The following is a 60,948-nucleotide window of genomic DNA, read 5'->3' as shown; positions in this document are numbered from 1 at the left end:
ACATAGTAACTGGGTGCCAGTATAGGTTTTGTTCTTTTAAAAAGGAAGAAGCTCCGTTTATGTTACATCTTTACGAGACGGAACTCCCCTTCCATACCCTCCCTGTCGTTCAGCACAATTAGCCACCTCCCACATATTTTAGGGCGCGTGACAGAGGACTGTGCATACAACGCAATACAAGATCAGTATGGATCGTTCGGTCGACAGCTTCTACTCAAAGGAAAACACTCGTTCAAGCATCAGACTGCTGTGGGTTTTTTTCAAGTGGTGATTCTCGAACTCGCGTTCTGTTAACACACCATTTTTCACATGCATGTTCCGTGGCAAAGCGCAAACGTATTACGACCCCATAACGGATAATTCAAAAGCAAATTATGTCAATGAGGACATTCGCTACCATCATAGTCGAGCTCGCTGTGACTTCTGGTAGCTCTTGTGTATGTACAGGCCAATCGGAATTTCTGTAGCATCATTATTACGGGGGCGATTGTTCTCTTTCAGGGACTACTACTGTAAAAGCACATTTTTTCGCTGGGTCAAAATTTCGCGAATTTGAAGTTTTGAGTATGTTCGCGAGGTTTGATATTCGCGAAATTTACTAGGAATTATCGAGTTCAGACTTTGTAATTTCCTTTGATCCGTTTGCTTTTATTGCATTTTAGTTTACAATGCTTGGGTAGATTGAAGTTCCTCTTCTAACGATCTAGACTGACATTACCACAACTTTCCGACATTCTTTTCTTTCCGATAAATTTCAATTTATCATGAAACTGTTGCTTTATATAATAATGGTATTTACATGTGACTGGATCAGTTGACAGCAGAAGATTGTAGGATTGTAGAGGCGGGGTTGGAGGGTGGGGAGTTGGGTTCGGACCTTGCAACGCGCCGAGCACGTGTGACATTACCCTCTAATTAGGGTTATCAGCTTTATATTAGTTGTTCGAGGAAATTTTACCTTGTAAATATATTAAACGCATGTGTTATCTGGAAACGGGACCGTCCGCACGCCAGCTGGATGGCTTCCTCATAATGAAGATTCCAAGGCCCCAAATGCGGCTCGAACCCACGTCGGTGAAGGGCAAGTGATTTGAAGTCAGCGACTTTAACCACAAGGCTACGGAGGTCTCCTCCGGAATAGGTTGAGGCATGAAGGAATAAAAATCAGAAGCCACAAGATATGAAAATATAAATTATATTTTGATTATAACTTACAAAATATCATATTAATATCTAATATCATTAACACACAGGACTGTAAATGTACCTTTCACTCTCTGTTTGTTTTGCACCAGTGGACAGAAACTCTGGTACCTTATAAACTTTCATTCCTCAATGATCACATATTTTCAACGAAAATGACAAGCAAATATTTACAAAACAACCACTCTGTCACTATAAACAATACACAAAACAAAATGCAACACAGCTGTTGGAATATATGCATATTCATTTGCATATATTTTATATACTATACATGTATTTGTATCAAGACAAAGCAACATTCACGCAGCATTTCAAGGGCTTAGTGTGAATCGGTTGTAACTCGTATGAAATTAAGGAGTTAAAATAGTTTCGCACCAAGCCCTCGGTGTTTGTAATTCTTTTTTTAGTAATGAATGGATTTGTTAGCGGTTTAACAAAGTGGGGCGAAATATATTAGGAAAGAAGCATTAAATTCACACATAAAAAGCAGTCTGCAAAATAAGAACACATTTTTTCCCTAAGAGAACTATAATAAATCTGTGATATATGCATTAGAAAGAATAGAAGTTTTTTGGATATGTTTCTATATCATAACCGTTTATGTACGGTGCCAAAAACTGTCGAGCCTTCCCGGCATCGTTAACTTATAATACTTAATCTGATGTAAGATTTGCCATTAGTCTAACAATAAACATGGAGAATACGAACGCATCAATGTACTGTATGGAAAGTAAAAATGGATATTCCTTGAACACAAGAAAAAAACAACTTCTTTCTGTAAAAAAATAACGAAATGAACAATATTCTACCCTCCTGATTTTTATATGAGCCTATGTACGAATGTCCAAGTTCAGCTTTTTGAGATTTACTTTTTCTTTTCCTTATCTTTGTCTTTCTTTTTAGACCCAAAGATGGATTTCCTCAGAAGACCATGCGATTTCTTCTCTTCGAACACAACTTGGGGCTGTTCAGAGCCATTACTCTGCTGGGAGGCGAATAATGGGTTCTTTTTCTTGTGCGCAATCACATAGTTGAAAACATTAGCCATTGAACTATCGTTACTCTTTGAACGCCGCGCATAGATACAGAACAAATAGTTCCCGTGCTTTCCGAGATTCACATTATATTTCACGTGGGTTCCGTTTCTCACCATTTTAACAAATTCTTTACAATCTTCATCTGGTTCCCGGAGGAGATGATGTGAAATTTCGATATCTTCCGGGACTTCGATTTCGATCTGAGTTTCGGAATCCTTCTCTTCCATCGTGATTTGAGGATCTAAGTGGGACTTCAGTCGGATTCCCATTTCATCAAATGATGACGAAGGCCCTACGGTTCCTTTACGCGCAAATGAGCGATTAATTTTCGGCAGTTCTACGGGGTTCGAGACCTTTACAGCGTTAAGGAGGTATTTGCAGGCGTGAGAGAGCGTTTTGGCCTCTGAAGTTTTCGGCTTGGCGTAAATGTCAAGGCCATATTGTCCAAGTTGCGGCATGGTCGCTGTTACCGTGAGAATGTTATTATCTACTGTATGGTAAACGAATGCATCCAAGGGCTTTTGTTCCACATTGTTGATTTTGAGTTTTACAACGAACAGTAGCGGCAACGGCATTCGGAACTTTAACGTAACGGAATCTTCCACATTCAAAATTCCTGCCTTGGGATTTTCCGGTGAATCATTACTTGACGTACTTCCGGTATCAGATGACGTGTCAGAATGGTCAATATAGATCGGTTGTAATCCAAAATGGCGGGCAGCTTTCTTTGGACCCCATTCACCTGCAGCACAATCTGGTAATGGATGCATTTTGCCTTTCAAAGATTTGCACCTGATTTTGAATTTACATGCGCATTTAAGCCTGAACGGCGAAATAGTGTCATCCAAACTACCACCAATTTTATTGCTTTCGTCGATTTTGTTGGCAAATATTTCGAAGTAGTATTCTCCTGTCGTTGGCACATGAATACTAAACATTGCCGTATTATCCAAGGTAGTCTGAAATACGAATCTCTCTAAGGCTGCTCCGCGGTACGTTGCCTCTAGCCTTCGCTCCGCGTCACCGAAACGTAATTGATAATAAAATACTAAGTCATTTTCGAACTTTTCTGGAATCTTAATTCGGATATCTGCTCCTCCGCGTTCGTTTGTCTCGATTACAGAAGGCATGGTTCGATCAAATCTCATCCCAAAGTGGAAGAACACGGATCGGACAAACGGAAGTGCTTCAAACTCCTCGAGGGCAATTGGCGCCTCAAGTAACTGCCACTCGCTCTCTTTTGGCCAGAATTCTTGAATAAACTGGTCAGGGTCGGTCAAAAAGTAATGCTCATCGTACTGGTAACGGATTTTGTCCTTGGCTTTTGAAGATTTGTCATCTTTCTTATCAGAGTCGTTTTCTTTAACCCCATTCTCTTTGTTCTTAGACGAACCACCTCTCTTTCGATCTTTGTTAAGTACTAAATGCCTGAAATAAGAGAAAACAATTATTATTCCTTCATCCAGACATCAAGTCATAAGTATTAAGTCGTATCCTTTTGCGTTAGAGAGGTCACGTAAATCGAAATTTATCAAAGTTGTGACAGGCAAGCATAACAATGTTTGACGGTAAGTTTCAATTTAAATGTTAGGCATCCAGCTAACTTGCAAAATACTATCTGTTCTACCCTGGTGCCGATAGGTAACTAAAACAATGTTCCGTTTTTGGGGTGCTTTCGTTGGCAATGCTGCCTTGGAAGTTGGTGTGACTTAAAACGCCTACAAATGTTATGATTCTTTTATTTTGTTATTCGTTGTGTTTAACGTAGCACCGACACAATATTATGTCATATGGCGATTTTCCAGCTTTTATGGTAGAGGTAGAGCCAAGCTAAGTCTCTGGGTAGAGTCACCACTTTCCGTAAGCCAGCTGGATGGCTTCCTCGCATGAAGAATGCAACACTTCGAGTGAGGTTCGAGTCCACATCGGTGAGGGGCAAGTGATTTGAAGTCATCAACTTTAACCACTCGGCCACGGAGGCACCGTTACGATTTTACTAAGAATACCTATACGTACAGAAATTGCAAGACTTCATCGTATATATCTAAGCATATTTTCATTGCTGGAGTATTCAGAAAACTTACCTAGCACCCCAATTACACTGCACCAACCTCCAGTCTCCGTCAATCAGCACAGCGTTCCACGTATTTTGGAACATCTCGGGCTGAATCTTCATTCCTGGTTCATATCCAACACTTTTTGAATGGCCCTTGATTTCCACACAGTGCAGACCGGCGTAACTGGAAAAGTCAGCAATGTAAATATTAGAAATGGAAATGCGACATCAAAGATTCTTCTTGTAGCAGATGTTGTATTGTATTTCATAAAATGTCAAAACTTGTTTGCTTCTAGTATCACGAATACTTTCCGCTTCCCTGCATGAAGATATATATGAGAGAAATCTAAATTATACCATATGAACCTTTTGCATTCTGCAGTCGTAAATATTTATCACATGACTGTACTTTTCAGCAGTATTTTAGTCATATAACATTTGACGTTATAACCTTTTAAAGCTGAATTTTAAAAATAGCTTTGACTTTATTTATGGTTTAACATATATCTCTTGCCTTAAAAGACGGTTGGAGAAGATGTCGTATTGTATTTAGCCCCAGTAATTGCCGAGCCATTCGCATGAAAAGATCTCTAATAATTATATTTCTGTCGAGTTATCAAAGGCAAAATACATAGAGTAATCTCATGGCGCAAGCAATTTAAAACCGGATAAAATGGCAAAAAAATGTTTTGCGCAATACAAATTGTTGCATTTAATAACGATCGACGATTTTCATTTAATACCGTACACCTGTATATAACAAAGAAATCATATGATCCTTCTATATTCCAGCGTTCAGTTTCTTATTACTGCAATTATAGCCATTCAAATAAAATACGCTAATGACATCTAAAGTAACTGATACTCAGAACTTTGAATACCGACGTAAGTTTTCATTTTCTGGCATTCGAATATTTATGGCAATACAATCCAAATACGCATTATATCAAGTAATTTTCACGGTGGCATTATCGCTTCTCATTATTTAAGTTCCCTATACAAGTTTCATTCATCCGGGTATCTTATTACCTGCAAATAATATTGCAATTTATTTGATATATCACGGCAAACCGAAAAGAATTATAAATCTAATGACCGTTTACAAATTACCTGCAAAGCCTCATAAACAGGACATGGTACGTCTCTGTGCCGTACTTTATACCTCTCAGCAAACCGAGAGGAGTGTCGGCGTCAGTGGATTCCATAAAGTCCATCACGTTCAAATCTTTTACCGTGATCCAACGAAATATCGCCCTGAAACAAGATAAGTACATAAACTGAACAAAGGAAACCCCAGCGAATTCCTCTAACGCATACAGAGTACAGCGGGGCCCATTTCCATGTCCTCATATCACATACCGAACAGGAAATTTAAAATTGTTCCATTTAGCCAAACAAAAACCAGTAAACAGAGAATCAAAGAAAGCTGTTATTTTCGATGAATGTAAAAATACGGTATACGTAGCATGACTCTGTTTTAGAAATGCTGACAATTCAAGCTTGGTTCCGAAGACATCCGGACGTCGAGATAGAGAGCACTGACGTAATTAATGCCATACGAGGTGGTATGGTCACGTGTGTATTCGAACCCGTGACGTCAGGGTTAAACGTAAGATAGTTTATTGCTTTTACTTAGCCTTTCCCCGAACTGATATTTTTCAAATATATAACAACATAGTTGTTATATTAATGACAAAACGGCTTCAAATTTTTACCCTAGGAATGTGGTATAAAGATATGCATGATATATCAATTTGCCTCGTATTTAATGCATCGTTTTGTACGTAAATAATTGCTAGTTTAAGTGATAAATGGCACTGCACGACAATCTAATCGATTTTACGAATATTTATAGGCTGCAAATCTAATGGAAAACTCACACTGTATTATATAACTTATTAAATGTCACTGTAGGAAGTAAATCATCTTTGATATTGAGATGTTAATTACGGTAATTATTTCTACGAGTCTTATATTATTACTATAATACATATGAAATTATATAATTTAATTACCTACATGTCTATTTGAAGAAAAAAAGCTATTTGTTTGAAGGTTTTTCTAGAAACCCAAATACATGCAAAGATACCATTGATACAGAACAATCATATTTCATTAAGTTAAAAATCTAAATTTTGGAATTCAATGATATGGTCCCTTTTAACGAATTAGGTCCTACCCACATTTCTGGGTATTGTCGAATTTTGTAATAAGTACATCTAGTGACATTATCTTTATTGTAGATAGTAAAACAATTCAACGTGCATATATACTATATAAGACAGAAATCGGATGGACGGACGACCACGACTGTCCTACTGAAGAAGACCTGTTGGAAACACGGTCAGGTTGGTTCGAAAAATTTATTACTTTACTTTCTCGAATTTAAATTGAAAAAAAAAACACTTAGGATTCTGTCACAACTTTATTTATCAAACCTCATCACCTACTGATAGCATACATATGTGCATCACAAAGAAAACACATCTCTGGTTCACTTAATTTCAGTGTTTTTGTTGATCAAATACCAGTTGTAACATTTACAATCGATTATGTGGTTTATTTTATTACGTAGGTAACAAAAAGGCTCACTTCAGTGTGTTTGACAAATTAATGTTGCATGAAAGTAGGAAAAAGACGTGTATAGCTATGCATTTTAGTCATTCAAATTGATGTTTTATCAAACCGGATCAAATGGCTTTTTGTTATATATATATACACTCAATGGTATATGCTTTTTGCATTCATGTAGAGGTTTTTTTGCGGGAGAAAATGTTGTTATCTATTATACTGTATTGTTATGTTAAGTGTTTCCTTTGTATCTTTTGTAATTAAATGAACTACCGAATAAACATCTGTATAAAAAGCTACAGCTTGTCTTGGTTTTCGTGTAATCTAAATGTGTATATATATTGTCCTTGTTATTTGTTTTGTTGCTTTCAACCACAAATGCAAACAGGTTAGAAACATTCAAAATATTTCCCTCCCAAGTGCGTAAATATTTTTTATTTCTTTCTCTCCGAGCAAGTGGTCAAGACGATAAATGGTCACAAGGTTTGTATGTGGATTAACTGATTCTTAAGGTGCAAAATTATGGGACTGGTTCAGTAACTGTTTCCATCATAGATTTGAAGAACAATGTCATGTATTTAACCTTTAACCTGCTGGCGGCAAATGATTCTGCCTTTGCGACTAGTGCAGACCAATATCAGGCTTATCATGGTCTGCACTGTTCGTATTTCAGTCAGTATATTTTCATTGAACACCCCTTCCAAATGATAAACGGTACTGGCCAAAAATGATTGACCAGTCCATTTTAGAAATTTAGCAAGGTAAAGGTTAAACGCAATCCTGTAGCAAACATTGTGTTCAAAGAATAAATGTTGATATATTTTTTAGAACTTCTAAGTTGATAAATATCCAAATCAGCTTTTGTTGCAACGGCTTTAATTGACTTACCTGACCTTTTCCAAGTCTGTCAGCAGACCGTCCGTCAGTTCGTGTACGAGGTCAGTATAGGTCATTTGCTCATTCTGGGCTACCTGCAAATAGATGTAAAAAAAGACCAAACTGAAACAAGTTAAACATAATTTTTATGGCAACATCCGGAATATTGTTGACGGATGACGGACGAACAACGGACGAACGAAGAGCGTTCGCAATAGGTCACCATGGAGCGCAAAACTAAAACTGCCCTGTGACCTTAATCCGCAGGTTTATATTTTCCAAAAAGCCTATATTTTGATAATTTTGGTAATGTATTAAAATCTAACAAAATGTAAATAAATATCTTAGTACCTTCTTCTACGTTAAACACGAATTAAATGTGATGTAAAATTAATGGAAATTATGTATTTTCTATCCATATTCATAGATAAAAGATCAAGTTGAATTAAGATGTATGTGTTTTGATATTTCGTGGTCCGATCAATAGTGTACCCTTGTCACAAGTGGGCCGAAACAGCTCGTACTAGGAACGGATATTCCAGGAAGTACGGTAACATAAACCGAACAAAATTTGTTATAAATAATATAATAAATTATAAAATTTTGTGATATCTTATAAAACATGATGACCCCATAAAATGTGTTCCATCATTAGTTTGCAATTAAAGCGCCCAGTATTTCACATTAATGATGTTAGCAAAAAGAAGTATTTCTGAATGTGCCTGGAGCTGGAAGTTGCCAATATAGGTTGGACGACTTGACATGACAGCAAAGGGTGTTCATGTAATAACGAGAAACCGCTATTTTTATACAAAAGGCTAGAATAACACCTGTATACATAAAGAAACATTAATTTTATGTATGGTTGAAGGAGCGTTTATTTTTTTTCAACAGAAGGAAGACGTCTACTATATAATAATCAAACCAATAGTACGAAGAATCAATGCATTCCTTGTGCAGATGTTTAGATGGCTGGTTTCTACAATATCAAACAGAGACCTGGATAAGTCGTCAGGACGCAGTGAATATTCGCGTGCACCAGATATAGTCGACATAGCTACAAACTAATTAACAGAAATATTAGAAATAAATGTACCAATATAATATGATCGTCTGATGCGTATGCGAACTATGTATAACAGGCATAGAAGTTTGCTCAAGCTGTATTTCAAACGATTTTCAATTTTTGTTAAATGGATAAAATATTAAAAGTGCAGTATCCTGTGTCATTACAACCGGACACGTCAGGTTGTTCCAGCTGTATAATTGATACATTAGTGTTCCGTCTTTAAATGGGTCAAATATTTTTACCTGAATAACTTTATCATCTAGGGCATCGAACACATTAGGATCTGTATAAATTTCGTTTTTCCTGCAGGCAGGAGGGTGTGGAGCAGGCAGCTCGGTCTTCTTTGTTTGTTCTAACACCTCCATTGTCTCGATAATCTCTTTCACAACTTCTTCATTCTGTGGATCAACCATTGTGGGCGGCTAGAAGAGAATGGCAAATCACAGTCAGACTTGTAAACGTGTAATTATAGTTATATGTTGAAGCGTAAATGCTGGTTTCTAACTTACAACACGTTTCTTTTCTTATGTTCCAAATCACTTAGAGGTAAAGGTAAAGGTAAAGCTAAACTTTAATAGAATTTGATAGTCAATAACTATTTTAAGTTTCAAGTCAAAAGCTTTGATAGCAACAGAGGTATTTGACTTTATCAAAAACTTTAACCAACAGCGACGCCGACGCCGGGGCGAGTGCAATATATAATCAATAGAAAACATAAGCTACAAAGCTCTTGTTCGACAGACTAGAAATCCAGTAACAGATACTTATCTGGGTTTATTTTACCTCCTGGTACAACCATTTAAATACTGAGTGAAAAGCAAGGGAGCTATCATTACTGATTTTGCGTCTTTTGTATGACGCGGCCAAGGTCTGAACACTCGACCTCTGGCACTCGAAGCAGACAACCTGCTATTGAGCTTTTGAGGCAGCCCTTGTAACTAACTAGCATTGATATATAAACAAAGCACACTGGCAGTACGACCACAATGACAGACGACATTGGCAGTAGCGCAGACAATGGCGGGGCCGAGGGGGCTTCGATACGTTGCTTCTGATTCTAAAGATTTTCTATTTTATTTTGAAATTCAATTTATTTTTTTGCTGGAAGCTATCAGTATATCATTCAGCTGAGTATCAGTTTGACACCAATTTTAATATAAATTATAATTCTATCGGATCATCACCATGGATATTAAATAACATCTAAAGCATCAAATGCAACAAAATCTGTCGATATAACTTAACAAAGCACCGTTTAACATACCTCGTAAAGTTTTTGTCCAATTTCTTGTCAACCAATGAATTGCAAAAAAAACGTGTTTTTATTTGATACACTGTTTTGTTAAACAAAAGGAAAAGTTCATTTGATTAATTAGTATTATAAAGTAAGTCTAAATTGCATTAACTTCTTTTACAGTTGAGGTATAAATTGGTCATATAAGTCATTGGAAGTCAACGTCATATACGACGTCATGCAACACACTCAATATCTTTTATTGTTTTTAACATCATACTTGAGCTTCCAATTCCTTTTCCAGATCTTTTCTCAGTTCCTCTTTTTTCTGTGCCAGAAGATCCAACATCTGTTCGCTCTGTTTCGTCACGAGTGATGACGTCATATTTTGTTCTTTCTGCTTCAATCTCAACGTCATGGATTCCTTCTTTTTCTCTTTCTTCACTGTCAATGATTTCTCTAACTCTTTCTTCTGGGTTTCAAACTGTATCGTCATCATCTGCAATAGAGGTTCACAAATTTTAACCAATCATTCGAAGGACTGAAGTCCTGAAAGTACTAATCCACTGGGGAAAAAACGAGACTGGGGTGATAGCTATTGTCTGACGCGTATGTCCTAGATCAAAAGCAGATCCAGCAAACCAGACGCCCACTCTATAATCCAACGAGGATAGGGCCTACATTCTGGTAACCTAAAATTGAAACCTCAGTCATTTAAGAAACATGTAATAATTTCGGCTCGCTTCCCTTATATCAACAAGAGCTGTCACAAGAGACAGAGTGCTCGAATAGTTTGATGCTGAATAGTGAAATAGCGCACATTAATGACTCCAATGCGGATGATGATAGTGGACAATAGTTTGTCTAAGTCAATTTTTGATCAGTTATGACAAACCTCTAGCAGATGGGTATTCAAAGTGATTTTTTTTTCTGAATTCCTTGTAGGCCTAAAGTGAAAGATGATTTATTCGCATGGTCTGAAACGCTACTGATTTCAAGGGTAAACACAGAGAACTACTTAACATTGATATAACAGCCATAAATTCCTGAAAATTGTGCTTACAGTGGGAATTTTGCAAATAAAGCGAAACACAGTGCCCCTTGTTTATACCTAACTGTACCATTAACCTGTTATTTGTGCTACTGAAAACAAAAACGATGCAGTTAAAAAAGATAAAAAAAAAATATGGACACTTCTTTTAAGGACATACTTTAGACATAAAACTGACAAAATCGAAACATCAAAACAGTTTGTACAAATACATCAAATTCAAATTTGTCGTAAAAACTATATATACTTTGGAGAACAACGCCCTTGAGCCGTATTTAACGATGTTTGAATATTAAAAACCAGTATATATCAAATGTAAATATTGACACTGTTAACCTGACAAAGACATTGTTAAGGTGCCAGACAGGAGATTTTCTCTATAGTTAATGTCACATTGTGAGCCATCATGTCGAAAAGAACCATTTGGTAGTGTTTTTATGCAGTTATGCAAGTATCATAAAACATCTCCCGGTATTTATAAACCATGCAAAACTATTACCGGGTTCAAATTACGCAGTTGCGTATATGTTCCTTATCGACCAAACGATTGTCCGGCTGAAATTTGACCTGTTGTAGATCGATAATAAATTGTTTACTTATAAACCATCTAAACGTGTATTTAGTTGTAAAACTGAAGAAGGAACCCCACCCTACAGACTCATCTAAAAACCTATGAAAACAAACCGAAGTTGTTCAACGACCGGTCCCTTTTAACGTCACAACACAAATCCTATTTTTTTCAAATCAATTATTAAATAAACACTGCAATTTTGTTTCTGTGCGTGCTATCATGTCAAGCATTGGCGACAGTCTCGGCTCGAGCAATTACTGAAGTATCTTTTGACTACTTTATTTACAAGCTTCTTTAATACTCTCGTTAAATGGAATGTCTCCGTCTATGTCCCAGATATTTTTTTCTGTGTCCTGTCTCAATGAAAGCCAATACTGTTGACATATTATATATACATATATGCCTTAAAAATTCAAAGCTGCACCTAGATATACAAATTTTAATTCAACATCACGTAACTCAATGATCATATTTATTTGCTAGAGTTAACATTGTTTTTCAATGTCAAATGTCATAAGGGTGTGATAGCAGGGCTGAGCATGCCGGGATATCTTTATCATATTAATATTCTATTTACCATGCAGTGACCTCAAAGGATTAGAATTCTAGAAGTGTATCAATATTTATGGAAACTTATTTCTTAGATCTTACATTTTTCAAAAAATGATATTGTATTGTATTGCATCTAAAGCACAATGTTAACGACGTCTAGTCTACACAGAAATAATGTGTATATTTCCCCCAGGGTCTGGTTGACATAGCAATAATATTTACTTGTAATTTTAATTGTCTATATTCTAAGAGGATGTAAAAGCTGTTATCGGTTACCTGTTCTACATTATTGAAAGGATAAAGATTTTATTCATTGTCAACAGATGTTTATATTCTGTTTTCTATATAGAAAATCTACATATATTATAGAAGGCAGTTACATAACTTGTTGTGCGAGAACATATTTACCAGCCTCGATCAGATCGAGATGTATTTAAATGTTTCAAGTATGAATGACACACATAATGAACACCCCTCCCGACAGCTGTCAATCTAACACAGGCAGTGTTACAGTATTCTATAATCTGTGACCCCAAAAAGCTATAATTGATTCCAAGGATTTGTAAACCTTGCTATCCGCTTACAGATTTTCAGTTTTCATTCTTATTCAATAGACGGGTATTAATATATACACCACTCTTAACAGTTGATGTTTCATAGAATTCATAATTGAGCCGCACCATGAGAAAACCAACATAGTGCATTTGCGACCAGCATGGATCCAGACCAGCCTGCGCATCCGCGCAGTCTGGTCAGGATCCATGCTGTTTGCTAACGGTTTCTCTAATTGCAATAGGCTTTGAAAGCAAAAAGCATGGATCCTGACCAGACTGCGCGGATGTGCAGGCTGGTCTGGATCCATGCTGGTCGCAAATGCACTATGTTGTTTTTCTCATGGTGCGGCTCATTATCATAGCTTTTCTCTTTACCTTTTTCTCTCTGTCATCCATCTTCTTCTTTTTCTTGGACATATCTTTTTCAAACATATCTGTGAGTTCTTTCAGTTTCACCTCCCATTCTTTGTTCAACTCATCTGTCAGTTTTCTCTTCTCTTTCTCTCTCTCCATCTGGAAATTCTTGAGCAGTTTGTCTTCCTCTTCCCGATGGACATGTTCAAGCTGAACCTGAGCTTCGACAAGTTTCTTCTTGTACTGAAAATATTAAAACATACATGTACTCTGTTAATCATGACATGATACGACTTATACTGCGGAACCTTTTTGAACGTAATGTATCCTGTAACATTGTGTTTTTTTTTTGTTGTTGTTGTTGGGGGGGGGGGGGGGGGGGGGGGGGGGGGGGGGGGAGAGAGAGGGAGGGAGGTGAAGAGTATAAGGTTACTTCTTTTATTAGGGTATGAATCAGACTAGGCGTATGTATAGTGCGTGAAGACTGTCTATGCCTTTCATACCCTGTAGAAATTATGCAAACCGTTCAAGTTTCTCTTTATTGTCATCAATATTTATAGGTAATTTCATTTTTACCACTTTCTTATATTGGGAAGTCTTTCATTTTCGGCGGCTGTTTAAATGTATCCACATTGCTCACAACGCACACTTTCAATGGTAAATTACAGTTTTAGATCATTTTCTGCGGATTCGACTCTGATAAAATTTTGTAGTATACATTTCTGACTGAATTACAGGCTCAGACATTTTGTAAAAAACCTCTCTTGGACACAATAGTACACTTCAATCAAATATAGAAGTTGTATGCGCTACAGTATTATTAGATGACCTAACGGTATTATGATGTGCTTTTAAAAGGTCGTGTGTGTATTCTATATTTTCTATAAGGTTTCATGATCAAAATAATCACTTTAATAACATAATTACTTAATATAATCTACATGGCGGAAGTTTTGTAGCAACCCCGAGTTACTGATTGCAACACTTATATTATTATATGTAACAGCAGAAATTATACATTCGTGTTTTTGTCGATGGCCATTTGGGTTATATATAATTCAGATGTAATTTGTGATTTTATTACCTAAATGTCGTTCCGGAAATTTTCACAAAAACGTTACACTATAAAAAGCTTTGAACCAGTTAGTTTATCATCCTGGCACTTGAAGTTTTCACCGATTTTATGTTTTTACTCATTTACCGTGCAAAACTTGCTGTTTCTCATTCTGACAAAAATCCTTACACGAAAATATTTGTCAAATGTAAACCTTGTTATAATAAGGTGGGACGCAAGTAGCTTAAAATGAAGAGGAAAAAAAAGCTCTTGTCTGTAAAGCTAAAAGCATATGCATATTATGAATTACGCAAACAACTTTAGAACACTACAGGAAGATGCACATCATTCATCTGGCTTCTAAGTTTTAGATATACTTTCTTTCTGCTTTTCTTAAAATTCACAAGAACATAACTGTCATCATTTCAATATGAACGTGTGCGAGAAGTGATATTTTAAAGAAAATATGAGCTTTACACGTTAGCACAAGAGCGCCGCCAAGCGGCCCGGGCAATATACGCCCGAAGGCTTACATCATAGGATGGAAGCAAAATTTTAAGAACTTGACTGTTGTAGCCCCAAAGGACTGGAACAACAAAAGGAAAACTTCAAAAAACAAATCTAAGTCCACAAAAAAATATTCAAAGTCTACAAAAAAAATCCTTATCAGGTACAGGTATGTAAAAATACACCTTAAAATTGGAGGTACCATCCATGTTGTACCACAGAAAAGTGGTCTCGGTTTTTCCCTACGGCCAATAATAAAAAAGTTTCAATTAAGCTATTTATAGTAACATAAAAGGGAAGTAATTAAAAAAATATATATTGTAAGTACAAAAAAGAGATCTGCCAAATAAAAACAAGAGCACTGCAATGCAGAGCAATATGCAAAAATCAAAGTCATATATGACCTTTGACCTTAAGTGTGACCTTGACCTTGAAGCGAGTCATCCGGAACATGCGCTCTGCACATCGTTACAATGTGGTGAACATTTCTTCCAAGTTTCTTTGAAATCCTTCCAGCCGTTCAAGAGTTACAGAGCGGACACGAAACAAACTGATATGACTTCTTACCCCTAAGTGTGACCTTGACCTTGAAGCAAGTCATCCGGAACATGCGCTCTGCACGTCATCTTGGTGTGGTGAACATTTATGTCAAGTTTCTTTGAAATCCTTCAAGGGGTTCAAGAGTTACAGAGCGGACACGAAACAGACTGATATGACCTTTGACTCCTAAGTGTGACCTTGACCTTGAAGCGAGACATCCAAAACATGCGCTCTGCACATCGTCTCGGTGTGGTGAACATTTGTGTAAAGTTTCCTTGAAATCCTTCAAGGGGTTCAAGAGTTACAGAGCGGACACGAAATTGCTAACGGACAGACGGACGGACAGATGGACACCAACGTCATAACATAATACGTCCCTTCGGGCGTATAATAACAAGAGCTTGAATCTTAATAATGATATATAGATCATATGTGAGGAAACTAGAGCTATAACTGTAGTGATTAATACCACCAATGTAGGTGGTGATATAGGTCAACAGTTTATATTTGAATCAATTCCATTTATAACTACCGAAATAAAGAGTGAATTAACTTGAAAATCTAAGTAAAAAGGGGGTATTACTCTGACATGGAAAAATGTTTGCCAGAGTTATGGCGCGATGATACGATGCGAAAACACGATGCTAAGACACAATACCGATTTCGCGCTTTCCATATCGTGTTTCATGCGTTTTCACATGGTACTATCACAATATTCCCCATTCGATCTAGGTGTGAAATAACGATGTTACGATTCCGAAGTGCGATATCAACATCTCACTACCGTGGGGCGGTCACAAAAACTCGAAAACACGATCTGCGAAATCAAACTATCGTACTTTCGTAATATTTTTATCGCCCATGGACCGAATGGAAGATAGTACGAAAATTCGATGCGAAAACGCTAAATACGATGCAAAAGTGAGATATTATTACAAAATATATCATTCAAATCGTTTCGCGCTATCGCATTGTCGCCCTTGCCAAACTACAGGGCGAAGGTGCCAAACTACAGGGCGAAGGGGCGAAATAACGGAAAACCGTATAAATGAGAAGGCGTTCAATATACTCTTTTTCACAGAATTTTCAACACATACTTGTTGGCTTTCAAGAAAAGTGTGTCGGTGTATTACTTGGTTCAAAGAATTAATTGGATTACATTTAATCCCGAGACCAGACTCGACATTCAACAACATGACTTTATGTTATGTGCTAAAACTTTAATCTTCGCTTGCTCAGCTATAATCGCATTACAAATTTATCAGGCATGACTATATATATTGACTATAGGTTTTAACGTTACACATCTTATATACATGTTTATGATTCAGATCAGATGTATAAAGTTATTAATAACTTTTAAATGCCATAGTTTATACAAGTAAACCGTGTAGAATGTCAATTATTGATAGATCAGACACTAATCTCGGTAAATTCTACACGCCATTAATACCGCTTGAATAATTTAGAAATTAATTTATCTATTTTTTTTTTTTGACGTTGTTAAAAAGAAAGCCCTTATAACTTTTTGATACAGGATAAATGCCATTTTTCACCGTGTCATACAGCGGTCTTTTAACCTACCCAATACCCCTGAACCAGTATTTATCCAATTTGCAAGGAAGGTGGTGGTATGACAGGACGAGACTGAAAAGCCTACTCAATCTAAAGCTTCTTTGTGTCTTGGACTAATAGGTCAGGATGTACATAAAGACTGGTTCAAAATCTCAGTTTTTATAACCACGGGATCAAGGTCTCGTCCGGTAACTTACAGAGAACTTTTTGGTAAGTGTCAGTAATACACACACTCCTCTCGTTAAGCTGGATACTCTAGGGCACTGCAGGGTAGGCTGTCACTCCCATCTGTAAAGTAACTGAACAGTCGCAGTCTTGGTCAACTACCTTATTTTTGCCCGACCAAGACAAGCCGGGAACAAGTCAATTCTGTCTCGGAGCAGGGTAAGTAGCTCTTCTATGAGGCTAATATAGTTACCAGAGTTACCCAGGTTCGTGAGCCGAACTCGCTCATTGCGTGCAGACCTTTAGACTAGCCGTCAATGTCAGCTTCCCGAGCTAAGTCTTTTGCATTGTAGATATTGTTGATTTTAGTTTTTCACTCAATATGTTCTGTTAATCTTTTAAATTCGTATGAGCCTTAATCGTCTTATCAGTTGTCATTCAATTCACATCCCTTTTTCGATTGGCACTAAGACATTTTAAATGACACGAAATGGTATTACGTTATAACTTCTGTGTAAAGATAAAATATTTAATATTTTCCTATTCCCCCCTCTCAACAGATGTCAATGGGGAAACGATACAATAGAGAATTGAAAACTTGTACGCAGAAAGATTAGCGGGGAGTGTTATTGTATTCGGATGGGTCTATTAAAGGCCGTGTAAACATAACCTCAACATGCACTTGGTAATTCGCTAACAAGTATGGTATTTGTATATCAGGTTTTAAGGATTTTGAAGTATTTAGATAGAAGATGGTCGATAAAGCAGCTGTGAATAAATGGGACAAAATCAGATGTATTTCCTAAAATTGTTAAAACACATAGAAAAACTAAGTGCCATTACTGATAATCAAGACCGTAGCCTAATGGATGAGGCGCCTGCACCGCAACCGGGAGGTCGAAGGTTCGAGTCCAGTAAGAGGCGGGTCTTGTTACTGCAGAGACCAGTTGGTGAGCCGCCAGGTCGATAAAAGAGTATTTATCGATTGTCCGTCTGTCTGATGCCCTGTATTAAGAAATCAGAACGAAATGTTGCTCAATGCCTGTAGGTGTGTAGCAAGTTGGATTTTCAGTAGGTATGCGTGAAAGACTTCTACACCCCATGCGAGGTTTCGAACCCATTGCGTCGTTAGGATTCTGATCCAAATTTTAACGACTTTAACGACTCAGCCACGGAAGTCCATTCAGGCTTTTATTGTCATATTAACGTGGAAAGTTTTATCATTCGTGTAAGCGACTATAAATTAAAAATCATCTACACACAAAGCTACAAACAACAAAATATATAACTTAAAGGTAGCATTGTTTACAACCACTCTCTTAAAATTTTACGGCGTATAAGAGTTTAACAATGCAATTTTGACAAAATTTTCTATTTTTAGTAATCATCATCAATCAATCTTTTCATCAGCCGACATGACGACGATAATGACTCGTCTGTCATATAAAGATGACGCTGGTCGCGGCTTTTAAGACTACCGAGCCGTGCGCGAATTTATTTTAAAATTACATATTTCTGCATATCTAATCAATATAAAGACGTTTTTTGACGGAGAAATTGCCTACTAATGAGAAAAAAAAACTTTTTTAATAGGCTCGCAATAATATCTTAGCACATTCTATGTATACTCAGAGTTAAAATAGCAAAGCATATGTTTTGGTTATAACGTTTATGTTTTGTATTTGGTTCTATATAGTTCCGGTGTCAAGTACTACAGTAAGACTTAGGTTTCCGTGAGCAATATTTTGCGGTTGGACACGAATTACAATTATCACAAGTGGTTAATTCATGGTTACCGCCTTGCTTCGGGAGAGTTGCAGGTAATGATTTTTATAAATGCGGGGGACTCAGATTTTGTTTGGCACGTCGGTGACGTTCCAATTTAACGTCACTGGCAGACATAATAACATACAGGCCTATGTACATGTCTATACCAGGATGTAACCGCGTGAAGTACACATGAGATATCTGCATTATAGTTTGACAAAAACAAACCTTAGCGGGTCATTGCACATTGTTAAAATCTGTCTGACGGGAGCACACACCGACACAATCCTAAATTAGTTAAGAATGTAAAATAATACTTGAGCGATAAGTATCATGTGTGCGTTGTGTAAGAGGATTTAATTTAAACCATCAACATTTAGAATGGACAAAACTGCTTGAACTATAATGATCAGCGAAAATTGATCTCGGTCTGTTCTTCGTACACTATATTTATTCATTATTCTACGAGATGCATTAATTATATTAACAAATGTACTCATGAATAAGCAATAGCCGGTCCTTTCATGCACGATAAACTTTATAAAAATCTTTCAAGCATGCATGATAAGCAATATTCCATTTAATATATTAATCAGCCTGCCTTACAAACAACGAGGAATGGAACATAAAACTGTCACGCAATAGTATCGTACTAAGTATGGCTTTTTTATGTAAGTTTCCCATATCGCAAATTTCAGTCGATTCTTTTCATCCTTACTCGAATTATTGACAGGCATTCTGTCTTCTCAATTAACTATGACCTTGATATTGTCCCTCGTGCGAAATATGCAAATGTAACCAACATACCAAGTTGCATTTAGATATCGTCATCCTAAAGTTATTGAGCCGACGCAAATGAGCTCTTATGTGGTGGATTAGCATTCGAGGACTAGTTAAAGTTTCGATATAATTTCATATTTACACACATTATGTCAACGAATCACTTTAGTTTAAAGTGTATGTGTCCGCGAGCACTCTCGGCTATAATATAAGTTTCATATCATATACCCTGCCGAGACAAGCTCATTTGACAGATCGAGAGCGCTGCATGGCCGGACTGGAAGAGACCGTATTTTATTCGTAGAGATATCGCATTAGGTACTGCATCGTGTATATTATATAACGACTGCAGACAAAGGTTTCGGTCAATATGTAGTTTGACGACTGAAAGTAATATTGATCGAAGACTCAACAGGCAGGTCAAAAACTACAAACTGAAAATCACTGATATAGCAGTCTGATATATAGCAATAATGTACCTTACCATCCGGAGAAAATATTAAATTTGAAGTAATGTCAGGTCCAGTCATGATTTTTCTTTTATGTAATTTGCAGAAAGGTGTAAATGCATAGCAAGTCTATTTGCAGGTCACCGAATGAAATAAACATGATTGAAAATAACAATATATGAAGTTTGCTCTACTTTGATATCACGGAAGCTGATATATTCACCGAATCTAAATGCGATAACTTACAAAATGCCGTGCCATATTTTCCATATTAGACCTGGAGCGTCTCTTTGGGCGAGACAGACACCAAAGTAGATCTATCGACCTTTAGAAAACTAAAAGGATACCCCCATCAGATAAAAGTAGATAGGTATAGGGGCAAACTATCGTGTCATGACGAATATGAATTATGCAAACTAAAGTCAGATCGGCAGTGACATGGTAGGTACACTTTAACGGCAGGCAGATGCTGAAAATGTGATAGAATAGAGTTTATTGAGAACATTTTTCCATGATGATAACAAATGAGTTTTCTTTCAAAATAAGAGATTTTCTTTCATAGACCATCAGTGCATGAAAGTCATCGCGTTTCAGTGTCATAAGTTCATTAACTACACACCGCGAGTCATCAAGGTCCATTCATGTCGCATTTAGTGTGGTGATTGTCGGATATGACCGCGATAAGTGTAAAGAGAAAAGAGATACATAAGTTGATAGATAATTATTATACTGAATCTTGACAGTGTTCAACATGAAATTCATTAAAAAAATCAAATCAAAGAATATTCTGTTTCAGTTAGCACCTCATACGTAGAACTTGAATATATTTTCTATATTTTCTCACGCATTCCAAATTTGCTGATGTTTACATTTTCTCAACTTTCACCCGTATATTTCGTAAATATTATGAAGTTTATTTGAATCTGATTTAAACAACCTACCCCCATTCAACATTATGCACCATAAAATGGAATATTTTAGATCGTATTTTATTTGAATCTAAACGAATTTGCGCAGTCATAGTATATAATCAATTAAGAAGGCTTTTAAATGTCTTACACATTTCAGTAACCTCGGGATAAATCACTCTCCACCTATATTGCCTCATTTGATCTACGACGAAAAAAATTGTCATAGGGTGTTTTGGTATATTAAAAACCCACACATAAGTAACAGCTCATTGAAAACAGAAAAAAAAAACAATGAAAGTATGTTCTATAGGAAAGGGTTGTACAGATATGTGAACTGAAGATAGCCCTATAATATATGTCACTAAAGGGATCAAAATGTCTTACCCATTATCAATATCCGATCCCGCCACCCTCTCGCCCCACCCCTCACCCTCGGCCTCCCTGAACACAAAAGTTTTATTGCATTTTGTACAGTATTCCCTGCGTGTGAGAACCGTTACAAGCAAGTCTAATATGTGTCTTCAAATAAATTAAATGCCCTGATGCAGTGCCTATTAAGGGTTATTTCCAGATAAGATAGGGGAGGAAGCCGAATGACCTATTAGGCATTGGAGGTAATATGTTTGGTCAAATCTTCCTCCGGTAGAAGAGTTATTATGAACAATTCAAGTGCACATGTCATAAATTCACTTTCTAACTTTCACTATTTGTAATGTAACATGCAATTTAACTTTGTCCTGTACCATGTAAGAAGAATTCTATAAGACTTGTCTTCCATTCTTACCCTTTTCTGTGTTGTTTCGATCAAAATATGACATTTTAATATATGTACATTATTTTGGTAACTGCTGTGGTATACGTGTGTATTTAAGCTTATTGATATTCGATATCGGTTGCTCATGTGAGCGCCAGCGCCTCCTCTTGAAGGATGTGTCATTTTAGGTTATAGAGGATAGTCACAGCGACAGATACAGAAGATGCTACAATTCTACATAATTATATTCCCTTTAAAATACAAGGTGTTAAGCATCCTACATTGACCCTCGATTGAAAGTCGTAATAATTTCGGACAGAGATATAAGACTTTAGTCTCAGCTGGAGGGGGTTGGGGAGCCGGGGTTGATTCAGTGACCTTCAGCTAGCGAGTCCTGTACACTTACCACTAAGCTGTGAGGACTCTTGCTGTGATATGACACTAATATTTACTACTTTACCCTCGTTGTTTTGCTATAGTCGTTATATCGACCTGAATTGGTTATTTATTGATTAAAGGTTCGGTGTGTGAACACGTTCCTTTTATAAAACCAGAGAATGATAGATCAACAAAAATGAAAAGAACCTTGTTATATGTTATAAGGCATCTGATAATTGCTTATATATAAACATGTACCATTAAGGACTATTATACCATACATGCAATATTACCTAATGCTGGTATGTCAATAATGTGTAAGTGTAGACATTTTGAATAAGATCAGAACGTAATGTAATTCTTTGCTACTTAAGCTCCTTAACCTAGGACGAGACAGGATTTGAAAGCAAATTTATGTGTTTGTATAATCTTCAAACTTTATAAAGAGAACTACTACATTTAAATGATTTAGATCAAATTCTTGCAGTAAGCTATTCTTATACAAAATGAATTGTGTATTTGTATAAGGTTATTTCGCCATTGGGATAACGTTTCCATAGAAATAAACACATTTTGCTGCATTAAAGCATTTGAATCATCCTACATTAAATTCTAATTGACATTAAGATTTTATAAAGACAGTTCTGAAATATGACTCGGACCTGTATAGATTGGAAACTACTTATAACACGATTCGCCCACTTCGTTCTCAGGTGAAAAAAAATAAAAAAAAGTTATCTTAGTAGGCGGGAGGGCATCCTCCATTCTCTATTATCGCACGTTAAAAACACATCTTTGACAGACGATTGGACAATACCAAATCACTTTAAACTTATTATAACAGAAGATTTTTTATAGTAAATATTGCTACTACAATTTATATCTTCGGCTGAACAGAAAAATAGATGTATTCTAAACACTGCTACCGGTCGTAAAAGTTTGCTAAATGACAATTACCTTTGGTTGGTACATGTGTCCTGGATGGTTAGGTTGGTATACTTTGCTGAGTTTCTGTGCTGCAAGGGGCTGCTTGATACCCATGGCGTCCGGAGGCAGGCTCTTCTGCGCCTGCGCATTCACAGCAGCCGTGTATTCCTGCGCCTTTGGTGATGTTAAAATCCTTTTAATTGCTATTGCCTGAGCGTCGTATGAAGGTATACGAACAGTTCCGGGTTTACGAACCTGATTATCTAATTTCTTGCTCATTTTTCTATAATTTTCTTGAGCTTTCACAGGGCCACGTATACCAATAGCGTTCTGTCCGTATTTAGCTGCACCGACACGCGGGTAATGATTGGAACAATATATTTCTCTGTCTTCAGCGTCCACCTGGCTAGTGAAACAATTTTTCATTGTCAAATGTTGGTCGCAGACGACACATTTAAAGCAGTGTTTATGATACATGACCTCGTGGACTGGCCCCATCCTTTCTGCGTGGTAGACTGCGTTCTTGCACCTATGACACTTATGAGCGTCCAGCACAGGCGGGTTAAAAATGGACGAGAGGCGCCGGAAACCTCTCTCAATAGAATCGGTTTCTGCCATGGTCGCCATTTTGAATGCTTCCGCTAAATTGGCAGTACTCTAAAATCTTGCTTACCTGAAATTAAGAAAGAAAACAATGAAAATAAATGTCTTAGTTTCTTAAGTACTTAAGTTGTGGAAATTAGTGGTTTTTTTCTCATTTAAAACACGACATACTTTTACTGATATATAACGTACAAGATGATGATCTCGAAACTTAAGAAATCTAAAATGTTATTAATAATTCATAAATGTTATATGCTTGCTCTAAGAGCAATGGCAAATACCAACAACGCTGACCTTTCTCTATTGGGAGAAATCAAGATACTTTGATGAGTTTGTCTGTCATTTTGTATTATTTTAAACACTGGCAAAGAAAAGGTCGGACGTACGCATTCTTATGTCCTTTAAAGGTCCATTACTAAGGGAAAGTGAGTTGGCAATTTTTTTCATAGCCAGTGCATAGACTTCTGCAAGACACTAAATAATGAAGATTGGCATGTCAAAATTTACAGAAGGTCTTTGGAACTCAAAGAAATGTATGTGTATTATGTTGAAATTTCAATGAATCGACAGAATGACCCCCCAGGTCTTTTTAACTTTCTTCATACTTCATAGAAAAAAAAGTACATATACTGCGATTTATTTCGAATTTCTACATACTAACTTTCATTTTCCAATAAAATGAAATAGTTTCTGTGCTTTTTAAAAGAAATTAAAATGTTCACTTTCCTTAGTATCGGACCTTTAACTGAATAAGAGAATAAGATCCATGTGATAATCTCCCCTACCTACTCCCACAATCTTTGAATACATACAATTTCATGAAACTTTGCATGTACATGAGCAAAACACCATATAAATTATGTAAGCCTACAGTCCTTTGAAGGCAATTTAACAGTGACGACCGCAGCATGATCATTTTGAAAGGGAACATGTTAAATGCAATGTTAATACAAAACATTATCTAGTCTTTATTTTGTGTCATGAAAACATTAAAAATAATTATTTATTTAGTGAATTTGATAAAACTTCTAACACGTGACAATATTTTTTTTCTCTAAAATCCTTACAAATTTTAACATTATATATAGTGCAAAATTGCCTCCATCGACTGTAATGATAAACTTGCTGGTGAAGATGATTACTTTGAGATGGTAAATTTTGATTAATTGGATCGCAGTGATGCAGATCTTTTTAAAGTTCGTCACGATAGTAACCAAACGTGAATAACTTTTAAAATTATACGTAGAAAAGATGTTAAAGTGGGCCTACAAAATAATTTCGAGTTAGATAATATTCCACTCAGATTTATTTTCATCGAAGTAACTTTGGTAAATTTATTTTGTGCTCATACCAACGTTTTACTCTACATTTACAAAATTATAAACATATAATATGCACATTTATCGAGACATGTACGGAGTTTCAATGAAAGCTCTATTTCAATGGAAGGTCTATTTTCTATATTTGCTCGAATGTTTACAAAGAGTCTATACGGTGGTGTACAAACACGATGGTGTGCAAACACTGGTGTCCAAACACGGCGGTGTGCAAATACGTGACCCATTCAAAGTAAAAAGGCCTCAGTAGTCGAGCGGTGAACGTTTGCTGATCTCGAATCACTTGCCCCTCATCGCTGTGGGTTCGAAACCCCGCTTGTGCCGGTATAAGGTTCCTTCATGTGAGGAAACGATACAACCGGGATTCAAAGTTAGAAGTGCGGTGTACAAAGTTGGTATTTATGATTTGATCACTGTTGATCGCTGTCCCATAGACAGTCTCTGAATTACTAATAGACATTTACGGATTAAGTCTACGTGGACTGTGAACACCTAAGACGATCGATTTTTCAAGGGGACCGTCTCAACATGATAATTTTAATTTATGTTTGGTAGGAAAACACTTTCCTGAAATGTTCTTCAATATTATAAGTTGCGCATCTGCGACAAAGTTGAAAAGATGAGCTAGTCTGATCGCAATGTATCCGTATTCCATCGTCGTCGTCGTCCAACATGAAAAAATCTAAACTGGGTCAGTTGGAATCAAAATGTAGGTCAGCAGGTAAAACATTGTGAAAACTGTAGAAAACGTAATATCTTGCGTCTCCTTTCCTTTGTTGTTATTATACGCCCGAAGGGACGTATTTTGGGATAACACAGGTGTTCATCTGTCTGTCTGTCTGTCTGTTTGTCTGTCTGTCCGTTAACAATTTCGTGTCGACTCTGCTCCTTGAAGGATTTTAAACAAACTTGAAACAAATGTTATCCACATCAAGAGGACGTGCAGAGCGCCTGTATCAGGTGGCTTGCTTTAAGGTCAAGGTCACACTTAGGGGTCATCATCGTGTCCGCTCTGTAACTCTTGATCTGTATGAGGGATTTTAAAGAAACATTGCACAAATGTCCACCACATCCAGTCGACGTGCAGAGCGCATGTTTTGGATGGCTAGATACAAGGTCAAGGTCACACTAAGGGGTCAAAGGTCATATAACTTTGTTTCGAGTGCGATGTGTAACTGTTGAACTGCTTGAAGGATTTTAAAGAAACTTGGCACAAATGTTCACCACATTGAGACGACGTGCAGAGCGCATGGCTCGCTTCAAGGTCAAGGTCACACTTAGGGGTCAAATGTCACATGACTTTGTTTTGTGTTTAAGTTGCTTTGCATTGCGGTGCTCTTTGTTTTATTTGGCATATCCATTTTTTGTTCACTTACAATATTTGTTTATTGAATTACTTCCCTTTTATGTTACTATAAATAGGTTATTTTGTAACATTTTTATTACTGGCCGTAGGGAAAAAACCAATACCACTTTTCCGTGGTACAACACTGATGGTACCTGCAAAGTTAAGGTGTATTTTGACTTATCTGTACCTGGTAATGATTTTAGTGGACTTAGAGTTTTTCGGGGAATTTCTTCCCTTTGTTGTCCTTTTCGTTTGGGCTTCAACAGTAAAGTTCTTTAAATTTTGCTCCCATCCCCTGATATAATTCTTCGAGCGTATATTGCCTCGCTTGGCGGAGCACTTGTTATTTCTGTATTAGCCGCGTTAAAGAATTTGTATTCGTATAACTTTATTGTTTTAATTTGTCAGTAGTGGATGGACAAAGAGATGGACAGCCTTTTTACTAGATAAATGAACGGAAGATAGGAAAATAATCAAAATAAACAAATCTTCCCACCTATACTGTATTATGGCATAAACATGAATGAAATGAAATTCATTTCTTGTTGACAGTTTTCAGTTTATAGTTTATACAATCAATCCGATGTTTTCTTCTACACACAAGGGATGCACAGACATGTACGGTTCTTGAAAGTCGTTGTCGTGAGTGCCTCCATATAGAGCTTAAACTGAGCAACATCAGAGTTATAATTTCTTGTCAAATCAGTGTTATGGGGATTGATTTTCCTTGTGTAGACTTCGATAGTAAATAACTATTTTAAGTTTCAAGTCAAAAGCTTTAATAGTAACAGAGATATTTGAAATTATCAAAACGTTTAACAAAATAATCTAAGTTAAAAAAGGGCATAATTCTGCCAAAATCCAAATCAGAGTTATGGGGTTTGCTTTTCTTGGTGTAGGTTTTGATAGTTAATAACTATTTTAAGTTTCAAGTCAATATAGCTTTGATAGTAACAGAGATATTTGACTTTATCAAAAACTTTAACCAAAAATTCTAAGATAAAAAGGGGCATAATTCTATCAAAATTAAATCAGAGTTATGTGGATAGTTTCTCCTGGTGAAGCCTTTGATGGTAAATAACTATTTCAAGTTTCAAGTCAATAGCTTCGATAGTAACAGAGATATTTGCCTTTATCAGAAACTTTAACCAAAAATTCTGTTAAAAAAGGACAAATACTAACAAAATTCAATCAGAGTTATGGGGATTGTTTCTACGCGTGAAGACTTAAATAGTAAATTAGTATTTTAAGATTCAAGTCAATAGCTTTGATAGTAACAGAGATATTTGACTTTATCAAAAACTATAACAAAAAATGATAAATTAAAAAGGGGCATAATTCTGTAAAAATTCAATCAGAGTTACGGGGATTGTTCTTCCTTGTGTAGACTTTTTAAGTTTCAAGTCAATAGCTTTGACAGTAACAGAGATATTTGACTTTATCAAAAATTTTAACCCAACGGAGACGCCGACGCCGACGCCGGAGCGAGTGCAATAGCTCTACTTTTTCTTCGAAAGGTCGAGCTAAAAACAGGCACATCCAAATTTATATCACCTACCGCATAGTGATGATATAATAACTCAAACCCTATTGCCGTTATAAACTCTTTTTCATATCGCGCATAATATAATTAAACTATGTTGAGACGGTCCCCTTGAAAAATCTATCGCCTTAGGTGTCCACAGTCCACGTAGACTTAATCCGTAAATGTCTAATAGCCGTGCACTCAGAAATATGCATACTTGTGTTATCGTGATTTTCAACAGCATTCAGGTCAATATTGAAGTGTTCCTAAACGGAAAACATGTTTGCGGTGATTAAGTAACAAACTCCTACCAGACAATCACTGATACGAAAGCTTTTCGGCAAATATATGCAATAGCATTTTCAATGTCCGTGGATAAAGTTCTTGAGCGGAGATCTCTTTTTCATCAGCTACGTTTACTACAAAACCGATTTTTCAACTTTGTAAAAGTACATACAATTTGAACATACTCATGACTCGCGATCATATGTGGCATACATTTTGACACCTTTTCTTTTTAGAAAGAAACAGGTTTTCTTCAATGTCTGTATCAAGGAGTTAGGACGAAAATGGACCAAATGCATATAAATAAAGAACCATTTAGAACTATTTCGCTATAATTAGGGGCTAATAATGAAATAGTCTTTCCTAAAATCGCGTTTCTTATTTGATTTCAATTGTGCGAAGGTCACGATTTTCGCTTGAAACGTGATACAACGAAAACACCGGTTAAGTAAACTGACAAAAATATTAATATACAACTATCAAAACTTAAACCAGCGACCGAAATATGAACTGCCAGATAAAATATCTTATGCGATTATTTTCAATTCAAGTACGCTATAGGATTCTATACTTCGAGGTTTCAATTGAGGTCTGAAGTGAAATATCAGTGGCACCATGCTATATCTGATATAGGCTATCATTATTCTGAATCAACATTATTGATTGGAACGAGATATGCACTTAAATACTATACTATTGTCTATAGATAATGTTATTATATACAAGAAGGAGGTCACAGTACTATATGTACATTTGACTCAGTAAACATGCTATCTTTTTATTAACTTGCTTTTATTAAAGACAGTTTGTTGAGCCATTTTGAAGTAATTACAAGGTTTTAAAAGGCCAAACTGGACGCTTGGTCAGTGGATTCTGGACAAGAATACAAACTAAGTCTTGCTAAAACTCTTTTATCTGTTGTTGTTGTTGTTGTTGTTTTGAATACTGCGCACGTGATGATGTGATCCGTGACCGTTTCAAAGAAATGACGATTTGTATGAAACTTTCTCAACAAGTACGCGAAACGTATGTGATTTGTTACATTTGCTCACGACAGATTTATACATCTTTTTTTTAATTACGACATAAACGATGCTATTCAGAATTTAAATAACATTCAAATCTTTAGCTTGAGACATTGAACACTTCTATTTTCGGACTTCTAATCCAGCTCGCCGTCTATGGATTTTATCGAATGTCTTTATTTCCTCAACAGTTACTCTATATGAAGTGTGGAAGCTGCCACATACGTGCAGACTCCTTATTGCTGTAAAAAAAACATACTGAAACAGTGTAACGTTTTCTGTTTACTGTTTACCCGGCTAATTATTCACCATCCACATAATAAGTGCATGCATATTTATCATTGAACTCCAGTTGTAATGCATAACTACCAGCACAGATCGATTAAAGTTACATCGGTTTATGGTTAATGAACTTAGTAACACGATACGGATCATTTTGTAACGCCTGTGAGAAGTTTCATGCTGGACAGGCTGACAGCTGAAGGTGTTGTTATTTGCATCTTAACTGGATCGCACTTCGTCGACATGACAGGTTACTAATGTAATGGATCGATCAAAGATTGCGTACACGGGATATCGGAAAACTTCGTCAATACAGCATCTTACGTACGAAACTGAGACGGCCATTTCAAAAATGCTGCGTCACTGCACATACACACATGCATTTAAAGCTGAATTTTACTAAAAATAGCGAATTTTGTTGAATAGTGTCACCTTCGCAATCGTATGCAATTACAGATAAGCACTGTACCGCTAGTCCAAATAATAGGACGTTTTGGGACAACGTAACAACTTTTGACTGACTGTCGCTGTCCCGTCGTTAGAGGGATGCCAACTATAAAATAACAGATCATAAATAAGTCATCCCGATAAGCCAAATAAGTAAGGCTATGTATCCGCAAGATAATTTCATCTATTTAATCATTAAAATTTTTTTCAAGCTGATTCCAAAGTGTCTGTGCTAGATTTTTCGTCATGCCAGATATCTTTCCTTTTTAAAGAAAACAGTACTGATGCTCCGCGATGGCATGGTCTCAGACCCCCTCCACCTCTGGATATGAAAGTACCAACAATCAGACAATGATACGGCGACTTATACCTCTGTTTCCAGGAAGTCTCTGTAATTGACATAATACAACAAGCGTAATAAACACAACTGTTTCATCGCTTTCCGTATTAATTATTTAGAATTCAACAACAACAACAACAACATGCTGTTTTTATAACACCCAACTGCCAAAGAGAAAACTGATATAGATCGAGGACTGGCAAAAGGGGCAGGGTTTTCAGTCGTAGCAACTACAAAACTCACCTGGGCGGTTTTTTCGCTTTCGCCGTAATGTAGAAATTACCAAACTGTCACCATATTTATATCCCAAAACCACTTTCTTCAATTTTAAAACACGTATATTTTCTGTAATTCCACACCACTGAAAAATAAACACCAACGAAATTCCACAAGTCCGGTTTTTGAATAATAATTGCTTATTTCTCGTTTATTACAACACAATACACCTTTCATAGGTGAATGAACAGGTAAAAACTTAGACTCTTCCATTCAATGGGGGAGTTATGTATTGATGTTTTCTCAACCGTTGCAGACGACAACTGCGGACTGAAAGAGTATCGATTCAAGCATAACGTCGTAAGTTGAGAAGGTTGTCGTATAAAGTTTCATCTGCATATTAAACTAAAAATATCTTATTCATCCACATGCCATTCAGGTAAAAACTACAATGCGTTAAAATTACATACATTGACAGAACATCTATCTATTCAGACGTTGCGATACCGTAAGGCAATATCTTTAAACTAATATCTTTAAACTAATTAATATAGACATAGACTATTTAAATCTAATAATTCGAAATAATGATATTTATTATATTTTATCAATATTTTGATTCTACCATGTAACAAAACTAATTTTAGATAACCATATTTAAATTGTCTGTCCCGTTCTTAACGCTTTCTTTCCAAAAAAATCCCTAGCTCTAACAATGGATTATTCCAAGATTTAGAGCATAAAGAGGTCGTGGAAAAAAGAATTTACGAGCGTTTACAAATCTTAACAATTAAACAAACATTGAAATACTGTCAAAGGTATCTCATATTGATGAATGTATAGTAAAGTAATTGCATCGTTAAATAGAGAACTGTTAAATCAAATACATTTAAATACGTTCTAAGAGGGACTTTAGATAATGCCCGACGAGGTACATGAAACATAAAAGAGCACCTGTCATAGCGTAAGGTTTAAACAAATAAAAGAATTAGCAGGCTCTTACGGGCCCTTTGACAGTAACAAAATGTTGCATGTTATGCTATCAAACTGTTAATATAACCAGTTTACCATTGATAAAGTTCATATATATTAGTTTAAACGGAGTAAAATACTCGTTGATTAACCGATTCAGTGGAATGTCAAGAAGTTAAGGGGAAACGGGGAGGTCTGATTGATATGCGATGGCAGCTCAACCCAGTGGTATCGGGTTCGGACTGATCTGGGCATCAACGCGCCTTCCCATATGATACCAGTGTTGACTTTTCGACAAGGCGGATGTGGATGTGATTCAAAAGTTCCTTCACACTGGCTGAGTCGAACAAAATTGTATTGATTTATACAAAAAGAACCTCCAAGAAAATTCTGTGATACCCTAATGTTTATTTAAAACATAATTAAGCCAATGAATAGTGGACCATGAACTTTCCTGTTTTTTTATAAATAACAATGGTGTCAATACTTTAAAGTGTATGGTTATATGCATTTATAATAATTTTAAATTTAGTTCGACTTTTGTATGCTTGTCTTGTAAATTTTGTATTGAAGAAAGCAATAAAATATGATTAAACTAAACTATGGTTATAGTACGGTACACTTGTCGAAACGATCTTCTCAATAGTCTGCGGAATTTCCTAATTGGCTTGGATAGTGCTCTATTTAGAAACCCAGACCTCTCTGATCAGGATAACATGTCTATATTCACTCCTGTACAGGCATACATATCCGAAAGTATAAGAGATTCTTTAAGCAACCCTGAAACATTCCCATTTCTCCCCTCTTTCTCTCCTCTGTTCTACCTTTGGCTTGTTCTATCTTTCAAAAAATCAACTTTTATATTAATGTAAATACCTTTCTTCTACCATACATTGTCCCCTTTCCATTTCTTACATTAATAACGATTTAATTTCTCGTAGTTTAAGACTATATTCCTAGCCCCATTACAGATTTAAGCTCGGTATGCTCATACAGTTATATTTTGTCCGCGGGAGAAGATGTCTATAGATAAGACTTGTCTTTCATTCTTATCCTTTCCTATTCTGCTTTCACCACAGTATTACATGTACTCTATTTTGGGAATAAATATGTTTAAACTAACATAAGAAAAGGAAATGTCGAGCTGAATGACGTACTAGCTTAACATAATAGCTAGACATTAAAAAATGAAATGTCGAGCTATTAAAAAGTTGTGCTAGCCTGAAATTGCAGATCGAAATTAGAAATGAAATCATTTCGAGCTGAATGCTGTTTTAACTTGAAATTACAGCTCAGCATTAAAGATATATTAAATTTGGAGTATCATGACATTATTTTGCCTCGCCTTGTTAAAATATATAATCTTTGCCTTCGTTTACATGGATGAACGGACAAAATGTAGGTCACATGGCAACTTTAAAGCTTTAATAGTGGAAGAAAACCCCAGGTGCTCCTCCCAGTGATAAAATTGCAGCCATCTGGACAGAATAATTGAACTTCCGCAAGTTGCAGCCGGCTGGGTATCTTTCTTACCAAGTGAAAGAATCTGCATCCCTTGTGGATTTCGCACTCATAACGTCGAGAAAAAGTGGACAGAGGTCATAAACTTTAACCACTCAGCCACAGAGGTTCCCATTCTTCGATCTAGTTTGAATTAAACATGATGAAGTGGTCGAACTGTTCTTTAATGTTTCTAGCTTGGCTCCCTGGCTGCATGGCTATTTTTTATATAAATACTGGAAACATTTTATAAGAAAATTTTAAGCCTCTAAAATAGCACAATTTTATCTGATGGCTGAACCATACACCTATGTTTGGAGCCAGGGGCAATAAAAATGTCAATGTAGAAACAACCTTCTGGAGTTACTTCCCTCTTAATGAAGAAAACAAGAACAAACATAGGGACGGGAGCCAGTCTAAGTGTTTCATTCATTTTAGCTTTACGACATATTTGATTCTCTAAACTGTCCGGTACTCTCGAGGTTAACATACTAGTCAAAGTTCGTAGGAGTTCCGAATGGAAATTCATCACATAGACTCAGAAAATGTGATAGCTTTCAAAATACATAAATTATCAAGCACATTCCATCATAAGACTACATGAGCTAGTTTTAATTGTGAAATTTATACTCGAATTTAACATCAGTGATAAACACGAGATGTTAAGAACCAGAAAAAGAAAATACATTTGTACTTGATATGCCTAGCATCAAAGACGCAACATTTAAAAATGTAAAGTCGTTATGAAACTTTTCTATTGTATTTTTGCCACATACTTAAATAAATATAGGATAATTCTAACAAAATACAGACTTTCATAGCACAATCTAGCTGTTGAAAAGGGTAGATATGAAAACATTCCCAGAGAAGATAGAAAATGTATACAGTCAGGAAGGTCTAATACGGGGAGTAGAAACTCCGTATAAATCAATACATTTATCTGTACTATGCTGTCGTCCATACCTGTAAATATCGACCAGTCGTTAGCGATCGATATTTTGTTTTCGCCACTATCGATTAGCGCGTAATTAGCATATTACCTCATGTTAATCATGGAGCTATAACACTTATTGTTCAAAGGGTTTACCAGTCACATGTTAAGTGGCGATAATTAGATGATCAGAGATTGATCTAAAGGGATTCTGAAGCAAAAACAGCATGCGACTGCATGTGGTGATATGCTTAATTATTATGAATTAACTCGAGCTCACTTCCCTGAAGAAATATTTTACCACGTAACTTCAAACCTTTATCAAAGGGCCGATTTTTGTTGGATTTGAATAAAAAAAATGGAAAATAACAGAAAGCTGACACTTTTCTTAATCTTGTAGAGTCATAATTAGTGTTTATAATGTCAGATTTCTACATACAGAAACAAACATTCTTCTTGAACGTAGGGAATGTATCAAACGTAATTGTTGTTTAAACTCCAAAAATTAGTTTAATAAATTTAATCTTAAAACTGATGTGTGAAAAATACAATGTATTTAAATTAAAATAATATTTTTTAAAAAAAAGGCCGACAACGAAGTCACATTTAGTATTCCGAACTTTTGGATAAAACTGCAGAAAATCATCTAGGTTTAACACGCATTTAAATGGTGAAGAACAGAGCAATATCATAAACAAATATTTTCAGGCAACAGTTTACAGTTTTGACTTGCTATTTTCACTAAAATATGTCCTAATTGTTTTATTCTAAATACTTTGAATCAACAAGGCAAATATCATGTAAAAAACGACATCTTTCTTTCTGGGTAAGACAAGTCTAGATTTAGCCATTTTCACAGGGCGAAAAGTAACATTAATGTAGATATTTTCCATTTAAAAACAGATGCAGGCAATAATTTCATGGCAGAACTTTTGTTTTCAACAAAAAATTCAACAAATGCTTTCCCAGATTTTCACTGAAAGGACGAGTTAAACTGTAAGGCGTAAGTGTTTGAGTAATAGCAGAATAACCTACGGCATACGCTTCGATTGGACGACAGAATCAGATAAGATAAATGCCGGTTTCCAGTCCCCGTATCAGTTGTTCCAGATACAGTGTAATATGAATGTAATAGAAAATGAATTCCATTTTTGCTTGTATGTCCAAAGTATTACAACATACGTAAACAATTCCTCAAACCCTATTTTTGTAGATGGCCAACATTAACAAAATTTGAATTATTGATGTCTTCCAAAAATCAAAGAATTTTAAATAGTGTTGCGAAATATCTATATTTTGCGTTTAAAGAGCGTCATGTTTGAATGTCGTAATACATTGAGATATGACTACAGTGGGTTACATCATATTAATATTGTGTAATAATGTGAAATTCTCTATTGATTTTGATATACTTATATTAATATCATATACGGTATACTACCTTTTACTGAGTATTCCTATTATGTTTGTTGTTCATAAAGTCTCGATGACATAATAGTCTGTGTATTAATATGAATTTCTCTGTAAAACGGTTATAGAAATTGTGAAACTTGATTATGTATTTACACATTACATGTATGAATATGAATATTGTGGCTATAAATGTGCAATTGCAGTTTTATGCCAATAAAATATATGTTATGTTATGTTATGTTATGTTATGTTAATAAAGTGTAAAGTGTTAATATAATCATTACAAAAAGATAAGATAAGAAATTTTTAACAACAATATTATAATACTTACAAACAAGAAACATACATTAGGAAGAATCTGTGTGAAAAAATGAAAGACTAAAATAATATTTTAGCATTCATGCCATGAGGCCAGGCTGTATTCAATGTATGAATCCAACGAGTCTCTTTCAAGAGCCTAAACCAGTCATTTTTTACCAAGTCGATTGGCATGAAAGAAAAATCGCTAACAGAGTGATTTTCAGAATTGAAATGTTCAGATACATTTGTAGGAGTATCAGGAAAATGTCTGATATCAAATTTATGGCTGTTCATTCTTTGAGAACATTTCTGATGTGTTTGTCCCACATATTGTAACTTACACTTTTTGCATGTGATTAAATAGATAACATTTTCAGACATGCAGTTAAGATTTTGTTTAACATCGTAAGTTTTTAAAGTTTGAGAGCTTGTAAACTGTACAGATTCAGTGATATTAGCGCAATGAGAACACCGTGTTCTATTACATTTAAGAACACCACCATTTACATCCGAAGACATCAGGCTACTGTGAACCAAGATATCACTAAGATTTGTAGGTCGCTTGTAAGCAATAATTGGTTTGCATTTAACCAGGTTGCGTACACTGCTTTTCTCAGATAGTTCAAAAAGCCCCCAATATTTATTAAGGATCTGACCAATGCTTGGTAGGGATGGGTTGTATACGCAAACAAAGGGGATAATATCATCTGTGTTCTGCCTGTGATTGGTCATGGCTTCTTCGGTTGACAATGCTGATGCTTTATCTAAAGCATCATCAAGGATATGACTTGGATAATTACGATTTTGGAAATACGTTCGCAATTTCTCCAATTCATTTGTGAACAAATCATCATTAGAAGTGAGACGCCTGTATCGCTTAGCTTGGCTATACGGGATCCCTTTCTTGCATGAAAGAGGGTGACAGGATGAAAATTCAATGTATTGATGTGTATTGGTTGCTTTTTCATGAACAGAAAAATCAAAATTACCATCTCCTGTTCTACCAATATTAACATCAAGAAATGTAGCTGTATCTCTTGAATAACTGTGGGTGAATTTTATATTGGGATGGACATTGTTTAAACTGTCAATAAATTTAAGTAGGTCTGCTTCACTGTGTTCCCATATAAAAAAAATGTCATCGAGGAAACGTAACCAAAGCGATGGCTTAACAGTAGTATTAGCTAGGAAATCGCTTTCCAGTTTACCCATAAAAAGTGAAGCATAAGTAGGAGCCATACGTGTACCCATAGCAGTACCTAAAATTTGAACATAATTTTCATTATTGAACTGAAAATGGTTTTTAGTCAAGACTAGTTCAATAAGCTGGCAAATATCATTGACTGACTGATGTGACAAGTATGAATGAGCTTTGTCCAAATATTCCCGGCAAGCCTCTATCCCGTCATCATGCGGAATATTAGTGTATAAGGATGAAACATCCATAGTAACCAAAATGCATTAGGGGAGATATTAGGCATAGACCCTAGTTTTTTAATGAAGTCAGTAGAGTCTTTAACATATGAGGGCAGGGCTTCCATGTGTGGCTTCAAGATATTATCAATGTATTCAGATATGCCTTCAGTAACAGAGTTATACCCAGATACAACTGGCCGTCCCGGGTAACCAAGTGGTAGTTCTGAGTTAATATCTTTATGAATTTTGGGCAAGATGTTATGTTATGTTATGTTAATAAAGTGTAAAGTGTTAATATAATCATTACAAAAAGATAAGCTAAGAAATTATATATGAATGACACCACAGTTATTCAAGAGATACAGCTACATTTCTTGATGTTAATATTGGTAGAACAGGAGATGGTAATTTTGATTTTTCTGTTCATGAAAAAGCAACCAATACACATCAATACATTGAATTTTCATCCTGTCACCCTCTTTCATGCAAGAAAGGGATCCCGTATAGCCAAGCTAAGCGATACAGGCGTCTCACTTCTAATGATGATTTGTTCACAAATGAATTGGAGAAATTGCGAACGTATTTCCAAAATCGTAATTATCCAAGTCATATCCTTGATGATGCTTTAGATAAAGCATCAGCATTGTCAACCGAAGAAGCCATGACCAATCACAGGCAGAACACAGATGATATTATCCCCTTTGTTTGCGTATACAACCCATCCCTACCAAACATTGGTCAGATCCTTAATAAATATTGGGGGCTTTTTGAACTATCTGAGAAAAGCAGTGTACGCAACCTGGTTAAATGCAAACCAATTATTGCTTACAAGCGACCTACAAATCTTAGTGATATCTTGGTTCACAGTAGCCTGATGTCTTCGGATGTAAATGGTGGTGTTCTTAAATGTTATAGAACACGATGTTCTCATTGCGCTAATATCACTGAATCTGTACAGTCTACAAGCTCTCAAACTTTAAAAACTTACGATGTTAAACAAAATCTTAACTGCATGTCTGAAAATGTTATCTATTTAATCACATGCAAAAAGTGTAAGTTACAATATGTGGGACAAACACATCAGAAATGTTCTCAAAGAATGAACAGCCATAAATTTGATATCAGACATTTTCCTGATACTCCTACAAATGTATCTGAACATTTCAATTCTGAAAATCACTCTGTTAGCGATTTTTCTTTCATGCCAATCGACTTGGTAAAAAATGACTGGTTTAGGCTCTTGAAAGAGACTCGTTGGATTCATACATTGAATACAGCCTGGCCTCATGGCATGAATGCTAAAGTATTATTTTAGTCTTTCATTTTTTCACACAGATTCTTCCTAATGTATTTTTGCATATAAGTTAGTTTTCCTTGCCTGTATTAATATTATTTTTGCTTTGCAATTTTTGCAGGGAATAAATATCTATTTTTGATCCTATACTATATGTGAATATTACGCCAAAATGGGTAACGTCTTTTGACGTCGTCATTGACGTCGTACTTTCCTGTGACGTCATACTATTTTGTTATTATACTCTGATGAAGTCCAATGGACGAAACATGTTAGTTTTGAAGTAAAAAGTATATTTCTGGAGTAAGTTCTTCGCTTTATCTATTTCTTTCAAACAAGAAACATGAAATTTAAACCCGACCCAATGGACTTGTTATATTTACATGTACAATATTCAAGTTTAAATATGAACATGTAGTTCTATATGTTAATCAACTTTATGTTATGTTACGTTTTAATGCAATAAATAATTCTAGTTGTGAAAATGGTATTAAATGAATTAAAAAATGGAATATTTTTATTTAAACATGTAATTTAAAATAACTTTATTTTTATTTAATCTGACAAAGTAATGACATTAAACACGGAATTAGATTGACACACATGTCAGTTTATCCGGTGTCATCAGTACACGTGTACTGTGACTGGCAAAATTTTCCAAATTAGTAAAATCAGTGGTATTCAAACGTTTAGGGAAGCAAGAAGACATAAAAATAGTTTAAAAATAAACTCATTGAAAGAAAGATTAACTTTTCTAGTTTACTTCAATAACTTAATAAATGTTGTGAGATGATTATAAATATAAGAATAAATCATTCTAAAAGACCATGTAAAGCTTAAAATCTGTCATTTCCTACAGAAATCAGTGGGACTCGGGATCAAAATTAGTTACTTATTTCAAACGCAAGAAGATCATATTTTATTTTATTAAAAATTATATTGAAAGAAAGTGCAAATATTGCAGACTACTTCAATAACTTAATAAATATTGTCAGATGATGCTTTTGATGTCATTTGATGTGTTAAAGTTTTTCTCCTTCTATATTTCAATAGGCGTAAATTGAACGATAATGGCTAATCGATACACCCGATAACCTGTTTTCAAGGGAGACAATTTCGCCAATAAGCCAGCAAATTGGCTTAGATTTCTGGGTATGTTTGATAATTATATATCTGACAGTCACAAAATTCATCTCACATCAATTTAATTATGTTCCCATTTGCGAGATCTCAACAGATCCCGCCATCTGTGCAGCAGCTGACACCAATGTAAATTCCTTTACTTGGAAGTGGTACCTTCTGTGTGGCGCTGTCTTAAAACAGCAGCTGACCTTTACTTGGAAGTGCTGAATTACTGATTCTTAAGGTAATTCTGCACGTTTGATAAACCGTAAATAATGGCGTAACGTCATTTATCCGGATATCGTAGAATAAAGCCCTGAGTCGGCATACGGACATGAAAAAATCATTTCATGAATTAATGTCAACCCGTGAAAAAATTTATTAAAACGGCAACATAACTATCTTTCTAAAGATAAAGTACGATATCAAAATGTTTGACATGTTCAGCAATTCAAATTAATGTCTTAAAAGTAGCTTGAGATAAGCAGATTTCTTTAAACATGGGCAAATATCTCAAGAACAAGCACATGGTCCTGCATATTTTAACTACGATATGAGTATTTACGGCTGCAAGAATTTTCATGAAAATCTACATTGTGGAAAAAAACTATTTGAGAAATTATTATCGAGTTTATGATCCTCTCATAGGCTCCCATTTATGAAAACTTGTGTGATGTCCAAATTTTGTAAAAAAATCAAGCACACTACCCTTTTTATTTGCCGGATTTTAAGTTTTGAAAAAATCAGGGTTTAACCAAATTCTGCATTCTAGAAAAAAAAATCCAAACATGCAAAACTGATTTAAGTTTGCTTTAAGTATGTTAAGTTTGACGTGAATAGTTCGTTGCCAATAATTTTGACTATTGACCGACAAGCCATGCAATAAGTGTTTCATTACATGGTCTCAGATTTTTTTTTTGACTTATTAGTCCCGTCAATATGTGTTGAATATAGACCGTCCATACAGCAGAAACAATTTACAGGTGATTTATGTAAAGAGTCACGTAATATTGATTGTTTTATACATTACGTTGTCAATGGAACTAATTTTGACCTGAAGATTATAAAGCCAAACTACTCTTTAAGATTGTGTAGTGTGTTTCACACACATACTCCTTCCACACCCTCTCTCCCTACACACACTCCTTACGCACCATTTTCCTCGTTTTATTGCGTAGGTGATAAAAAGACTATTGAATTCCTATTATTTCAGTACTTATTTTATGGAGTTTAGTGAATATTGTCTCGCATTATACCTGTATCTATCTCCATAAGTAATTCAGTACTGAACTTTAAGCAACAATCACTCAACTGGATGCAAGCGTTATGGTCAACAAATAATTTAAAACAACAAAATATCTTTTCAACGACTAAAAAACTTGATTAACTTTTAGAAATCAACTTTAAGCCTACAAAAAACCTCCTCCACAATCAATAGTTCCGCCAAAAACTGAAACACGCTACACGTTGTAATTATTTCTTGCTGATAACAAACATGCAAACAATATCCTTTAATTTGCAGTTCTTTTTCCCATTTCTGTTGAACTGTGTGCCAATATTTGTTTACAGACACTAGATTAAGGACATAAAAATCTGTATCCTCATGCAACGATAACTTTTGCCAGCTGTAAAAGATCAATTTTGATGCTGAAATTCTTGCCCACCTTGGAACGGAAACAATTCGAGCCTGTCCCTCCCTCCTGTATAGACGATTAATGATACAGAGTGTTTGAGGGCACTTAATCCAGATATACTCACTGTACAAACATGACACATGCCCTGGACAACTTCACAAACATGCAATCGTTACCATGAGAAAGAACCCACTAATTAGCTGTCACCATCTTGTGCAGATATGACAATGTCATAATTGCTATTAAAGCGGCTGTGTTATGAGTAACGAAGTTCATAAACGTCCGTTTATAACTAATATATGGAGAGATAAAATAAAAGTTACATATCTTTAAACGGACAAAATTACACATTGTATGCCGTCAACCCTGCCTCTTAAACCAAAATTGTTTGATTTTTACTTAATATTTCAAATCTAGTCGAAAGTACAATAAAGAAAAAAATCTCAGTAATTCAAGTCGGAAAAAATATGCTGACTAGCTCAAGTCATATGAAATGAACTGAAAAATAAAAAAAAGCCGCTGGATAAAACTACAAATCAGATTGAAAATAACTCGGTCAAGTCGGATAAAAAGTACTGAATATCTGGATGTTACTCATGTTGCATGAAATAGGTACTGAATATAACTTAAAGCAATTCAGTTACAAAAGTTGGCCAAAAAGCACAGAATGCTAACAACTCAATAACTAATCAGCCCAGCAACAGATACAGAAGTATTGAATGAAAGTATCTCAGAAATTCGAGTCAGATAAAAAGTGTACTGTAAGTCGGCAACACTTAATTGAAAGCAATGTCAGATAAAAAGGACTGAACGCAAGCAACAACACTGTAACTCAAGCCGAATACAGAAGTACTGTATAGCTGCAACTCAGTTACTTGAGTTGGATAAAAAGTACTGCGTGCAAGCAACACAGTAACTCAAGTCGAATACAGAAGTACTAAATAGCTGCAACTCAATACCTTGAGTCGGACAAGAGGTACCGGATGCAAGTAACACAATAACTCAAGTCGAAGTACTGAATGGCTGCAACTCAGTAACTTGAGTCGGATAAAAAGTACCGAATGCAAGCAAAACAGTACGGTAACTCAAGTCGAATACAGAAGTATTGAATAGCTGCAACTCGTAAGTTGCGTCGGATAAAAAGTACCGAATACAAGCAATACAGAAGTACTGCATAGCTAACTCAGTTACTTGAATCGGATAAAAAGTACTGACTGCAAGCAACACAGTAACTCAAGTCGAATACAGAAGTATTGAATGACTGCAACTCAGTTAATTGAGTCGGATAAAAAATACTGAATGCAAGCAACACAATAACTCAAGTCGAATACAGAAGTATTGAATAGCTGCAACACAGCAACTTGAGTCGGATAAAAAGTACCGAATGCAAGCAACACAGTAACTCAAGTCGAATACAGAAGTATTGGATAGCTGCAACACAGCAACTTGAGTCGGATAAAAAGTACCGAATGCAAACAACACAGTAACTCAAGTCGAATACAGAAGTACTGAATGGCTGCAACTCAGTAACTTGAGTCGGATAAAAAGTACCGAATGCAAGCAAAACAGTACAGTAACTCAAGTCGAATACAGAAGTAATGAATAGCTGCAACTCGTAACTTGCGTCGGATAAAAAGTACCGAATGCAAGCAATACAGAAGTACTGCATAGCTGCAACTCAGTTACTTGAATCGGATAAAAAGTACTGACTGCAAGCAACACAGTAACTCAAGTCGAATACAGAAGTATTGAATGACTGCAACTCAATTACTTGAATTGGATAAAAAGAACCGGGAATGCAAGCAACACAGTAACTCAAGTCGAATACAGAAGTATTGAATAGCTGCAACACAGCAACTTGAGTCGGATAAAAAGTACTGAATGCAAGCAACACAGTAACTCAAGTCGAATACAGATGTATTGGATAGCTGCAACACAGCAACTTGAGTCGGATAAAAAGTACCGAATGCAAGCAACACAGTAACTCAAGTCGAATACAGAAGTATTGGATAGCTGCAACACAGCAACTTGAGTCGGATAAAAAGTACTGAATGCAAACAACACAGTAACTCAAGTCGAATACAGAAGTACTGAATAGCTGCAACTCAGTTACTTGAGTTGGATAAAAAGTACTGAATGCAAGCAACACAATAACTCAAGTCGAATACAGAAGTATTGAATGACTGCAACTCAATTATTTGAATTGGATAAAAAGAACCGGGAATGCAAGCAACACAGTAACTCAAGTCGAATACAGAAGTATTGAATAGCTGCAACTCAGTTAATTGAGTCGGATAAAAAGTACTGAATGCAAGCAACACAGTAACTCAAGTCGAATACAGAAGTATTGGGTCGGATAAAAAGTACCGAATGCAAGCAACACAGTAACTCAAGTCGAATACAGAAGTATTGGATAGCTGCAACACAGCAACTTGAGTCGGATAAAAAGTACCGAATGCAAACAACACAGTAACTCAAGTCGAATACAGAAGTATTGAATAGCTGCAACTCAGTTACTTGAGTTGGATAAAAAGTACTGAATGCAAGCAACACAATAACTCAAGTCGAATACAGAAGTACTGAACAGCTGCAACTCAGTAACTTGAGTTGGATAAAAAGTACTGAATGCAAGCAACACAGTAACTCAAGTCAAATACAGAAGTATTGAATAGCTGCAACTCGTAACTTGAGTCGGATAAAAATTACCGAATGCAAGCAATATAGAAGAATTGAATGGCTGCAACTCAGTTACTTGAGTTGGATAAAAAGTACCGTGAATGCAAGCAACACAGTAACTCAAGTCGAATATAGAAGTACTGAAATAGCTGCAACTCAGTTACTTGAGTCAGATAAAAAGTACCGTGAATGCAAGCAACACAGTAACTCAAGTCGAATAAAGAAGTATTGAATAGCTGCAACTCAGTTACTTGAGTCGGATAAAAAGTACTGAATGCAAGTAACACAGTAACTCAAGTCGAATACAGAAGTATTGAATAGCTGCAACACAGTTACTTGAGTTGAATAAAAAGTACTTAATGGCTGCAACTGGAGTTACTCAAGTCGAATATAGAAGTACTGAATAGCTGCAACTCAGTAACTTGAGGCGGATAAAAAGTACTGAATGCAAGCAACACAGTAACTCAAGTCGAATACAGAAGTACTGAATGGCTGCAACTCAGTAACTTGAGTCGGATAAAAAATACTGAATGCAAGCAACATAGTAACTCAAGTCGAATACAGAAGTACTGAATGACTGCAACCCAGTAATTTGAGTCGGATAAAAAGTAACGAATGCAAGCAACACAGTGACTCAAGTCGAATACAGAAGTACTGAATGGCTGCAACTCAGTAACTTGAGTCGGATAAAAAGTACTGAATGCAAGCAACACAGTAACTCAAGTCGAATATAGAAGTACTGAATATTGCAACTCAGTTACTTAAGTTGGATAAAAAGTACCGAATGCAAACAACACAGTAACTCAAGTCGAATACAGAAGTAATGAATAGCTGCAACTCAGTTACTTGAGTCGGAAAAAAAGTACTGAATGCAAGCAACACAGTAACTCAAGTCAAATACAGAAGTATAGAATGGCTGCAACTCAATTACTTGCGTCGGATAAAAAGTACTGAATGCAAGCAACACAGTAACTCAAATCGAATACAGAAGTATTGAATGGCTGCAACTCAATTACTTGAGTCGGATAAAAAGTACTGAATACAAGCAACACAGTAACTCAAGTCGAATACAGAAGTACTGAATAGCTACAACTCAGTTACTTGAGTCGTATAAAATGTACCGTGAATGCAAACAACACAGTAACTCAAGTCAAATATAGAAGTACTGAATAGCTGCAACTCAGTAACTTGAGTTGGATAAAAAGTACTGAATGCAAGCAACACAGTAACTCAAATCGAATACAGAAGTATTGAATGGCTGCAACTCAATTAATTGAGTCGGATAAAACGTACTGAATGCAAGCAACACAGAAACTCAAGTCGAATACAGAAGTACTGAATAGCTGCAACTCAGTTACTTGAGTCCTATATAAAATATACCGTGAATGCAAACAACACAGTCACTCAGGTCAAATATAGAAGTACTGAATAGCTGCAACTCAGTAACTTGAGTCGGATAAAAAGTACTGAATGCAAGCAACACAGTAACCCAAGTCGCATACAGAAGTATAGAATGGCTGCAACGCAATTACTTGAGTCGGATAAAAAGTACTGAATGCAAGCAACACTGTAACTCAAATCGAATACAGAAGTATTGAATGACTGCAACTCAGTTACTTGAGTCCTATATAAAATGTACCGTGAATGCAAACAACACAGTAACTCAAGTCAAATATAGAAGTACTGAATAGCTGCAACTCAGTAACTTGAGTCGGATAAAAAGTACTGAATGCAAGCAACACAGTAACCCAAGTCGCATACAGAAGTATAGAATGGCTGCAACGCAATTACTTGAGTCGGATAAAAAGTACTGAATGCAAGCAACACTGTAACTCAAATCGAATACAGAGTATTGAATGGCTGCAGCTCAATTAATTGAGTCGGATAAAACGTACTGAATGCAAGCAACACAGTAACTCAAGTCGAATACAGAAGCACTGAATAGATGCAACTCAGTCACTTGAGTCGTATAAAAAGAAACGTGAATGCAAACAACACAGTAACTCAAGTCTAATATAGAAGTACTGAATAGCTGCAACTCAGTTACTTGAGTCGGATAAAAAGTATTGAATGCAAGCAACACAGCAACTCAAGTCGAATACAGAAGTACTGAAAAGCTGCAACTCAGTTACTTGAGTCGTATGAAAAGTACCATGAATGCAAACAACACAGTAACTCAAGTCGAATATAGAAGTACTGAAATAGCTGCAACTCAGTAACTTGAGTTGGATAAAAAGTATATAAATGTATCATGAGTGCAAGCAATACAGAAACTCTAATTAAATATAGAAGTATTGAATGGCTGCAACTCAGTTACTTGAGTCGGATAAAAAGTACTGAATGCATTCAATGCAAGCAATACAGTAACTCAAGTCGAATACAGAAGTACTGAATAGCTGCATTTCAGTTACTTGAGTCGTATAAAATGTACCGTGAATGCAAGCAACACAGTAACGCAAGTCGAATATAGAAGTACTGAATAGCTGCAACTCAGTTACTTGAGTCGGATAAAAAAAGTACTGAATGCAAGCAACACAGTAACTCAAGTCGCATAAAGAAGTACTGAATGGCTGCAACTCAGTTACTTGAGTCGGATAAAAGGTACTGAATGCAAGCAACACAGTAATTCAAGTCGAATACAGAAGAACTGAATGGCTGCAACTCAAAACCTTGAGTCGGATAAAAAGTACTAAATGCAAGCAACACAGTAACCCAAGTCGAATACAGAAGTACTGAATAGCTGCAACTCAGTAGCTTTAGTCGGATAAAAAGTACTGAATACAAGCAACACAGTAACTCAAGTCGCATACAAAAGAATTGAATAGCTGCAACTCAGTAACTTCAGTTGGATAAAAAGTACTGAATATAAGCAACACAATAACTCAAGTCGCATACAGAAAAACTGAATGCAAGCAATACAGTAACTCAAGTCAAATACAGAAGTACTGAATAGCTGCAACTCAGTTACTTGAGTCGTATAAAAAGTACCGTGAATGCAAGCAACAGAGTAACTCAAGTCGAATATAGAAGTATGGAATAGTTGCAACTCAGTTACTTGAGTCGGATAAAATGTACTGAATGCAAGCAACACAGTAACTCAAGTCAAATACAGAAGTACTGAATAGCTGCAACTCAGTAAGTTGAGTCGGACAAGAAGTACTGAATGCAAGCAACACAGTAACTCAAGTCGAATATAGAAGAACCGAATAGCTGCAACTCAGTAACCTGGGTCGGTTAAATAGTACTAAATGCAAGCAACACAGTAACTCAAGTCGAATACAGAAGTACTGAAATAGCTGCATCTCGGATATAAAGTACTGAATGTAAGCAACACAATAACTCAAGTCGACTACAGAAGTACTGAATAGCTGCAACTTAGTAACTTGAGTTGGATAAAAAATACTGAATATAAGCAACACAATAACTCAAGTCGAATACAGAAGTACTGAATAGCTGCAACTCGGTAACTTGAGTTGGATAAAAAGTACTGAATATAAGCAACACAATAACTCAAGGCGAATACAGAAGTACTGAATAGCTGCAACTCAGTAACTTGAGATTGATAAAAAGTACTGAATGTAAGCAACACAATAACTCAAGTCGAATACAGAAGTACTGAAAAGCTGCAACACAGTAACTTGAGTCGGACAAGAAGTACTGAATGCAAGCAACACAATAACTCATGCCGAATGCAAAAGTACTGAATGGCTGCAACTGAAGTATTTCAAGTTGAATATAGAATATACTGGATAGCTGCTACTCAGTAACTTGAGTTGATCCAGATAAACGAACAGTAACTCAAGTCGATTACAGAGATAGAAGTGCTGAATCCAAGCAATACTGAATGAAAGCAAAGTAACTGATATTGGAGGAAAATGTTGAAAACAGCTAGCAACTCGGTAACTCTAGTCTGATATAGGAGCCTCCATAGCCGGGTCGAAAAAGGTCGCTGACTTCGAATTACTCCCCCCGCCCCCACCATTAAACATTGAATGATACCCACTCGGCACCTTAAGCACTAATGGTTAGCGACACATTTTCGCAAGCATTGATTAAGAGAAACTTAGCTCATGAAGCCATTCAATACTGTAACGACTGAGTACTCCAGTGTTGAAAACTAGCGACTCGAAACCCAAACTTTGAATGCTAGCAAATCTATAGTTTAGCCATTTAATGCTAGCAATCAGCAACTCAGCACTTAAAGCACTTAATGCATCTACAATGTATCTTTATTATTTAATTCTCTTAACTTGTCTGGAGTATCTGTTGCTGGCAAATCATTGTATGTGAAGTCTTTATCGTTATCAACTCAGTGTCTGAAGCCTTTATCGCAATCAACTCAATGTATGAAGTCTTTATTGCTATCAACTCAGTGTCTGAAGTCTTATCGCCAGCAACTCAGTGCCTGAAGTCTTTGTTGTTATCAACTCAGTGTATGAAGTCTTTATCGCTATCAGCTCAGTGTCTGAAGTATTTATCGCTATCAACTCAGTGTCTGAAGTCTTTATCGCTATCAACTCAGTGTTTGAAGTCTTTGTCGCTATCAACTGTGTCTGAAGTATTTATCGCTATCAACTCAGTGTCTTAGCAACTCATTGTCTGAAGTCTTTATCGCTATCAACTCAGTGTCTGAAGTCTTTCTTTATCGCTATCAACTCAGTGTCTGAAGTATTTATCGCTATCAACTCAGTGTCTGAAGTATTTATCGCTATCAACTCAGTGTCTGAAGTCTTTATCGCTATCAACTCAGTGTCTGAAGTATTTATCGCTATCAAATCAGTGTCTGAAGTATTTATCGCTATCAACTCAGTGTCTGAAGTCTTTATCGCTATCAACTCAGTGTTTAAAGTCTTTGTCGCTATCAACTTAGTGTCTCAAGTATTTATCGCTATCAACTCAGTGTCTTAGCAATTCAGTGTCTGAAGTCTTTATCGCTATCAACTCAGTGTCTGAAGTCTTTATCGCTATCAACTCAGTGTCTGAAGTATTTATCGCTATCAACTCAGTGTCTTAGCAACTCAGTGTCCAAAGTATTTATCGCTAGTAACTCAGTGTCTGAAGTCTTTATCGCTAGCAACTCAGTGTCTGAAGTATTTATCGCTATCAACTCAGTGTCTGAAGTATTTATCGCTATCAACTCAGTGTCTGAAGTCTTTATCGCTAGCAACTCAGTGTCTGAAGTATTTATCGCTATCAACTCAGTGTCTGAAGTATTTATCGCTAGCAACTCAGTGTTTGAAGTCATTATCGCTAGCAACTCAGTGTCTGAAGTATTTATCGCTATCAACTCAGTGTCTGAAGTATTTATCGCTATCAACTCAGTGTCTGAAGTCTTTATCGCTAGCAACTCAGTGTCTGAAGTATTTATCGCTATCAACTCAGTGTCTGAAGTCTTTATCGCTAGCAACTCAGTGTCTGAAGTATTTATCGCTATCAACTCAGTGCCTGAAGTATTTATCGCTAGCAACTCAGTGCCACATGAATTTACTACTAGCAGCACGGATTCTTAAGTATTCATTTAGAACTCAGTGTCTAAAATATTTATTTTTCAATCAGCCGTGTGGCTGGATATTTATTCAAGCGACTCGGCGTCTCAAGTATTGAATCTAGCAACTCGGTATATACAGCTTTGAAACTATCGCATGTTATACTACTAGCACTTTTGTACCTCAAACATTCGAGGAACAACAGCTCGAATGCATTAATCATTTAATACTAGCTAGGGCATTTTAATTGAACTACTACATGTATATAGATATCTTATAGGGTGCGAGAGATGTTTTACTAAAGTTGCTCCTGGTTTTTATACATACTATGATGTTCAAGTGATATGACATTATTTGATGCTGGCGACAGTATACACACAGCTGCCAAATACGACATCATCTCCCCTGTTAGGAAACGTGCAGATTTGCATATACATTGTATATATTGTTATAATAATAAACAAATATATACTTTTCTTTTTGTTTTATAAAACTTCAAATCAATTGTTAGTATCTGCATCAGTAAGTTATCTAAATTATTATCTTGATAAAACACCAACACAATTAAATATACACACTTTGGATGACGAAGATGTCAACTTGATAAAAACCAACCAATTAAATACAATCAGGATGATTTTGGGAATTAAACAAAACTAAATATAAAAAGAGACCGTTTTCTTGTTTAGTTAAGACTAAAATGGCCACGGGCTCGGGAAACGTTTTGGATATTGCAACTAGAAGTTTTCGGGAGAATTTGAAATGCTCAGTATGTCTGGATATATTAAAGTCACCGAAGGCCCTCGCGTGCCTTCATACTTTCTGCGAGGAATGTATTCAGTCGAATATAAATGCTAACATGAACGGACGCCAAAGATCTATAATATGTCCAGAATGTCGACAGCAGACGACACCGCCGGAAAATGTTGCTCCGACGGAGTGGGCTAGACAACTGCCGACGAACTGGCCATTGATGGGCTTTATTGAAAGATTGAATAATTATCCAGCGAATTCCGTCGTCCCCGAGACGGAAGGCGAAGTTGGTGGACAGAATTCAGTGAATGCGCGAGACCTTGAAGAATGTGAACAGATAGAAAATTGCCAAATGCATCCTGGGAACAAGTTTATGTTTTATTGTCGCGAACACTCGGCAATCCTTTGTGAAAAATGTAAAAATGCTGTTCATCGATGGGGCTGCACAGTTGTGACATTCGATTCGTTAGCATTAGATGAAGCTATAACTAATAATACCACAAGAATTGAAAACCAGTTTCGTGACATACACCAAAAGCTAGAGAATACCGCTGAAGCCATGAGGAAAAATATCCACGCTGTAGGGGACAAGGTCGATAATTTTCAGTTACGTCTGCTACAACTTCGAAATAAAGTTGATTTATTACTTAATGAAATGCAGCTGGAACTGTCTAGTACCGAATTTCGAGATCAAAATAAAACAAGGTTTACACAATATCAAAACAGCACAATTACAGAATGCGACAGCTTGAGAGAGGCCATGAAATTCAGCAGGTCGGAAATGGATGTAATTAAAAGGTATGGAACGCCAGCACAGCGTTTTATAGCCACCGAGCAGCTGCGCAGACTTATGCCAATGTTTGAGAGGGCGGCAGACGACAGTGCCAAATCTGCTAAGCTCACGGAAATAAGACGTGAGGGTATTGAAATTTTGAGCAGTATATTACGTATGCAAAAGAATATGAAAAATGTGGAAGGTATAACAGTAAAAGTTGTTAACTGAATTAAATAAGACAATAATTATGCGGGTATTACATATAAAAGAATAAGAAAAAAGTGGTGTAAAGTAAAACTCATTGAACGATTGTTTTAGTAGCAGTCGCGAACCGAAAACAACAATGTTACCCAGTGCAGTTCATGTACAACGTTATCTTAAGCAAATAACTTGACGATTATGTCTAGTCTAATGTATCAAAAAATAACTATACAAGTCTGATAAAATCTGTTGAAGTAATGTAGCGCCCGGGAGGCAATCGCGGCAGATAACCCATGTCAAAGTGTACAATTTCGAAAATAGCAGTATTCAAGTCATCATACACTACATTCGTAACATTGTAAAAAAAATGATTCGTACAAGAAGATCTACCTAAGAATGACGGACTTGATCTTATATGGTTCCTCCTAGACCATATACATGACATCCTGCATTGAAGCATGTCATGTCATTTCATCTAAATGTTATTGCAAAAGTGCTTGAGGTTCGTGCCTGAAAATGACCATGATAGTGTGCTACAGCTTATGGAATGTAAAAAGAGTTATGTGACGCATACTTTCAAGAAATTATATAGAGATAGACCCTAAAATTTTCAATGATAGAAATACATTAAATAAAGTCTAGACATTGATTTCAAAGTACTTAAAATAATCAGAAGTGATTTTACAAATGTGAAATTTATGATAGCTTTGTTTGTATCAATACATTTGTAACAGAAGTTTTAATGTTTAATTTAAAGCAATGAAAATGAAAATAATGTTTGTCTGGTATGTGATTCACATCATTTTTCAGTAGTCAACCAGTGACCCAGGTTTATATACTAGAAAAAATTGTCCCGCAAATACACTCTGGATACATGTATGTGAGCTATAAGCACGAGTCTGATATGGACTGTGATGAACATATATGGATATCTCAAAATCCATCACATAAGGTTACAACCAGTACCAAATATTGAAAAGCAGTATCGAGACTCGACCAAATACAAGACTATAAACTAGGTATGTGTTCACTGGACACTCCTCTACTGTCACTGTATGGCCATATGATGCTTGTTGACAATACAAGACTAGTAAACTTACATAAATAGGGGAGGGGGAGGGGTGGTATGCGGGATACAAACGACTGATAGTAAAAAAAAATTCTGTAGGGGAGTGGGAGGAGGGATAAATCCCAATTATAACCTCTGGTGGACAACTTCAGGTCACAAGATCATGACTCTAGGTCATATACTTTTGAGGTACGTGTGACACAAACTTTTAGGCTTTTTATGCATATTTTTAGTATGTCAAGAACCATAACTATGGTCTTGCCCAAAGTACATAACTTCATATGCTGAATAATAATTCTATAAGGTTTCACGGAGGTCAAATACTTTTTTTGTGATATCTGCAACACAAACTTGCAGGTCCTTTATACACATTTGTTATCAAATCAAGGGCGATAACACGGTCTCACCGAGTGAAAACCCCAATAAAACCCCAGGTGCACAACTTCACGAGCTGAATAACAATCCTGTACTGTTCGGCGACTCAAGCTTATATCAAATGCTTTTTGAGACATTCACAGCACAAATTTGGATGGACAGACAGACATCTGGATGAGGGTAAATCTATGCATCCCATCCTCCTCCTCCCATCAAATTTTTTTGTGAGGAGGAACAAAAAATTTCAGATGCATATTTGTGAGTGTACAATGGCATTTTGATAATTTCAAAATGAACAAAAAGTAAGTGTATACAGCGGCATTAAAATGCCCATTTTATAGATGTTTATGCTATTATCAACTTTATATATATAAAATATTGATAAATTTCTTTGTTTTGGGTTTAGCATGGTTTTTCAACAATATTTCATACATGGAAATGGGTAGTTAACCTAACCAGTGTTCCCGGATTTTGAGCCAGTACTCACTGGTTCTCTGCAAGTTACTACCAACTTCCTCACATGGATCAGAGATGGAAAATGAATGTTTTAAAGAAAAATGTCTTTTATCACACGTCACAGGGGACATACACATTGCCCTGGTGTCGAACTCTCAACCCCACACTCCGTAGGTCAGAGCTAAGTAGGTGGACCTGAAAAGCTTCTAGCTAATGAACAACTCACAAAAATTCATTTCTAATGCATTTATTGATCATCACTATGGAATAAATTAAGCGATTTATCGCAATTCTCAAAACAGCAACAGTTTGTGAAAGACATTTGGCAGATTTTCACCTTTTACTATGATCTCATACATACCAAATATCTACATGAAATTATATAACTTTTAAACAACATCACACATTTTTACAAATAGAAAAATATCAGTCAGTAAGGACTTCAATACTTAGAGCATCTATATTTGCATTGTTTACTAAACATATTCTGAAAATTCTTTCAATGAACTCATCGATGTACTTTCATAAAATATAAATTGCATTATATCATTTCTGAGGAAAATTGTGGATAAACTTGATCTAATATCATGTATCTTTAAAACATGACATATAAAGAATAGAAGTCTCATCCACTAACGTGGTTCAAAATAAGTTTGATTTTATATATGACCATTTTCTACAAGTAGTCACGCTAACTTTTCTCCTAGATTTCAATAGTACAGCCACACAAATCAACATTTAAGAGACAGTGGAAGAAAATGTACCTTCTTGTAAAGAAGCTGGGACGGTATACTGTGAAATCAATAATATTCATGGGGGCATAATTTTCATGGGTTTAGTGATTGAGTAAATCAACAAAATAAAATCTAAACAAACCCTAACACTCACATTAATTCTTTGTTAAAAAAAATTCACATCCACAAATTCATACCTCCTTGAAATAGCTGTTATGGCCCAAACCACAAGATTTCATGCCAGCAAAATTTAATGATTCTAAATATATATAAATGTATTTAACCTTTAGCCTGCTAAATTTCTAAAATGCACTGATTCATCATTCAATTTATGCAATACTATTTATTAATCGAAAGGGTGTTTACTGAAAATTTATTGACTGAATAGTGAACAGTGCAGACCATAATTAGCCTGTATAGGTGTGGAGGCTGATCTTGCGGAATCACTTGCTGCCAGCCGGGCTAAAGGTTAAAGAACTGTAAAACATGACACACTGAAATCTAAATGAATATACCCATGATTAGAACATATGCTGTTTCCTCTTAATTAACTGTCAAACTTGATACAAGTGTATTATAACTGCTGTGACAATCTTATTGAGATTCCGTGTACATTTCATATGACAATAATAACCTTTAAAGTGGAAAAATGGCTCTTTTCAATGAACATGTATATACATGCAAGAATAATACTATTTTTGTAGTATAAATATTAACCTGCTTCAAAAAATATCATAATTTTTTTTTCAGGGCATTTAAGATAGTTCAAGCTTTCAATAGGGAGCGAATATTTCCACCTACTTAATAACTTAAAAATGCATGTACCTGTTTCTATAATCTCATGTGAAGTTTAAGAGCACTTACTTTTCTACTGATAAATCTAGTGTTTATTTTATACCCATTATGTAACAGAATGTAAACATAAAACATTTGCACATCTTAACGCAGGCCATGGATCAATGAGATAAAGGCATGCTGCGCAAGCAATTTGCATAAATACTTGAAAAACAATGATAATCAATTGCACAAAAATGCAAACCTTGTAACATGTGGTTTTTGTACATCTTGTGATTATGATAAATGTGCAATACAGCTGAACCTTCATTATTTGAATACTATGGTACTGAATTACACCACTGACAATTCATCTCAAATTTGTAATTAAAGTTTTACAGAATATTATCTTCAGTATGTTTTTTTTTATCTCCCTGTTACTGATAAGAAAATCAAAAAGTTTAAACTACAGTGAAAAACCATTTACCAGAGCATTAATGACCCAAGCAACCGACCTTGCTCAAGTATTTCCCTGTCATTTTTCGTATATTTTTTGTTTGAGCTGCTCGAAAACTTGAACAAGACCTAGTATTTGCGGCCTCAAGCAAATCTTTATTTACTGTATGTAATTGATAGAATATATGAAGTAGAAAAACTGAAAAATGCATTAAAACTACATTTTTTTTTATTAAAATGTACATACATAATGGAATCAAACAATGTTTCAATGTCTCTTAAATTAATCACGCATTCCTGCTTGCTAATGCTTGGTCATTATGATCCTATAAAAGTCAAACAAAATACTCGATTCATAAAATGTGGTAGAAAATATCCTGTCGTAGAGAAATGCTTTAAAAACCGAGCACTCGAAGTCGGGAGTGGTAAAACTGGCAAACTGCTCCTGGTGCCCAAGACATCAATCGATCCAAACAAAGAATGTATGAGAGAAACGACTGGAGACAACAAGCCTTGGTGCATGAGCCGTGTGGGACCCGAAAGCGATACTTTTCAAACACATCATCACAGAGAGAAATATGACAAAGTTTGAGGTATTTTTGGAATATCCTAACATTACTGCAAACAAATGTTTAGCTTTTAATTGTGTAACCCTCCTTGAAAAATATGTAGAAGCTTAAGCGTGTCATTTCTGGACCTTTTTCGTGTTTGTTAGTGTTTTGTCATTTGTGTCCATTCATGGCTTCAACTGCACACATGATTTGCAGGTCCCACAATTCGCTAAAAACTGTTGTTTTCACTTCGTACCGGTCCCTCCTAGGGAAATAGGAAGATTTTTGTGTGTGCCATTTCTGCTCCTTTCTGCGGATATGCAACAAAATCTGTGATACACTGTCCTTGTATCAAATGTATAGAAAACTATCGGTCCAAACAATCGGTCAAAGACCACTACTTTTTACAGTGGATAGATTCAGAAAGAACTATGGCAATCTTTTTTTCTGGATGCAGGACGTTTCTGTATGTATACAGTTTGGTCTTCTAGTGCTTGTTCATTAGGAACTATCTTAGCATCGATTGCAAACATAATTGTGGATCGCAAACTCGGCCTTAAACGGATGACAGCTGTGGATGAACTGTAAATGCTGTTAGTGCTTGGTCACCTGGGACTGTATAATCGACATTTTTAATAAAGAAATGTTGGTATCAAAACTGGTCAAAAATTGTTATTTTTCACATATACTGCAGAATAATAAAGGATAGAGACTGAACCTTACAGCAGGAAATTATTATACAGGAGTATTTTGTTTTGAAAATTAGGTGGTAGGCTGTGCTCGGTTACTAAACTGAATCCAAATTTATAGTTATTCCTAGATTTCCATTTTTGTCATTTGCATTCAAAATTCAGTGTGTTTAGAAGACCTGCACGAATCAGCCCTACAGACAAGATGCATTAGATGAAGAAGAGCAAAGTCCCCAGTGCCTACCGAGAGTGGCGGGATAGGGGGAAGGAGAGGATGAAAGACCCATTGGGACAGAACAATAGGCAATGAAACGGCTAGTACAACGGACATTGACAGGCGGAATAGCGAGTTCAACTTGTATTTGCGGGAAGGTCTACAACAACATCAGAGGTTTGCGGATTCAGTCAAAGGAAGGCTGTAGGCCTGGAGTGCAGCAGCAACAAAACGTAGGACAACCTGGTGAGGCGCAGGAGAATCCTAGTCAGGTTTACCACCGCTGAGAATCTCCACGTTCCTGAAGCACAACAGGAAGACAACCCTCCTTCACAAAATTTGATACCAACCCAACAGCTAGACACACCGCAAAGACTTGCAATGATGCAATGAGTCAATGGCCTGCCATGAATGATTCTTCGATGATGACACAGACTCCATTTTCCAAACAGCAGGATATGGGAATATATAGTCTAAGCAGAACACCTTTAAAAGGTATGGATAGAGAGCGATTTGGGCTTGTGGAGAGATGTCACTAAACGACACCTCTTCTGTCAAACAGAAGGGAGAAAGAGATCAAGGAACTCAGAAGACAGATACGCGGACTTAACCAGAGGTTCAAGCATGCGTAGGAAATGGAACGATTCGGCCTCAAGAATCTGACAGACCAGTTCCGGGTTAGGCTTATAGACCTGAGGAAAGCAGAGCAGCTCAGGAAGACAAGGCGACTTAAGAAAAGGAAGACGGAACATTTCCTAGCCAACCCTTTCCAGTTCGCATCCAAACTGCTTGGAGACAAAAATCAAAAAGGCTTATCAGACCTAAAGAAGAGGTAGAAGGGTTCCTCCATGAAATGCACAGCGAAAAGGCGAATCTCTTAGCGAGTATCCAGGTGGACGGATAGCTCAGTGGTTTGCACACTGGCCTTCCAATCCTGAGGTCGGGGGTTCGATCCCCGGCAGCTACTCGGGAATTTTCAGAAACGCTTTTCAGTGTTTCCCACCTAACTAGAGGTGTACTGGTCAGGAACCCAGGCAATCCTTGCGTGTATCAGTGCTATACACTGGGCACGTTAAAGAACCAGGCTGTCTATTCGCAACGAGCTAGGCTAAGTTAGCCGGACAAGCCTGTATCTGATTTCTGATCTCTCTGTCGTGGGGGCTTTGTCTCACTCTGTCCCTCTGGTCAGATCGCTCTGTGTCTGTACTAGTAGAGGATGAATTATGCGCCCTGTGTGGCTGCATTTGAACTATGTAAAGCGCCTTTGAACGTGAAATTGATCATGAAAAGGGCGCTATATAAATCTGGTATAATAATAATAATAATAATAATAATAATAATAATAATAATAGTATCCCAGAGTAGAAGATGTAGACCCATCTGCAGAGAACCTGGATATTGCCGAGCCTACATAGAAAAAAGTACAGGACGTTGTGAAGAAAGCAACAGCCAAGCCATCCCCAGGGCCCAGTGGGATACCGTACAAAGTATACAAGAAGTGTCCAGATTTACTTACGAGACTGCTACGGATTGTCTTGAGGAAAGGTCATGGCAGATGTCAGAGAGATGTTTTGTTCTTAAGGTGAAGAATCAGAAGAATTGTCACAGTGCAGAAAGATTTCACTCCTTAGTGTAGAAGGCAAGACCTTTTTGTATATCCTAACCAAAAGACTGACAGCGTACATGGTCAACGGCCAATATGTGGACACTTCCGTGCAGAAAGGCGGAATTCCTGGTTTCTCTGGATGTGTGGAACACACAAAAGCAATTAGCCAACTACTGAGAGATTCAAAACAGGAGAAGGAGAATCTGACAATGGTGTGGCTAGACCTGGCCAACGTTAGAGCTCTATCGGCCACCAACTGATATGCAAGGCTATGGAACGCTACCACGTTCCAGAACACATCCGGAGCTACTTCATATGGGTGGACAGATAGCTCAGTGGTTTGCACACTGGCCTTCCAATCCTGAGGTCGGGGTTCGATCCCCGGCAGCTAATCGGGAATTTTCAGAAACGCTTTTCAGAGTTTCCCACCCAGCTAGAGGTGAACTGGTCAGGAACCCAGGCAATCCTTGCGTGTATCAGTGCTATACACTGGGCACGTTAAAGAACCAGGCTGTCTTTTCGCAACGAGCTAGGCTAAGTTAGCCGACAAGCCTGTATCTGATTTCTGATCTCTCTGTGGGGGCTTTGTCTCACTCTGTCCCTCTGGTCAGATCGCTCTGTGTCTGTACTAGTAGAGGATGATTTCGCGCCCTGTGTGGCTGCAGTTGCTGTAAAGCGCCTTTGAACGTGTTTATCATGAAAAGGACGCTATATAAATCTGGTATAATAATAATAATAATAATAATACTTCAGCAATATCAGACTTCGCTTCACCGTTGACAACGGTAAGATATTCTACACTTTTCATTGTATTTCGGTTTTACTATTATCAGTAGAGGTCTGCGTAGTTGATAATTATATTCATCTGCGCGTTAGCTTTCTAATATTAACTTAAAATGTATATTTCGCGGGACTCGTATTTCCAGGAAACGCATTTTCTCTCATTTTATAACGTTTTCCTTTCGTAGGCTTCAGTGCCATTCTTGATATAACCAAGTGGAATTTTAGGGCAATATTATTAGCAGAATATCAAACACTTTACACGGTACCCTATTTACCGTAACCTTTAAAGTAACCATGGCAATAGAGATGTTTAAAGTATTACATCTTGCTTTTTATCGTACTTTCTTATGAAAAATGATAATTAAATTTATTTTTCTCGTTTAATGTAGCTTCTAAACATTTTATTAATAAAGTAAATAATATGTTTTATTTGCATTTATTTAAACAAATACCAACGCTTAAAATACGCTTAAAATACTTACAGCGGAACTTCTCATCTAACTTTTTTGTTCATTCTTGCACAAAAATTACTTTTTTCCCTGGATTCGCCCACGGATTAACGGAAGAAAAATCGTGTACAAACAAGGCAATTCACGTGCTGTTAATATATTATTTTTATACTCCCCGAAGGGCGAGCATATAGTTGCCGTTTTGTCCGTCCGTCCGTCCGTCCGTCACACTTATGTCCGGAGTATAGTTTGAAAAGTATTAATGGCATTTGATTGAAACATCATGTAATCATAGAGGCCATTGAGACAAAGTGCAGTGTGAAAGAATATAAACTCTACCTTACCTAGTTTTTGAATTATCTCCCTTTATTGTACAAAATAAGGCTTGTCCTGAGCATTACTTGAAAAGTATTAAAGGCATTTCATTGCATCTTCACAAAATGATAGAGGCCATTGATCATAATGGACGGATAGCTCAGTGGTTTGCACACTGGCCTTCCAATCCTGAGGTCGGGGGTCCTATCCCCGGCAGCTACTCGGGAATTTTCAGAAACGCTTTTCAGTGTTTCCCACCCAACTAGAGGTGTACTGGTCAGGAACCGAGGCAATCCTTGCGTGTATCAGTACTATACACTGGGCACGTTAAAGAACCAGGCTGTCTATTCGTAACGAGCTAGGCTAAGTTAGCCGGACAAGCCTGTATCGGATTTCTGATCTCTCTGTCGTGGGGGCTTTGTCTCACTCTGTCCCACTGGTCAGATCGCTCTGTGTCTGTACTAGTAGAGGATGAATTATGCGCCGTGTGTGGCTGCATTGAACTATGTAAAGCGCCTTTGAACGTGAAATTGATCATGAAAAGGACGCTATATAAATCTGGTATAATAATAATAATAATAGTAATAATAATAATAATAATAACTCTACCTTACCTAGTTTTTGATTTATCTCCCTTTATCCAATTTTCTCCTTTCTATTATGTCCATTTTTTTTTTTGGTTTCTTATACGTTATTCCCCATATTGGGACAAGCACATGCATTTGGGAGCATCATTCGATTTTACCGATTCCTTGTTATTTTTAAAATGATTTGCCAGGGGCGTATGTGTATTAAGGGCATATGGACATCTGATATCTGTGTCTCGTTTCTTCCATAATAACCTCATTTTTGTAGCATAACAGTTGCAATTTAAACTACGGTTTGTTTTGCTGTATCAGTTACCCACCCAAAACGCACTGCCCTCTCCCCTACGGAGTCAACAATGTGCTTACCGGTTTCTCCCTCTGTTTTCTCCCTTTTGAACTCAATATCGGTTCAATTTTTGACGATAACCGTGAAAGTATTATAATGCGAGTGTTCGTTTTTAGGAATCATAGCAATGATTTTTGAAAGTATCAGTCGGTATGTTTTTATTTGATTTCTCATAGAATTCATATAAATCTTGAAAACTTTTCATACTTATCATTTTAAATACATGTATATTAAATGTGTTCTTACTCAAAATAACTCGAATGTAAAGTTATCATTCTTGAAACTGTGTTCCTGCTCAATTTTTAAATTATAATATGCAAAATTATGCGTAATGTCATGTAATAACGAGAAATGAGAAACATCGTTTAAATACCTTCAATACATGCTCTTGGTAGTGTTGTTGATTTTGTGGGCCCCGGTTATGGATATCTAAAACAATCATGGTTACCGTTTTGAAGAACAACATATTGGGAATTATAAATTGTACCGGAATCGTAAAGTCATCACAAAACAATACATTTAGTCTTCATGGCATCTTTTTTAGGCAAGAAAAGCGACAATACAGGTTTGTTTTGTACATTAACGTTTGCAGAAGCCCTTGGGATATGTCTGTGACCAAGGTCACAAACATTCACGCGAGCGTCTTCAGCCGTTAATACACAAAAACGTGTAATATCCCTACATGTAATATCTTAATTCAGCGGCCATTTTGTTTTCCACCATTT

At 36.3% G+C, this 60,948-nt stretch overlaps 3 protein-coding genes across 3 annotated transcripts; 1 reads left to right on the top strand and 2 right to left on the bottom strand.

The window, feature by feature from the left end:
* Positions 1 to 1,181: 1,181 nt before the first annotated feature.
* Positions 1,182 to 30,647, bottom strand: LOC123524777 (hillarin-like). Its single transcript, XM_045303242.2, has 9 exons — positions 30,374 to 30,647; positions 22,969 to 23,611; positions 13,153 to 13,374; positions 10,330 to 10,548; positions 9,058 to 9,237; positions 7,759 to 7,841; positions 5,410 to 5,553; positions 4,328 to 4,483; positions 1,182 to 3,671 (listed from the first exon to the last, which is right to left on the bottom strand). The coding sequence occupies exons 2-9, from the start codon at positions 23,563 to 23,565 to the stop codon at positions 2,072 to 2,074; spliced, it is 3,201 nt and encodes a 1,066-aa protein (XP_045159177.2). The 5' UTR covers positions 23,566 to 23,611; positions 30,374 to 30,647; the 3' UTR covers positions 1,182 to 2,071.
* A 17,959-nt stretch (positions 30,648 to 48,606) lies between these two features.
* LOC128555899 (protein SON-like) lies at positions 48,607 to 49,487 on the bottom strand. The gene is made up of 2 exons (XM_053539702.1): positions 49,418 to 49,487; positions 48,607 to 49,049 (listed from the first exon to the last, which is right to left on the bottom strand). Exons 1-2 carry the CDS (start codon positions 49,485 to 49,487, stop codon positions 48,607 to 48,609), a joined length of 513 nt encoding a protein of 170 aa, XP_053395677.1.
* A 253-nt stretch (positions 49,488 to 49,740) lies between these two features.
* Positions 49,741 to 51,594, top strand: LOC123523493 (tripartite motif-containing protein 2-like). The gene has a single exon (XM_045301159.2). It carries the CDS (start codon positions 49,791 to 49,793, stop codon positions 50,844 to 50,846), a length of 1,056 nt encoding a protein of 351 aa, XP_045157094.2. The 5' UTR covers positions 49,741 to 49,790; the 3' UTR covers positions 50,847 to 51,594.
* Positions 51,595 to 60,948: the final 9,354 nt, after the last annotated feature.

This window comes from Mercenaria mercenaria, chromosome 3, assembly GCF_021730395.1.
Source record: "Mercenaria mercenaria strain notata chromosome 3, MADL_Memer_1, whole genome shotgun sequence".
In the NCBI taxonomy this organism is placed as follows: domain Eukaryota; kingdom Metazoa; phylum Mollusca; class Bivalvia; order Venerida; family Veneridae; genus Mercenaria; species Mercenaria mercenaria.
The sequence above is the reverse complement of the archived record's forward strand: the minus strand, read 5'-3'. Positions and strand labels throughout refer to the sequence as shown.

Bases quoted from the DNA above. Each gene is read 5' to 3' on its own strand.
- LOC123524777 (XM_045303242.2), bottom strand. From the start codon at position 23,565: ATGGCGACCATGGCAGAAACCGATTCTATTGAGAGAGGTTTCCGGCGC. The intron at 9,238-10,329 runs GTATGATGTTAA...ATTCTCTTCTAG, and splicing joins AAAAGGAATTGGAAGCTCAA to CCGCCCACAATGGTTGATCC. The intron at 3,672-4,327 runs GTAAGTTTTCTG...CTCTTATTTCAG, and splicing joins CAGTGTAATTGGGGTGCTAG to GCATTTAGTACTTAACAAAG.
- LOC128555899 (XM_053539702.1), bottom strand. From the start codon at position 49,487: ATGTCGTATTTGGCAGCTGTGTGTATACTGTCGCCAGCATCAAATAAT. The intron at 49,050-49,417 runs GTATGTATAAAA...TAAATACTTCAG, and splicing joins CATATCACTTGAACATCATA to GCACTGAGTTGATAGCGATA.
- LOC123523493 (XM_045301159.2), top strand. From the start codon at position 49,791: ATGGCCACGGGCTCGGGAAACGTTTTGGATATTGCAACTAGAAGTTTT.